General features: G+C 41.6%; 1 protein-coding gene across 1 annotated transcript; it reads left to right on the top strand.

Annotated features, from left to right (window-relative positions):
• Positions 1-4756: 4756 nt before the first annotated feature.
• Positions 4757-61688, top strand: LOC133248202 (antigen WC1.1-like). The gene is made up of 21 exons (XM_061418021.1): positions 4757-5101; positions 12523-12852; positions 24799-25107; positions 25198-25515; positions 32337-32429; positions 32530-32844; positions 33901-34215; positions 45528-45842; positions 49312-49620; positions 49712-50029; positions 54702-54794; positions 54872-55186; positions 56406-56720; positions 57070-57111; positions 57199-57513; positions 57766-57798; positions 58352-58489; positions 58936-59028; positions 59299-59346; positions 59835-59975; positions 61397-61688. The coding sequence occupies exons 1-21, from the start codon at positions 5029-5031 to the stop codon at positions 61540-61542; spliced, it is 4374 nt and encodes a 1457-aa protein (XP_061274005.1). The 5' UTR covers positions 4757-5028; the 3' UTR covers positions 61543-61688.
• Positions 61689-62732: the final 1044 nt, after the last annotated feature.

The raw sequence follows: 62732 nt of genomic DNA, 5'->3' as shown, positions 1-62732 counted from the left end.
AAAGGACCTGCTTCATGTGACGGATTCTGTCTTCAAGTCTTCTTTTTCCTTGGTATCCATCAGAAGAGACTCTGTTCTGCTGCTGAAAAAAGTGACCCCCAAATCTCAGGGGCAATGCACACACACACATACACATATACACACATACACGTGTACAAGTGAACACATACTTACATGCTCATATACACACACACACATATACACACACTCATCACAACCTACAGACATCTGTGGTCTGTGAGGCTCTCGCACGTGCACCATCTGGAATATGCAGCTTCCGGGGCAGGAAAAAGAGAGAGACTAGAAAGTCACACTTGGGCTTTTCCTGCCTCCACTCAGAAGTGACATAGGTGACACCGCCCACATTTCATTGGCCACAATGAGTCACTGAGGAGTAGAAGTACAGCTATTTGACAAGTATTACTGTCTATCTACATCCTTCAGTAGAACTCCTGAGAGCAGTGCTGTCAGTTTTTTCTCACCTTGGAGAAGCTTCTTAGGTACAGCTTTGTGCAGAGATTGAACGTGATCTGACTCTCTCGGAGTGGGATTTGAAGGCATTTTCTATCTGGCTCCTTTGGTGTGTCTCTGACTCCTTATTCCACTTCAGCTTGTTCAAATGGGATTAATCAGATTTGTGTCTCCCCTGCCCTTCTCCCTTCCCCACTCAGTATCACTAACTGCAGGGTGATTGTTCAGCATTTGTTCATGCATTCATTTCTTATCTGATATTTGTTAAGCTCTTTCTATGTGTCTTTACTTGACCTTATGGAGGCATTGAAGAACAAGACACAATACTTGCTCCCAAAAAATACCACTTTAGAAACAAAAAGAAAGTTTTTACAGATTAAATAGACACAGCAGTAATTCTGAACTGGAAGAATTAGAAAGCATTCACAGAAGTGACAGCTCTGTGCTTTTAAAAATAAAGGAAGTTATACATATTTTCTTTCTGTAGTGGGCTTGAACATGTGTCCTCTAGATTCAAATACGCATAAATGTAATACTCGCTATTTTTATAACTGATTTCATCTTGTGCAGTAGCAAGGGGTGTTTACATGGACTGAAAGTTCCATGAAGTTAACATAGACTCTCCCATTTAAAATTTGTCCCCCAAGTTAGCTTGGATTTATGTTAATAATTATCTTGTCAAATCCAGTTCAAGCTCCCTGCTAAGACTGGTTTTCCTCTATTTCAGGAAGCATCTTCTTGTTTCTCCTCCCACAGGTGGTGTCTGGGGTGGGAGGGCTTCTTCCTTTCCAACAGCAGCAGGGAAGGGCCCTTGGTCTGCTTGCTCACCACTTAGAATATGCTTGTCTTTGATTTAGTAGCTTTGATCTGCTCTGGTCTCTGGGTATTTGATATTGCACTATGGAGGAATGAATGAGGCCAATTCAGTGCCACACTCTTTGTTTGATGTTGCCAGTCATATACTGTAAAGGGTTGAACAGAGATGATCGGTTGGACCTCAGTCAGCTCATGACCAGCTCATGACCAAGCTCATCACATGCCCTTGTGAAGAAGTTGTCTTTAGTAAAGAAGCCTTTACAAATCTTGGTCCCAGCCATGCAAGGAACACAGATGGTGAGGTGGGTCACCAGTACTTTGGTATAACAACTCAATTGATTGTTTCTTTTTAAGGTGATATAGTTCTTTTTTAATTCAAAAATATTTTGTATATTAGTCCCTCTGATTGGTCCCCAAAATGTCCCTCTACCAAGGATATTTAATTATTAACTTTCCTAGCAAAGAGATTGCTGAACCTCTGAAACCTCCATATTTTCATGGTGATTTGGGATTAATAATGCTACATATTGTATTGCTTTACAATCCATAAGACTGAATAAACAGTCTAAGTTAAAGAACAGGATTGTTCCTGCTCTTTACTTCTGCACTTCTAATTCAATACAGAGCTGTTAAACTAAAATTTTTTATAACAAAATTTCTTCCTGTTACAGTTATGTGTGGTTTGAACTGAAAATATGCCAAATGATAAATATATAAACATCCGGACCACATGGCCATATCTGATTAAGACCAGAACAGGAGGCTTCATGGTGTTCACCTGTCAGTGTGCTGAGGTTTGTCTTCTTTATCTTCAGATACATAAAGACGCAGTGTTTATACATGTTTAGAACTGGCTCTCTCAGCACTGCTCTTGGAATGGGGCTAGCCTTGTTTCTGGTATTTCAATTTACTGCATTCATTGTAGAAAAGTGTAGAAGTTAACCAATACATAGCTTATACCATTTAATCATATTGAAATATCATTACAAGTGACACAACTTGCATTGTGCTGTTAAGTCCTCACATCAACTTAAATTATATCTCAAAAGATTTCTTTGGATTGAAATGATTTGTGTAAAATATCTGGCTGACATTCATTCATTCAGGTATACAATAGATATCATTTAGGATTTTTAATTAACGGCATCGGGGATAAGGAGTTGAATTAGACACAGAACTTTACCAAGTCCATTTATAAAGTAAAATTAGCAAGTAAACAACTTAATTCATGAGGTTCACAGTAGATAAGGTCGAGGTTTATGAGCAGTAGGACCTCTCTCTGGGGCACAGAGAGAAGGGGCGATGTGTGGGAGACTCTCAACTCTGTCCCCAATCACCGTCACAGCATGAGGTTCCTGGGAGAGTTCTGACAGCTCCAGTCAAGGCTCCAGGTAACAGAATTGAATTCCTGTTCTAGAGTCCTGGGGTTCCTGGGATGAGATGGAGAGAGGGGCCCTAATATTGCTTCTCCGCCAAGATGATGTACTACTGTTGACTAGTTATATCTCTTACTAATGCCAACTCATTTAATTCTAACCAAAACTCTGTCATCTATACACAAGTATAACTCTTCTTTTACAGACGAAACCACTATACAGAGAGTGTAAGGACCCTGTTCAAGGTCACACACATGGTATGTGGCTGAGCTCTGAGTCAGGCCAGGCAGACTGGTTGCTGAGCCTGTTCTCCTGACCCCTGAAGTTCACATGGACACAGCTGGGTTAGTGTCCTCCCTAAAGCTTTCCTCCTTGAAATCTTGGATGAGATGGGACACTGAGATTTCCTTATGTGTCAGAGAAGATAAACCTTCATCAGAGGGTGAGTTGGTCCATGTTGACCTGTATTCCCAGCTATGGGGTAGAGGGTGCTGCCTGGACACAGCCTGCCAGCCCTGGGTTAACCCCTCCTTCCTGCCCACTCCATCCTTATAACAGGGTATGGAGTCCATAACAGTATTTCACTTGTGAGATCTCAATCCTGAGGTGGAACCATGTGTACCTGGTTCACTAAACACATCCCTGTGTCATCCTGTGAGAGGAATGACTGGACTCCAGGAAGCACGTCCTGTGGTGTCACAGGTGGGTCCTTCCCACATTTGTGCTGAAATGATGAGAGTCAGGGTGACGGGGCCTCAGGGTGGGTTTGTGTAGACCACAGAGGAGCATCATGGGAATCTTGAGCCTGAGGGAGCATGAGGAATGAAGGCAGTATGTTAGTGACCTTGAATTTCAATGGGGGTGCTCTATCTTGCATTACTTATGGCCCTATTCATTCTCTATACTCATTCCCGGGCTACTTTCTGGAAAGCATCTGGGAGCTTCTCTGATCAGTGGAAACAGAACAAGGCAGCGATGGCCACACTGGACATCAGACCCTTCTGCTTGGCTCTGTGCACCCAATCTACCTGGGCTTCCATTCTTGCTGCCACCTTTCCTCTTAGACTCAGAAGAGGTTCTGTTTTCTGCTTCACTCGCCTCTTCTTTGCCCCTTGCATGCAGCCACTGTGCAGCAGAATACTTTCTATTTATCCTTCTGTCTGGGGGCAGTTGCTTTAAATTATATTTTACATCTTCTTTAGTTATGGCTTATAATACAAGGGTGTTATGAATCTTATAAAACCAAACTTTCAATATGCAAAGAGGGGCAATGTGAAGTTTAGAAAACCCAAATCTTTCTAAGTTATATATTTTCTTCTCTTAGATCCCCAAATCTTATTTTGGCAGGCTAGAGTTGAATGATAACTCCTACTTTCTCTTTGTTTCCTGTAACAGCAATCTCTTTCTCTCTTGAAGCATCATTTGTTGACTAGCTGAGAGGGATATTTCACATAAAATTAATGAAATAAAGGGAAAGGGACTTAGCATGTCTGAAAATCCCTTATAGGGCTTCCCAGGTGGCTCAGCAATAAAGAACCTGCCTGCCAATGCAGGAGACACAGGAGACGTGGGTTCAATGCCTGGGTTGAGACGATCCCCTCAAGAAGGAAATGGCAACCCATTCCAGTATTCTTGCCTAGGAAATCCTGTGGACAGAGGAGCCTGGCAGATTACAATCCAGGGGTCACAAAAAGTAGGACACAACTGAGCACACAAGCACCTTCTCTGGGACCCAGTCTCCAGATCATTCTGTGAGGAGAAGACCTGCAATCTCATCCAGTCAACTTAATGGTTCCCTCCCCACCTTCTCCACGGTCACCTGTGAATTCCTGAAATCCTTGTCCTCATTTTCTGCTGGCCCGAGAAATGTTCTTGTGCTTGAGGCTTTCTTGTAGTACTCTGCTTGATCCTGAGCTCAGTGCTGGGGAAGATCAATGCTTGATACCACCAAAGTTATTCTCCGTGGTCCAGTGAATTCCACAACCTGACCCTGCAAGATTTTACAGTTTTGGGGGATTGGCCAAGGTAATCAGAGGAAAGAATGGTACTCATAGTTTTTGATGCAACTTTTTTACTCCAGCCCTGGTCAGGGGGCCCGGCTCTCAGGACCACGGAAGCAGGAGGTCAAAGGACCGTGTTGCTCATATAAGGATATGTTGAAGATTCAGAAGCTCATTGGTGTCTGAGCTGCAGAAAGTGGCAGATGCAGCCTCCGATAGTGCCTGAAATGGTGAGAGGTGTCGCTATTGGCTCCCAGGAGGGAGGGTGTAAGGGGTGGTCTATATAGACCCCGGTCGGCACCCTGACGCCTCCTCACAGGCTGATCCTGCAGCTGGGACTGTGACCTTGAGGACGTGGGGTCAGGATGGCTCTGGGCAGACACCTCTCCCTGCGGGGACTCTGTGTCCTCCTCCTCGGCACCATGGTGGGTGGTCAAGGTAAGAGCTGCCCCTCTGCCCTGGGTCCACACCAGGCAGCGCACGCCTTGGTGAAGGGAAAGGTGTCTGTAGCTGTGGAGCCGAGCCTCAGTGTTTTTGACCAAAAAGGAGCCACGCTGACTGTGAATACTTGTCCGTCTCCTGTGGGGGGTCCACTGCTAGTTGTGGCAGATTTTACAGAGCAGTGAGGTTTGCTCTGGACTGAGCTGGGTCAGCCTGAGTCCCCTCCACTCCCTCAGGGAGCCTCTAGGGCCCAGTGGCTCCCAGTGTGTGGAAGCTCCAGCGACTGACCTCAGCTGGGACTCTGGGCTGTTCCAACACTCTCCACGTGCCTGGTGTTTGAGCACTGCCCCTGGGTCCCCATGTTTCCTGTGTGTATACTTCTATAGGCTCTGTGTTTGTATTTGTGTGTGTGTGTGTGTGAGAGTGAGTGAGGAGTGTGTGAGGTTGTGTGTGTGTGGAGTGTGTGTGTGTGTGTGATTGTGAGGCATGTGTGAGGGTGTGTGAGGAGTGTGTGAGGGTGTGTGTGTGTGGAGTGTGTGGATGTGTGTGTGTGTGAGGAGTGAGTGAGGAGTTTGTGTGTGTGTGTGTGTGTGTGTGTGGAGTGAGAGTGTATGAGGAGTTTGTGTATATATGTGTGTGTGAGGAGTGTGTGGATCCTGTCTCTGTGAGAGGAACGGAGCTGATGAGCAGGGACTGAGTCCATTGGTCTGTGAAGCAAACAGGGTCCCACAGGGCTGGATGTCTTGGCCACTGCATGTAACCAGATCAGAGATAATGGTGCACCTGCCTGCCTCTCTCTGGCTCCTCTCTCCCCATCCCCCAGGCTCCCCTCTGATTGTTGCTGTGTCTTCCCAGCACTGGGCTCTGTGAGATGCTCTGCCAGCTTACCTCACCTGTCCCTACCAGGTGTCCATTACAGAGCAGAAGCCCACAGCCAGGAGAGGGGACCTCTTGTCTGTAGAGATCAGTTGATGTGCAGCCGCAGGTGTATAAGTTCCCTAGTCTCTGCCCCAGTTCCTGTGACATTTCCTGATGTGCTGGGGCCCTGGGATGGTCCTTTCCCCTCCCAGGATCTGCTGTGACTCTGTAGGGAGCACTTTCTGCCTCTCGCCCTCTCCTGTTCCTCTCTGGAGCTGGTTTCCCCTGAGTGAGAGGACGGCGGGCATCAGGGCTGGGGCTGCGGAGAATCTGGTCTCCAGCCTGGAGAAAGCAGCTTTCTCAGATGTGAGTGCTGATCTGGCTGAGACTCCATGCAGCCCCATCTCATCTCAGAGCTCACTGTCATCCCCTAGACCTCAGCCTTGCATCCACAGCTCTCCTTGGGAAGTCCCCTCCCTCCTCATCTCTGCTCCTTGAGTGCTGGGCAGGTGCTGGTGAAATGTCTCCTTCTGAGGGCTCTGGAGGTCAGAGGTGGGTTTTGGTTGCACAAGGGGGAGATGATGGGTGTTTTGATGCATGGCCCCCTCCTCTTACAAGAAAAACTGTAGGAAATTTCATCAGTTGTTTTTTAAGAAGCAAGAATATTTCACCAAAGCAAGCACTATTTTCATTTTCTTTGAAACAACACCATTCAGAGTTATCCTATAACATTTTATTCTTCTACTTCATGTTACAGTAGACTTGCTCCTTGTAGAATAATAGTCTTGGCCTTTCTGAACACCTGATGATTTCTCACATGTTACAGGAATCTCCACCTTGAAATTCATGATGGGCATTGGCATAAAACTATCTCTCAAATGCAATTGATGCCATTGGCGTAGATCCTCAGGATTAGATAATCTGGCATATATTGTTTTGTATCCTGTTTTTACAATCCAGAATATATTTTGGGCATTTTTCTATATCATTAACTATTCTTTTACACACTAAAGCATTTTATTGTAGAATTAAAAAATACAGGCTATCACAGGGATAGTACTGAATTTTTAAACTGCCTCCAGCTATTTCACTATATGCAGAAATGCAATATGCTCACCTGACCATCTGTATTGAGCATTCAGTTGTTTTCAAAATTTTTTGCTATTATGAAAATGTTACTCTGAACTTCCCTGTGTTTAAATGTAGGACCATCCATGACTGCTTCTCTTAATCATATTCTAAAGGTGAGGTTTCCAGGAATTCCCTGGTGGTCCAGTAACTAAGACTCCCTGCTCCTAGTGCAGGGTCCCAGATTTGATCCCTGGTCAGGGAACTAGATTCCACATGTGGCAACTGAGAGTTTGCATGCTGCAGCTAAAGCTCTTGCATATGGCAACTAAGACCTAGGCAGACAAATAAATAGATAAATAAACAAATATTTAAATGTTGGGGAAAAAAAGTGGAGTTGCTGCTTTATAGGCTGAATATCTCTAAGGTTTTAAGGCTTTGTACCTATATCTTTATGGTTTTTGGTATATAGAGATTAATGCTTGCCAGAAATAGCTGCACTGAACTTTAATTCTACAAATGGTGAATGAGAATGTTAGTTTCCACATAGGTTCACCAACTTTGTCTTCTTACGAGGTTCTAAAACCTTAGCCAGTTTGGTAGGCAAACACTGGCATATATTAGCTAATTTAATTCTTCGTTTGTGAATTACTTTGCTGATTACATTTGTCCTTTTTACCTTGTGATGGCTATCATTTTTGTCATGATTTGTATTGAAGCTCTTTATACTACTACTATCATCTACTGCAACAACCTACAGTGCACTTACTTATATGAACAAATTTGAGCACACAACAGTCCAACAAGCAGAATATATTTTTTATCCACCAAACAGATCACTGAGGGAAAGCAAAGTCACTTGCCCAAGATGAGTCAGTTGTAAGACACAGAGGTAAGACTTGAAACCAAGCAGTTTGGGTGCAAGTCCCTGTCCTATTGAATTACATTATTTATAGACTGAAGACGCTTCCTTCAGTTTACCATTTGACTTTTTTGGCTGTACCAAACCAGACCAGGAAGCAAGCCTGTGGTACCTGCACTGGAAGTGCAGAGCCCTAATTGTTGGACCACCAGGGAAGTCCCTCACAGAAGTTTCTAATAATATTAATTGCCTGTTAAAATTTCCCATTTTTGTTTCCACTTTCAGAGCCTTGTCAAGCATGTTCTTCCCCACTTCAAATTTAAATAAATTATTTTTATCTGTAATAATTTTATGAATATATTTAAATGTGTAAATACTAAATAATTGTGTAAGTTATTTTATGTATGATATGACATTCTACCTAATTTTATTTTTTCCAATGTCATTCCTGAATTATTTCTTTTTCTTTTCTTACTGATTTGAATGCCATAAATGTGCTAAATTATATCATTTCCATACCTTCTTTTCAGAATTTATTTAGACTTTCATTCCACAAATGTTTATTAATTTAAAGGTGGGTTTGTGGGGCATTTGATCCATACCCTTTGCAATTCACCAGATGCTGAGGCCCTAATGATGGTGAATAAAGCTCCCTGGCCCATATTAACTGATAGTCTAGTGAGTCTGGACAATAGAACTAGAAATTATAATAAACTCTGATAAGTGCCATCAGTGGGGACACCAGCGGGTTTTTTGTTTTTTTTTTTTTTTTCCCAATGAGTTATCTTTTCTCATCAAGTGACCAAAGTATTGGAGCTTCAACTTCAGTATCAGTCCTTCCAATGAATATTCAGGGTTGATTTCCTTTAGGATTGACTGGTGGGATTTCCTGACAGTCCAAGGCACTCTCAAGAGTCTTCTCCAACACCACAGTTCAAAAGCATCAATTCTTCAGTGCTGCTTCCCGGGTGGTGCTAGTGGTAAAGGACCCGCCTGCCAATGCAGGAGACATAAGAGATGCAGTTTCAATCCCTGGGTTGGGAAGATCCCCTGGAGAAGGAAATGACAATCCACTCCAGTATTCTTGCCTGGGGAATCCCATGGATAGAGAAACCTGGCAGGCTGTGATCCATAGGGTCACAAACAGTTGGATACTACTGAAACAACTTAGCATGCATGCACGCAGCTTTCTTTATGGTTCAACTCTCACATCCATACATGACCACAGGAAAAATCACAGCTTTGACTCTATGGACTTTTGTTGGCAAATTGAGGTCTCTGCTTTTTAATATGCTGACTAGGTTTGTTATGGATTTTCTTCCAAGGAGCAAGTGTCTTTTCATTTCCTGGTTGCAGTCACTGTCCACAGGGATTTTGGAGCCCCCCAAAATAAAATCTGTTGCTACTTCCACTTTTTCCCCATTGAATTTAGTTCAGATGACCATTTCAAGTATTAAAAGCTGAGAAATATATTTCAAGCTCCCATTACTATTATTCCTGTCATTCTTTCCCTTGCATTTGCAAAAGTTTTTGTCTCTCTATATAGTTGTTTTTATCTATTGTTTCCAGCTTTATTGGAAGGTAATCACCAAAGAATAAGATATAAGTGAAAGGTGTACAGTATGATGACTTGAAATACATATGTATATATTCTCCAGTGAAGACATACAGGTGTCCAAAAAACACATGAAAAGATGCTGAGCATCACTAACCATCAGAGAAATGCAAATCAAAAGTACAAAGAGGCATCACCTCACACCAGTCAGAATTGGCCATCAAAAACTCTATAAAGCATAAATGCTGGGGATGGTGTGGAGAAAAGGGACTCAACCAAGAGCAGACTCATTGGAAATGATGCTGGGAAACATTGAAGGCAAGAGGAGAAGGGGGTGGCAGAGGAGGAGATGGTTAGATAGCATGATGGTTAGAAATCATCATGAATTTGAGCAAGCTTCAGGAGATAGTGGAGGACAGGTGAGCCTGGAGTGTGTGAGTCCATGAATTCACAGAGTTAGACATGACTTAGCAACTGAACAACAACAAATAACTGATTCACTCTGCTGTACAGAGGATACAACATAGTAAAGCAACTATACTCCAATAAAAATTAATTTTAAAAGGGTACAAATGAACTTATTTACAAAACAGAAGCAGACTTACAGATATCCAAAACAACTTATGGTTACACAAGGGGAAATGTTGGGAGTTAGGGAGAGGGATAAATCAGGAATTTGAAATTAACACACACACACCTGACTATATATATGATAGATAATCGACATGGACCTACTGTATAGCACAGGGAAGTCTAACCAGTATTCTGTGGTAAGCTGTGAGAGAAAAGAATCTAAAAAAGAATGAGTGTATGTATTAAAATATATAACTGAGTCACTTTATTGTACACCTGAAACTAACACAACATTATAAATCAACTATACTCCAAAAATTAAAGTATTAAAAAAGAAATACATATATATTTTGAAACTATTAACATAATTAAGTTAGTTAACACATTTATCACATTACATAGTTACTATGTGTATGTTATGAGAACTTTTAAGATTGACTTTATCAGTAATGATCAAATATACAATCCAGTATTGTCAACTAAGATCATGACAACTGATTCCATCATTTCTTGGCAAAAAGATGGGGGAAAAGTGGAAACAGTGACAGATTTTATTTTCTCGGGCTCCAAAATTACCATAGATGGTGACTGAAGCTATGAAATCAAAAGATGTTTTCTCCTTGGAAGAAAAGCTATGGCAAATCTAGGCAGCATATTAAAAAACAGAGAGATCACTTTACCAAGAAAGGTCCCTATAATCAAATCTATGGCTTTTCCAGTAGTCATGTATGGTTGTGAGAGCTGGACCATAAAGAAGGTTGAGTGCCAAAGAAGTGATGCTTTCAAACTGTGGTGCTGGAGAATACTCTTGAGAGTCCCTTGGGCAATGAGGAGATCAATCTGTCGATCCTAAAGGATATCAACCTGAATATTCATTGGAAGACTGATGCTGAAGCTATAATACTTTGGCCACCTGATATGAAGAGCCAATTCACTGGAAAAGACCCTGATGTTGGGAAAGACTGAGAGCAGGAGAAGAAAGGAGTGACAGAGGATGAGACAGTTGGATGGCATCACCAACTCAATGGACATGAGTTTGAGCAAACTCCAGAAAATAGTGAAGGCCAGGGAAGCCTGATATGCTGAAGTTCATGGGCTTGCAGAGAGTAGGACATGACTTGGTGACTAAATAACAATTGTCAACTACAGTCACATGTACATTCCATCCCCAGGGCTTATCTATATTCTAAGTAGAAGTTTGTACCACCATCATCCTTTCCTCCCACTCCCATCCCTACCCAGGCAACCACCAATTTACTCTCCTTATCTATGAAATTGTTTTTTTTTTTTTTTAAGAGTTCACATATAAATGAGACCAAACAGTATTTGCTTTTCTCTGTTTTACTTCTTTCACTTAGCATAATGCCTTCCTACATTAATTATGTGTTGCTGTGCTACAAATTACTGCAAAGCTTGGCATCTTAGCCCTCATGATTAGAGCCCATGCTCAGCAACAAGAGAAGCCACTGGCATGAGAGGCTCATGCACCACAATGAAGAGTAGCCTCTACTCTGTAACTAGAGAAAGCCTGTGAGTGGCAACAAAAACCCAGCACAGCCAAAAATAAACAAACAAAACAAAACAACAGCTTAAAGCAGCAAACATCTAGCACCTTATAATTTCCATGGGCTAGGAATCAGCAAAGATTACCAGGGTCCTCTGACTTGTGTTGTCTTACTGGTTCAATCATCTGAAGGTTCAACAAGGGGTGGGTACCACTCAAACCCACCTGGTTGTTGGCAGCATTCAGACTCTAGGAGACTGTTTAACTGAGAGCCTCAGTCTCTTGCTGGCTGTTGCCAAGAGGCCTCCCTTGGTTGTTTGTCATGAGGGTCTCTCCATACACAGCTCACAATGTGGCAGCTGGCTTCATTAGAGCTAGACAGAGAGAGATAGGTCACCAAAAGGAAACCAGAGTCATCTTGAAACCTAATCTCTTAAGTGACATCTCATAACTTTTGCCAAATACTATTTGTTACATGCATGTTACTAGATACATTAGAGTGTGGGGATTACACAAGGGCATGAACACAGGTGACAGGAATAACTGGGACACTGTGGAGCCTGTTACCCCAGCCCTCTGTTCCTGAGCTGGATGAGATGCTCCCTATGGACAGGGAAGGAGAGGGAGGATTCCTCCCTGGGTCTTGGGCCATGAGCTGTAACTGAGACGGGGAAGCTGGGCCCTAGTAGCCTTGGGCACATCTACAGGGAGGGCAGCATCCAGAGTCTCTGAAGGCCTGTCCTTGGTGGTGTCCCTGGAGCTGGTTCTACAGGCTCGTGAGAAACACCTGGTGCCTCCCTTCCTGCTCCATGTTCAGTGATGGCACATTGGGGGTTTTGAGTTGGCCACGGTGGGAATGTTTATACCATAAAAGTCAACAAATGTAGGGATTTTTTTTTTCCCTTCAGAGAGAAGATTATTTTTTATTACTTATCAGCACACCACTGCACTCTCTCTTAAAATCTCTCCTGTGTCCTGTGTCTGTGTCTCTCTTGCAGTTCTGGAGCTGAGGCTGAAGGATGGAGCCCACCGCTGTGAGGGGAGAGTGGAAGCGAAGTACAAAGGAGAATGGGGCACAGTGTATACTGAGTACTGGCCCATAGAATCTGTAGAAGTGGTGTGCAGACGACTGGAATGTGGAGTTGCCATTGATGCTCCCAGAGGGTCTTATTTTGGACCAAGACTTGGCCCCATTTGGTTGTTATATGGTTCTTGTGAGAGTATAGAGGCTGAATCAACTTTGAGTATCTATAAGTGTGTTCATATTGATTTTAAAAACTATAATGACACCTTCTCTCATGACCAGGATATTGGAGCAGTCTGCTCAGGTAAGGCCTGTCTGGTCTTGGAGGGGATTCTCAGCAGGAAACACCTCCGTCTCATTCACAGAATGACCATGGGGAAACCAGATCACATGCTTTAGAGCACCCTTGGGGGAAGACTCTGGTCACACTTGATTTTTAGAGCATTAGGTTCTCAAGGGGGGTTAAGGGTTTGCTTGGCCCTGGACAGTAAAAACTTCAGACTTGTGGACAGCTGGACCCTTCAGATCTCTGTGATGTGTCATAAGAGGCGGGGAAGTGAGGTCAAATGTTACAAACAGGTACAACTGCTGGGTTATACTTTCATACAATGATTTGACAGATTAGTTTCATCATGATTATTTTTTATTCTATTGAGATGGCCAGTCAGGTTTGGCCACAAGAGAAGGCATAAGAGAGGGCAAACATAGTTTATTACACTCTCTGGTCTTAAAGAAACAGAGTCACCAGAGGTATGAAGGGATCATATCAGGACGGATGCAAGGAGGTTGACTCAACAAAGCATGAGAAGCCAAACGAGAGAGTGAAGACACATGGAGAAGTGACAACACTGGGAGTCAGGGTGAAACACAAGGAAAAGGCATGAGGGGATTTCACTTGTGCATTTGAAGGTCCTAGGTCACAGTCAGGGCAAGAAGGAGGATTTGTGGCAGGAGCTAGTCTCATCACCTGGCCACCTTGGTGGGGAGCTCACATTCTGTCTGTGGGGTTGTTGAAGGAGAAGCAAAATATGAAGCTTGGAAAGTAACAGCACAGTAGCTGAAGCACATCAAGTGTAACAGTCAGTGAAGCTAATAGGACCTGAAGTGACTCATGAGAAGTGCTCAGTGCTAAGCACATTGGATTGTGCCAAGGTGGAGACAGTAAAGATAGCAATGAGACTAGGGTATGAGTAGATGGTCAGTTTCCAGTGGTTATTACAATGGTGGAAGATCTAGATGCTTTACACATTAATCCCATCAGACCAGGTGGACTAGAGGAAAAGTCAGATATCACAGTGAATTCCTAATGTAGGTAGTTGAGTCTTTAAAAATGGCCAGCCATCTGGTGGGTGAGACAGGAGGAGCCCTGAGAATATTTGCAGTACATTTCTAGCAGCTTATGGCTAATCAGCTCTTTGGGGGAAGATCACCAGAAAAGTGATCTTTTCCAATCTCACCCTCAAAAGGTCTTTGATGATACTAGTTGAGACCCCTAAGAAAAGAATTACTTTCCTTTTAAGCTACTTTATTGAGATATGACTGACATACAAAATGCTGTATATATTTAATGTATACAGCTTAGAACTTTGGGAGGTAAGTATACATCTGCAAATGTTTTCTTCTGTTATTATTATTAAAAATAATTAGTTTCAAGGGGCATTTGAGTTTCAGATAGGAATTTTTTGTTTTAAGAAAATCTATTTTCTGTCATTTCAAGTAATATTTCTATTGTTACCATGCCCTAATCATGGTTTCAACTGCAGATAAACTTGTGGAAACACTACATGTGTTTCCACCTTGTTTTGATAAATCAGCATCTGAGTAAAAATACAGTGTGTGGTGCTGTAAGCTTATGTGATGTTGGAGCTCCTAATGTTACTGTTTTAAGAAAATAAATGTTTGAATATTAATTTCAGTTAGGATATACTTAAAAATTAACAGGGTGCTGTGGCATTTTAACTTTGATTATGGTTTTTACTCCCTAAGGCTGCTCTAATTTAGACTTTCACATGTTTATTAACTGTTCCAGTTTTTTTGTGCTAATCTCTTTGTCAGTTTTTTCCCTCTGGTCTATCACTTCTATATTTTCAGAAACATGTTTTAGTGAAGGCAGGTCAAAGTGGTGACACAGGAGAAGTAAAAAGAGAATAGCATGTCTGTTCCAATTCTCTAATTGAAACTGAAGTCTTGGAGTTTCTTCTCAATTTTAGGAAAGTGGTGTGAAAGAGAATTTCACCCTCTTGACCTTTTAGAACTAATACCCAAAAAAGATGTCCTTTTCATTATAGGGGACTGGAATGCAAAAGTAGGAAGTCAAGAAACAACTGGAGTGACAGGCAAATTTGGCCTTGGAATACGGAATGAAGCAGGGCAAAGACTAATAGAGTTTTGCCAAGAAAATGCACTGGTCATAACAAACACCCTCTTGCAACAACACAAGAGAAGACTCTATACATGGACATCACCAGATGGTCAACACCGAAATCAGACTGATTATATTCTTTGCAGCCAGAGATGGAGAAGCTCTATACCGTCAGCAAAAACAAGACCAGGAGCTGACTGTGGCTCAGACCATGAACTCCTTATTGCCAAATTCAGACTTAAATTGAAGAAAGTAGGGAAAACCACTAGACCATTCAGGTATGACCTAAATCAAATCCCTTATGATTATACAGTGGAAGTGAGAAATAGATTTAAGGGCCTAGATCTGATAGAGTGCCTGATGAACTATGGAATGAGGTTCGTGACATTGTACAGGAGACAGGGATCAAGATCATCCCCATGGAAAAGAAATGCAAAAGCAAAATGGCTGTCTGGGGAGGCCTTACAAATAGCTGTGAAAAGAATAGAAGTGAAAAGCAAAGGAGAAAAGGAAAGATATAAACATCTGAATGCAGAGTTCCAAAGAATAGCAAGAAGAGATAAGAAAGCCTTCTTCAGCGATCAATGCAAAGAAATAGAGGAAACCAACAGAATGGGAAAGACTAGGGATCTCTTCAAGAAAATCAGAGATACCAAAGGAACATTTCATGCAAAGATGGGCTCGATAAAGGACAGAAATGGTATGGACCTAACAGAAGCAGAAGATATTAAGAAGAGATGGCAAGAATACACAAGAACTGTACAAAAAAGATCTTCACGACCCAGATAATCACGATGGTGTGATCACTGACCTAGAGCCAGACATCCTGGAATGTGAAGTCAAGTGGGCCTTGGAAAGCATCACTACAAACAAAGCTAGTGGAGGTGATGGAATTCCAGTTGAGCTATTCCAAATCCTGAAAGATGATGCTGTGGAAGTGCTGCACTCAATATGCCAGCAGATTTGGAAAACTCAGCAGTGGCCACAGGACTGGAAAAGGTCAGTTTTCATTCCAATCCCAAAGAAAGGCAATGCCAAAGAATGCTCAAACTGCCGCACAATTGCACTCATCTCACATGCTAGTAAAGTAATGCTCAAAATTCTCCAAGCCAGGCTTCAGCAATATGTGAACCATGAACTTCCAGATGTTCAAGCTGGTTTTAGAAAAGGCAGAGGAACCAGAGATCAAATTGCCAACATTCGCTGGATCATGGAAAAAGCAAGAGAGTTCCAGAAAAACATCTATTTCTGCTTTTTTGATTATGCCAAAGCCTTTGACTGTGTGGATCACAATAAACTGTGGAAAATTCTTCAAGAGATGGGAATACCAGACTACCTGATCTGCCTCTTGAGAAATTTGTATGCAGGTCAGGAAGCAACAGTTAGAACTGGACATGGAACAACAGACTGGTTCCAAAGAGGAAAAGGAGTTCGTCAAGGCTGTATATTGTCACCCTGTTTATTTAACTTCTATGCAGAGTACATCATGAGAAATGCTGGACTGGAAGAAACACAAGCTGGAATCAAGATTGCCGAGAGAAATATCAATAACCTCAGATATGCAGATGACACCACCCTTATGGCAGAAAGTGAAGAGGAACTCAAAAGGCTCTTGATGAAACTGAAAGTGGAGAGTGAAAAAGTTGGCTTAAAGCTCACAATTCAGAAAATGAAGATCATGGCATCCGGTCCCATCACTTCATGGGAGATAGATGGGGAAACAGTGGAAACAGTGTCAGACTTTATTTTTATTGGCTCCAAAATCACTACAGATGGTGACTGTAGCCATGAAATTAAAAGACGCTTACTCCTTGGAAGGAAAGTTATGACCAACCTAGATAGCATATTCAAAAGCAGAGACATTACTTTGCCAACAAAGGTCCGTGTAGTCAAGGCTATGGTTTTTCCTATGGTCATGTATGGATGTGAGAGTTGGACTGTGAAGAAGGCTGAGCACCGAAGAATTAATGCTTTTGAACTGTGGTGTTGGAGAAGACTCTTGAGAGTCCCTTGGACTGCAAGGAGATCCAACCAGTCCATTCTGAAGATCAGCCCTGGGATTTCTTTGGAAGGAATGATGCTAAAGCTGAAACTCCAGTACTTTGGCCACCTCATGCGAAGTGTTGACTCATTGGAAAAGACTCTGATGCTGGGAGGGATTGGGGGCAAGAGGAGAAGGGGACGACAGAGGATGAGATGGCTGGATGGCATCACTGACTCGATGGACGTGGGTCTTAGTGAACTCTGGGAGTTGGTGATGGACAGGGAGGCCTGGCGTGCTGCGATTCATGGGGTCGCAAAGAGTTAGACATGACTGAGCTCCTGATCTGATCTGATCAGATTGTTGAAGGTGAAGTACTGTGTTTAGGATAAATCCAGAGTAGAAATCATTTCTGAGCTCTGTGGAAGAGCTGACATTGGAGTACTGCAATTTTCTTAATGGGAATTTTTAAAGAAACTTCAGATTTTTTTCAGATTTTCCATTTTTTGTGTGTGCTTTCAAATATTGGTAGTTGTATTTTCAAGGGAAGACATGCAAGGACCTAACAGAATTAAAAGGATGAAAAAGAGGCAGTAGGAATACAAAGAAGAACTACACAAGAAAGGACTTATTGACCCAGATAACGATGATGATGTGGTCACTCACCTAGAGCCAGATATCCTGGAGTCTGAAGTCAAGTGGGCCTTAGGAAGCATTAAGATGAAAAAAGCTAGTGAAAGTGATGGAATTCCAGCTGAGCTAGTTCAAATCCTAAAAGATGACACTGTTAGAGTGCTGCACTCAATATGCCAGCAAATTTGGAAAACTCAGCAATGGAGTTCCACAGGACTGGAAAAGGTCAGGTTGTTTTCATTTCAATCCCAAAGATGGACAATGCCAAAGAAAGTTTAAAGTTCCACACAACTGCACTCATTTCATATGCTAGCAAGGTAATGCTCAAAATCCTTCAAGCTAGGCTTCAACTGTTTGTGAACTGAGAACTTCCAAATGTACACGCTGGATTTAGAAAAGGAAGAGGAACCAGAGATCAGATTGCCAACATCTGTTGGATCATAGAAAAAGCAAGAGAATTCCAGAAAAAAATCTACTTCTGTTTCATTGACTATGCTAAATCTTTTGACTGTGTGCATCACAACAAACTGTAGGAAATTCTTAAAAAGGTGGGAATACCAGACTACCTTACCTGTCAAGAAGCAGCAGCTAGAACCAAACATGGAACAATGGACTGGTTCAATGCAGGAAAAGGAGTATGACAAGGCTGTATGTTGTCACCCTGCTTATTTAATTTATATGCAGAGTACATCATGCGAGATGCTGGACTGGATGAAGCACAAGCTGGAATCAAGATATTCAGGAGAAATATCAACAACCTCAGATATGCAGATGTTATCACTCTAGTGGCAGAAAATGAAGAGGAACTAAAGAACCTCTTGATGAAGGTGAAAGGAGAGTGAGAAAGCTGACTTAACACTCAACATTCAAAAACTAAGATCAGTCTATGGTCACACCACCCTGAACACGCCCAATATTGTTAAAAAACTAAGATCATGGCATCCAGTCCCATCACTTCATGGCAAATGTGCAGTGCTAAGTTGCTTCAGTTATGTCCAACTCTGCGCAACCCTATGGACTGTAGCCTGCCAGGCTCCTCTGTTCATGGGATTTTCCAGGCAAGAATACTGAGGTGGGTTTCCATTTCCTCCTCCAGGGAATCTTCCCAGGATGGAAGGGAATCGAACCCACATCTCTTATGTCTACCTCCATTGGTAGGAAGGTTCTTTACCACTAGCATCACTTGGGAAGAAAATACATGGGGGAGAAATGGAAACAGTGGCAGATTTTATTTTCTTCGGCTCCAAAAGCACTGCAGATGGTGACTTCAACGATGAAATTAAAAGATGCTTGCTCCTTGGAAGAAAAGCTATGATAAACCTAGATAGCATATTAAAAAGCAGAAACATCACTTTGCTGACAAAGGTCAAAGCTATGTTTTTTCCAGTAGTCTGGTATGGATGTGAGAGTTGGACCATAAAGAAGACTGAGCACCAAAGAACTGATGTTTTTGAACTGTGGTGCTAGAGAAGACTTTTGAGAATCCCTTGGACAACAAGGAGATCAACCAGTCAATCCTAAAGGAAATCAACCTTGAATATTCATTGAAAGGACTGATGCTGAAGTTGAAGTTCCAATAGTTTGACCACCTGATGTGCAGAGCCAACTCATTGGAATAGACCCTGATTTTGGGAAAGATCGAGATGAGAGCAGGAGGAGAAGGTGGGCAACAGAGGACGAGATGGTTGGATGACATCATTGACTCCATGGATATAAATCTGAGCAAACTCCAGAAGACAGTGAAAGACAGGGAAGCTTTGGGTGCTGCAGTCCACAGGGTGGCAGAGTTGGATAGGACTTAGTGACTGAACAACAATGTATCTTTTACATATTGGTAGGATCTAAAGTGATAACCCCCCTTTCATTCTTGGTGTTGTTAAATTTGTGTTCTTTTAGTTTTTCTTGATTGAAATTTTTGCTAGAGGATTATCAGTGTCATTAGCCTTTCAAAAAGATTACCAGTTGACTTTTTTGATTTGCTTTATTGTGTATGTTTCTTATTTCATTGATTTCTATTAGTTTTTGTTCTTCTTGTTTGGTTTTGATTTGCTGTATTTTTGTAGATTCTTGAGGTGGAATCTTAGATCATTTGCTCTCAGTTTTCTTTTCTTTTCTAATGTAAGCCTCAAGGAAGCATAAAGGCTATAAATTTTCCTGTAAACACCATTTCAGTTGCTTCATGCTGATTTTGAAACTACATAATTTCTTTTGTATTTTATCATCATGAAATGTTCTTTTCTCTCTGAATATATTCTTTATCCTATAGGCTTACTTCATATAATGTTAATATATATAATACAGCTTTCTCTGATCAGTGTTTGCATGGTATATTTTTGTGACCCTATGTTTCCGTGTTTATACAGTGTATGATTTTGTCTTACTTTATGTAGTCTTATCATCTTGCTTTTAGTTGGAGTGTCTAAATTATTTAAATTTAACATAATTATTTATATACTTGTGTTTAAGTTTACTAGCTTGCTGTTTGTTTTATGCTTTTTTGTTCCTATTTTAATCTTTAATTGAGCATTTTAATACTCTATTTTTGTACTCTGTTGGTTTATTGGCTGTATCTCTTTTTGCAGAGCTTATCATAATGTTGAAAATATTACTCTTTAATAACATTTTTCTTTAGATAGCATGTCATTTAATATATAATGTAAGACATTATTATAGTATACTTCTATTTCCCTGTTCTTGTTATTTATGTTACTGTTGTCATATATTCTACTTATAAATATATTATAATTTTGTAATACACAATTGCTATTTTTGTCTTAAATATTGTAGTATTTTAAAAATGAGAAGAAGTTTTTAAAATATTTACTTGCAGAATTATCATTTAACACAGTTCTTATTGCTTTGGGTAGATTCAAGCTTTCATTTATTATCACTTTCCTTTAACTTTTAGACCTTTAGATAACATTTTTGTGTAGTGTATGTCTGATAGCCTCACATTCTATCATCTGTTATTCATCTGAAAACACTTTAATTTTCTTTCAGGTTTGAGTTATTTTCAAAAGTGTCTGAATTATCTGGCTTGCATTACTTCAAACAAGAAGTCAGTAATACTTAACATTGTTCCCCTATATATAGTGCGTCAAAATTTCCTGGCTGCTCTTAAGAGTTATTTTTGTTTATGAATGGACTTCAGCAATATATTATCAAGTGCCCTGGGTGGTTTTATTTACTTTATCTTGTTTGAGGTTTGTTTAGCCTCTTGGATCAGTGGGTTTATAGCTTCATTAAATTTGGAAAAATTCCATCTATCATTTAAAAAAATTTTTTTCTACTTATCCCTTATTCTGAATCTCCAAATAACATATTTTACATGGTTTGATATTATCCTTAATGATAATAATTTCTACTCGTATTTTTCTCTCTCTACTTCAATTTGGATAGTCAATTGCTATGTGTTGAATTTCCAGTTCTTTTATTCTGCAATGTCTTGTGTCTTGTTAAGTTAATCCAGACAATTTTTCATCCCAAATATTGTATTTTAGTTTTAGAAGCTCCATTTCCTTATTTTCTCTCTACTTTGTTTTTATGCCTCAGTAGGTATATTTATATTAGAGGTTTAAAGACCTTATCAGCCAATTAAATCATCTCTGTAATTTCTGAATTTGCTTTTAATGATTGCTCATTTAAAATTTTTTTTATGGTTATATTTTTCTTCTTTGGAAGTCTAGTTTTTTAACTGGATTCAGGCATTACTAGGTAGTCTTTTACCAGAAAGAACTCTAGCAATAAATAATCAGAATATACTCAGAAACAAGGGAATTTAAAAAATTAGGTAATTGATTCCCTTTTATTCTTTACAAAATATGCTCCTTGGATGACTAAAGATACATTGTCATTTTGGTTTCCCTCCTTAGCCTCAAAACTCTTTACTCTTTACTTTACTCAAAACCTTACTTGCCACAAACCCCACCTATATACCTACCCTTCACTTCTATAGCAGTTGCTTACCTTTTCGACAAACCCATCTTTAAATCAATAAACATTTGTATATTTAAGATCATGTTTACTTGTGTGAAACGGGAGAAATGACAAAAATCCAGGGTTAGGTGATAGATAGGATGAGCAGAGGGTGATGAAATATGCTAAAAACTGATTCAACTAATATATTCCCCAAATATTTATGTGTCTTATGAGTATTGAGGCTCATGCAACTTCAGTTGAGTCCCTCAGTCATGTCTGACTCTTTGCGACCCCATGGACTGCAGCATGCCAGGCTTTCCTGTCCATCACCAACTCCCAGAATTTACTCATGGCCATTGAGTTGTCCTTTTTTCTCTCCCTAAACTTGGGAAATTTTCAGTCATTAGTTCTTTAAATAAGCTATCTGCCTCTTTCTTTTTTCCTATTGGGGCTCTCATAATGCATGAATAATTTTGCTGTACGGTTACCCATGCATTGTATATGAATAATTTTCACTTTTTCCCATCTTGTTGCTGTTCAGTCACTAAGTCATGTCTGACTCTTTGTGACACCGTGGACTGCAGCACACCAGGCTCCCCTGTCCTTCACTATCTCCCAGAGTTTGCTCAGATTCATGTCCAAGCCAGTGATGCTATTTAACTATCTCATCCTCTGCCACCCCCATCTCCTTTGCCTTAATATTTCCTAGCATCAAGGTCTTTTCTAGTGAGTCAGCTCTTCACATCAGGTGGCCAAACTGATGTGGAGCTTCAGCTTCTGCATCAGTCCTTTCAATGAATATTCAGGGATGATTTCCTTTAGGATTGACTGGTTTGATCTCTTGAACATCCAAGGGACTCGCAAGAGTCTTCTCCAGAACCACAATTCAAAAGCATCAATTCTTTGGTGTTCAGCCTTCTTTATGGTCCAAGTCTCCCATCAGTACTTGATTTGTTCTTCTAACAAGATAATTTGAAATAACCTGTCCTTAAGTTTGCTGATTCTTTGTTTTGGACAATAGTTTGCCTGAAGCACTCTTTTGAATTTTTCAGTTCAGTTATTGTATTATTGAGTTTCAGCAATTCTGTCTGGTTTCTTCTTGTGTTTTCTGTTTTTAAGTATATGTGCTGCTGAAGTGAGCACTGTGTTTTCTATTTTTTAGTTAAACTTTGCCATTTGTTCACGTACTTTTCCAGATGGTGTTCAGTTGTCTGTTTCTGTTCTATTGTAGCCATTGAGTTTGAACCAATTATTTTGAATTTTTTCTCAAGCAGTTCATAAATCTTCATTTCTTCAGAGTAGTTGCTGGAGTTTTCTTGGTTTCCTTAAGTGGCATCTTATTTTGCAGATTCTTCATGATCTGTGTAGTCCTGCATTGGTGAGTGTGCATTTGAAGGAGATTTGTTGAAATAAAGATTTGTTGAAATCTGATTTCAACTAATAAAGATCTACTGCCTTGTCCTTGAACTGATAGGACTGCCCTTGGTCTTGTGGTCCAGCAAAGCTGGAGTCAGGTTATGTAGCTGCTTCTGGGGCTGCTGTTGTGTCTCTGGTCAGTGGCCCTGTTGGCAGGTACATGGATGGGTGTCGCTTCCTCTGAGTGCTGAGGTGGGCAGGATTGCTTCCCTAGTGTAGTAGAGTGAGACTGAGCCTAGGTTGCAGGGTGCACTAGAATCTGCACTCATACTCATGTCCACAATTGACAGTCCTGTTGTCAGGGATGCCAAATGGTGTGACTCCTTCTGGATGTCTGGGCAGACAGGACTGCCTAGGACCATGGTGGTGCAGGGTTGTGCCACATCAGGGAGCAGTTTCTGAGTCAGTTCTGTCTGAAGTTGACAGGCATGTTGCTGGGGGCACACTGTTTCTGTGGGAGAGTGAGGGTTGGGGACCCTCCTTTTTTATCATCTCACTGATGTCAGATATGAATACAGAATTAGCATGATGATAGAATTAAAATCAATTAATACCACTCCTTATGGTTCTTAATGATTTCTGTTTCAGAAGAAAAGTCTGTAGTAGGAACTCTTTGGCAAACTCACTGTTTTATAAATTTCCATTCAGAACTCATTCTCTCCCAGGTTTGTTGACAAATACTAAGTTTTCAAGAGAAATGTCTAAGACCATCCCTTCTCTCTCCTGTGACTTTCTGAGCTTACTTAACAGAACAGACTCATCTTTTTTCCTATTTAGGTAATCTAAGAAATTCTTGGAATATTTTGTCATCAAAAATTATCAGAAAAATAAAATTTGGTACATTAAAAGTGAATTAGTTATTATGTCAGTATTTCTTCTCTTGAGCCATTATCTGTCTACAGGTTGGCATGCACTAATGGATCCAGCCTATATGATTTTCTCTACACCATGCCACTTAAGGAGTGGCTCATGGGAGAAAAAACTGATTAGATTAGTAGCAGAAAGTCTCAGAAAAGCTTTCTAACTTTGTCCAGATGATAGATCTCTACACTCTCAGCCATTTTGCTCTGGTTTGATTCTGTTCTTCATGTCTCTATACTCAAGTTTGAGTGACACACATTACACATTATTTTCTTGGGCTCTGTAGATCCCAGGCCCCTAAATGAGAAACTTCTCTAACCAAAATAAAAAATATGTACCTGGCATTCACCCAGACAGATGATCTGTCTTGGTCCCTATAGTTTCCTGGACCTCAGAAAAGGAATTCACATTTCTAACCAACCTCAAAGTATACCTTGCTGGGATCCAGTCATTTGAAATTGACCCTGCTTCTGGGTTTCTCTTTATTTATTTATTTACTTAAAAAAATTTTTTTTAATTTTTTTTTAAATTTTATTTTATTTTTAAACTTTACATAATTGTATTAGTTTTGCCAAATATCAAAATGAATCCACCACACGTATACATGTGTTCCCCATCCTGAACCCTCCTCCCTCCTCCCTCCCCATACCATCCCTCTGGGTTGTCCCGGTGCACTAGCCCCAAGCATCCAGTATCATACATCGAACCTGGACCGGCATCTCGTTTCATACATGATATTTTACATGTTTCAATGTCATTGTCCCAAATCTTCCCACCCTCTCCCTCTCCGACAGAGTCCATAAGACTGTTCTATACATCAATGTCTCTTTTGCTATCTCGTACACAGGGTTACAGAGCCAAGTAAGCCAGAAGGAAAAACACCAATACAGTATACTAACACATATATACGGGTTTCTCTTCAGAAACTTGGTCATGAAAATGCAACTCTGACACTGTTAAATTCTCAGTGCGTGCTCAACTCCTGGAAAGTTTTCACACCATTGCCTGTGGCACATTGTTTTCAATTTGCAAGCAAGGAAAATGAATGCTCACTGTATTTGTTGTTATTTTTATCTTAGGATCTGTGCGTCTGTTTGGAGGGGATAGACCCTGCTCAGGGCGTGTAGAAGTACATTCTGGAAAAGCCTGGATTCCAGTGTCTGATGGGAATTTCACACTCCCCACTGCCCAGGTCATCTGTGCAGAGCTGGGATGCGGCAAGGTTGCATCTGTCCTGAAACACATGCCCTTCAGAGTGTCTGATGGCCAGGTCTGGGCTGAGGAGTTCAGGTGTGAGGGGGAGGAGCCCGAGCTCCGGGTCTGCCCCAGAGTGCCCTGCCCAGGGGGCACGTGTCACCACAGTGGAGCTACTCAGGTTGCCTGTTCAGGTGAGATGTAGATCAGGACTAACCTCCCTGCACTCTTGTTGGGGTAAGAAAATCATGAGATTTTGCTGAAATCCTGTCTTCTTCTACTAGCGTACTCAGAAATCCGGCTCATGACAAACGGCTCCTCTCAGTGTGAGGGGCAGGTGGAGATGAACATTTCTGGACGATGGAGAGTGCTCTGTGCCTCCCACTGGAGTCTGGCCAATGCCAATGTTGTCTGTCGTCAGCTCGGCTGTGGAGTCGCCATCTCCACCCCCGGAGGACCACACTTGGTGGGCAGAGATGACCAGATCTCAACAGTCCGATTTCACTGTTTGGGGGCTGAGTCTTTCCTGTGGAGTTGCCCTGTGACTTCCCTGGGTGGTTCTGACTGTTCTCATGGCAACACGGCTTCTGTGATCTGCTCAGGTAAGAGAGAGGGAAGGGCTGTTGGTACTCAGGATGCTCCTGGAGTGATATGTCTCCAAGGGCAGGGAGGGAGGGAAAACTGACTTCAAACGTTAGATATTTCATGACGAAATATGGGTTTTGTCATTATTCATTCATGTTTCAGATCAGGGCAAGAAGCATAAAGGACAATACATATTTTAAGTAAACATAGCTATTTAAGTATAATCATAGTGAACAATATATAAGCAAAAGGGTATACCTCAGTCAGAGATTTTCCCCCACTGAACCATGTGAGAATTTCTATACCCATCAGTTTCCTTTACCCGATAACCTCAGCATGTATTTCTTAAGACATCATTCAAATTCAGGAAATTTCAATTTCACACATTATTAACAATTTTGAAATACATCTGAACTTGAAATTGTTTTGTTTTAAAGTTATAGTAGAAAGGTTTAACTACAAATTCAGTATTTTTAATAAATCAGAATTATTCAGATTTTCTATTCATCCATATGTAACTTCAAATGGAACTATTCAAAGAATTTCTCTACTTCAGCTAATTGTGTAAAAGTCTTGGCAAAGAGGGAATGATGTCAGCATCATGGTGATTTGCTTCCTTCCTATTTGCTTCTCTTTTTAGCAACTAATTAACCATACATCCATGATTAAAAGTGCCTCTGTGAAAGTTGTGGGATCCATAACTTATATCAAAGGACCAGGAAGATGGTCACTCACCTGGGCATCCAGTAATAGGCAGGTAGACATTGGTACAGACTGGAGCCAGCAGGAGTAGTGAAGCTGTCCCAGGCCCCTGGGCCATGGTCAGGGAAAACATGGAGAAACATGGTGAGTGCTCATTTGGTCAGATACCTATAGAAATTGTTAGAAGTCCAGGATTCCTGAAGGGAGAGTTCATTACTCTGTTGGAGCCAAAAAAGTTAAGTTTGAATTATTGGGGAGGATTAAAGGATTTTGCCAGTGCTGCTCCTTAACCCAAGGTGACAGCATAAATTTGAACTAGTTGGTGGGGCCTCTCTCATGGGCGAAAAGGAAATCAATGAGCTAGTGCCCACTTGATATTGCTGGGGAAACCAATTTCTTTCCAGAAGCACCCAGAGTTCTAGGGCTGAACCTCCATGACTGAGGCAGGAGAGGAAATATGAAAGATCATTAAAAATGTCAAAGAGTGTAAAAGGGATGCAATTCCTGCGACTCCACTCAGGGCTTCAGCAGGAAGCCCATCCATAAGCCTCTAGGAGAATGTCACCCAAAGATCTCTCTCCCTGGGCCTGTAGGTACTCCAAGTCCCTGAGGGTACTAAATCTTTAGTAAATCATCTTTACTACCACCCTTCTGACAGCTGCTTTTGTGTGTTTCCAAGTGTGGAAATGAAAGCAAACTCCAGTAAATGGAGTGATCTTAAAAAACAGACTAGGGTCTGTGGGCAGGGAGGTAACCACAGGCTTGGGCTGTAGCTCAACATTCTGCAAAACAGAAGAGAGGTTTTCAGCAGCCTGTTGAGTTTTATGGACCAAATAAGACATAAAAGCTTAAGGTATTTTCTATAAGATGAAGCAATAAATGTAGAGTGAATCTATATAAGGTCAGAGAAGAGTATATACCACCTGAAGGTAATCAGTAAAAATTTAATGTGGTGTCTGCTACATCTAAGTCAAAAGCAGCAAAGCAAAATTTCGAGGAACTTGAAGAATTAAAGAAAGTAGTCATCACCAAAGAGTAACAGTAACTTTTCAAAACTGACAAAGACACATGTCAATGACATGGATCTTTGCAATCTAGCTTATAAAGAACCCAATTCAGCTGTTTTGAGGAAACTGAATGAGCTGTAAGAAAAGACAGAAAGGCAAATCAATGAAATAAGGGTGACAATAGATGAAAAAATAAGAAGTTTAATAAAGAGAAGTTATAAAAAGAACCAAACAGAAATTCTGGTGCTGAAGAGTTTAATGAATGAAATGGGGAAAAATGCAGCAAAGAGCATCTACAACAGAGTAGATCAAATTAAAGATAGAATCAGTGGTTAAAAATGAGTAAAAAGGGAAGAATATATCCTATGTGACTTATGGGTCTATGCTAACATAAAAATGTCTAGGAGAAGAGAGGGAGAGGGTGGGAGAAATTGTATTTAAATGAATAATAGATGTGAATTTTTCTAACTTGGGGAGAGGCTTGAAAATTCAAGCTGATAAAACTAATAGGTAACCTTATAATCCTAATGCAAAAGACCTTTTCTCAGAAACATAATTCAACTGTAAAAACCAAAGACAAAGAATCATAAAAGTAGCAGAAAAAATATTGAATAAAGTGAAATAACTAAATGATTATTTAGCATACAGTTTAAAATTTGAAACTTTGCTGGTCACATGCAGGACCAGCTAATTCACATTGCTTAGGGTTGATGTGATTGCTTAGATTGATGACTAACGTATAGTTCATCCATGTACACAGACTGTCTTCACTAATGACCAATGAAGCATAAACCAAACATAAGTGGTACTTCTTTATACTAGCAAAATCTAGGGGGAAATTGGGAAAATTCCATTTATTATAGTATAAAAACTATTAAATATGTAGGAAGAAACTTAAAATATCTAAAGGGCTTTCATTGAAAGTCACAGAGCACCTAAAAATATAAAAACGGATACCATGTTCATGGATTAGAAAACTTAATAGGCTGTCAATTCTCTTCACTTAGTACACAAAATAAATCTAATCCTAATAAAAAGCCAAGCAATATTTTTGTAGAACTTTACAAGCAAATTCTAAATATTTATTTAAATGTGAAAGAAGTGAAGTGGACAAAACAATTTTGAAAAAGAAGGGCCAAAAAGAACTTCAAGTTTCCTACTGCATTTCCACAGCAACATGGCCATTGAATAAGAATAGCTAAATAGATCAACAGAACACAATAAAGTTTAGTAACAGACCCAAACCCATGTATGTGTTGAAATTGTACAAAGGCATAGAGATATTTCAAAGGGGAAAATATATTCTCTTCAAAAATGATCTGCTAATTGAATATCTTCATGGGAGGGGAGGATGAACCATGATCCTGATTTCACATCATAAGCGCCATTCCCCTCATCCTCACCCTGAAGAAAAATCCCAGTCCATCAGGGTAGCTCAAATAAATGGTTATTCCCATATTAAATTTAATTATAAAACTGGTAGAAGAAAACATAAGAAAAATTATTATGATTGTGGAGTAGGCAAACATTTCCTAAGTCAGATAAGACATTAACCATTAAAAAATGAGACGTGATTTTCATTAAAATTAAAACTTTTTGACTTTTGAAAAAAAATTAAGATAATAAAATGGCATTCAACTGATAGGGAGAAGTTAATTGCAATACATAGTGAAGAGGAACTAAAAAGCTTCTTGATCAAAGTGAAAGAGGAGAGTGAAAAAGTTGGCTTAAAGCTCAACATTCAGAAAACGAAGATCATGGCATCCGGTCCCACAACTTCATGGGAAATAGATGGGGAAACAGTGGAGACAGTGTCAGACTTTATTTTCTGGGGCTCCAAAATCACTGTAGATGGTGATTGCAGCCATGAAATTAAAAGACGCTTACTCCTTGGAAGAAGAGTTATGACCAACCTAGATAGCATATTCAAAAGCAGAAACATGACTTTGCCAACAAAGGTTCGTTTAGTCAAGGCTATGGTTTTTCCAGTAGTCATGTATGGATGTGAGATTTGGACGGTGAAGAAAGCTGAGCGCTGAAGAACTGATGCTTTTGAACTGTGGTGTTGGAGAAGACTCTTGAGAGTCCCTTGGACTGCAAGGAGATCCAACCAGTCCATTCTAAAGGAGATCAGTCCTGGGTGTTCTTTGGAAGGAATGATGCTAAAGCTGAAACTCCAGTACTTTGGCCACCTCATGCGAAGAGTTGACTCATTGGAAAAGACTCTGATGCTGGGAGGGATTGGGGGCAGGAGGAGAAGGGGACGACAGAGGATAAGATGGCTGGATGGCATTACTGACTCGATGGACGTGAGTTTGACTGAACTCCGGGAGTTGGTGATGGACAGGGAGGCCTGGCATGCTGCAATTTATGGGGTTGCAAAGAGTCAGACACGACTGAGCTTCTGAAATGAACTGATATCTAACAAAGGACTTGTAACAAGAATAAGTGAAAAATTTATAACAGAAAAATAAGTAAAGAACTATCCAGTTTAAACATGGGCAAGATATTAAGAAAGACACTTTCCCAAAGATGATATACAAATGGCCAATAAGTAAATGAAAAGATATCAAATATCATTAGCTATTAAAGAAATTCAAATTAAAGTATGACATATAAATTCACAAATTAGACTGGCTAGAATTAAGGAGACTGACAATTCCAAGTTTGGAGAAGGTTATTGATCCACTAGAACCTTTATACATTGCTTATGATAAAGTAAGAGAAAATAACTCTTAGCAACTCTATGTTACCCAAAATTTCTGTTACCCAAGAGGGATGAAAAGATATGTCCACAAAAAATTTAGGCAGAAAAGTCAGACATGTTTATTTAAAAGAGTAAGAAAGTACAAGCCACTCTAATTTTCTTTAGTGAAAGAAAGGAAAACTTTCTTTGGCATAGTCATACAATGTAAGACTTTAACAATAGAAAAAATAAGCTACTCATAAATCCAACTACACAGAAAATCTCAAAGCATGCTAAATGAAAGAAGCCATCTAAAAGGGATTCCATATTGTATGATTTTATTAAATTCTCAAAAAATACAACTAATCTATTATAATAAAAGACAGATCAGTATTTGCCTGGATCTGGGTTTGTGGGGCTTTTATTGGTTGCAAGAGGCACATAGGAACTTTGCGAATAATCCTATATATTCTGAATTTTAACTGTGATAATGGTTATGCTGGCATAGGCAATTGTCAAACTTATGAAAACATACTCAAAATATGTGTATTTTAATGCATGAAAATTATACCTCACTACAGAAGGTTTTGGAGAAGAAAATGGCAACCCACTCCAGTATTCTTGCCTGGGAAATCCCATGGATAGAGGAGACTGATGGGCTACAGCCCTTGAGGCCGCAAAAGAGTCAAACATGACTTAGCTACAAAACAAATAACAGGAGATTTACTATTTGTCTTTTGTTTTTAGCTTAATTCCACTTTAGTAAAAAAACAAAACAAAACATATTTTTAATTATTTTACCCTTTGAAAAAATTTTTGGATCTCACTTTTTGTATAATATATGATCAGCCTTGAAAAATGACCTATTAGTGCTTAGAATAAGGTGTATTCTCTAGTTTTGAGAGGTGTGTTTGTTAAATCACCCCACTCAAATGTTCTGAATATTTAGTGACTGGCTTTGCTTGTTTTGCTCTATAGTTACTGAGAGTGAAAAAAGGTGTTTCCAGTTACTGTTGCCGGGTAACAAAGTACTTCAAAATCTAGTCATTTACAGCAACCATTTTATTTTGCATAAATATCAACATATATTTTTCTTTCAGCCCCAATTGTATTTCCTCACTTCCTTTCAATCCTCATTGACAGCATTGCCCAAGCCCATTAGGCTTCTGCTAATAACCTCCTTCACCCCTTCTAGCTTCTGCCTGTTACTTTGTTCCAAAAGCAATGTCATGTGTTTTAGGTGGCATCCCAAATTTGGGCCATTATGGATAAAGATGCTATGCATATGCATATACAAGTTGTTCTGAAAACAAACACTTCAGTTGTCTTCAGTAAATACTTAAGCTAAGCTAAGTCGCTTCAGTCGTGTCCAACTCTGTGTGACCCCATAGATGGCAACCCACCAGGCGCCCCCGTCCCTGGGATTCTCCAGGCAAGAACACTGGAGTGGGTTGCCATTTCCTTCTCCAATGCAGGAAAGTGAAAAAGTGAAAGTGAAGTCGTTCAGTCGTGTCGGACTCTTCGCGACCCCATGGACTGCAGCCTACCAGGCTCCTCTGTCCATGGGAGTTTCCAGGCAAGAGTACTGGAGTGGGGTGCCATTGCCTTCTCCAGTAAATACTTAGTAGTGTGGTAATTATAACTGTTTGGTTACTATTGCTGCATAACCAAATTTCCAACAAAACTTACCATCCTAAAACCCCTTTTTACTTTTGCTCACGATTTCCTGGAGTTTGGGAAGGAATTTGGGAAGCGCTCTGAGTTGTATTGTCTTGGAGTCTCATCAGGTTGTAGCCCAGTATCAGCTGGGGCTGACATCATCTGAGGACACAACTGGGCTGCAGATGCAAGATGGTTCATGAGGACAAGCCTGGCAACTGGAAGGTCAGCTGGGTTAAACTGAGTGACCAGAGACCTGCATATGACCGTCTCCACACGATGAGTGTCTCAAGAGGGCAGACTTGCCCTAAAGCAAAAGTCCTCAGTGATTTCATAGGAGGCTGCATGCATTTTCAGACCTAGTGCTGAAAGTCAAGCAACTTTACCTTAACTCCCTTCTGTTACTACAGAGTCGGGCATGACTGGGAGGGCTTGGCATGCATTCATGCATTGGAGAAGGAAATGGCAGCCCACTCCAGTATTCTTGCCTGGAGAATCCCAAGGACAGAAGGGTCTGGTGGGCTGCCGTCAGACACAACTGAAGTGACTTAGCAGCAGCAGCAGCATTATTACTTACTAGGAATTCACAAAGGTCAGCTGAACTTCGAGGGAAGGAGACACATTCACTTCTCAGTGAATGTAACAGCAAAGATTATGTGCTGCTGTTCAGTCGCTCAGTCGTGTCCAATTCTTTCCTATCCCCTGGACTGCAGCACGCCAGGCTTCTCTATCCCTCACTATCTCCCGGTAACTCATGTCCCTCTGATCATTGCTATTTCTGCAGGAAACCAGACCCAGGTGCTGCCCCAGTGCAGCGACTCCCTTTCTGAACCAACAGGCTCTGCAGCCTCAGAGGAGAGCGCCCCCTACTGCTCAGGTGAGGGTCCTACAGAACAGAAGACGCTTCTCGTCCGCACCCCCCACCACCCCCACCCCTGCCTGGGTACCGCCCCATTGTCCAATTTCTCTCTCCTCAGACAGCAGACAGCTCCGCCTGGTAGACGGGGGCGGTCACTGCGCTGGGAGAGTGGAGATTCTTGACCAGGGCTCCTGGGGCACCATCTGTGATGACGGCTGGGACCTGGACGATGCCCACGTGGTGTGCAGGCAGCTGGGCTGTGGACAAGCCCTCAATGCCACGACGTCTGCTCACTTCGGGGCAGGATCAGGACCCATCTGGCTGGACGACTTGAACTGCACAGGAAAGGAGTCTCACCTGTGGAAGTGCCCTTCCCGGGGCTGGGGGCAGCACGACTGCAGACACAAGCAGGACGCGGGGGTCATCTGCTCAGGTCTGGGCTGCACACTGTCCACAGGAAGGGGGAGGGGTGGGGCCCTGGAAGACAGGAGTCTGAGTCCTGAGGGATAGATGCTGAAAGGACCAGAGAAGAAGGCTTCCTCCCATGGAGCCTGTGTTTCCAGCAGACGTGAAGACTAAGTGCTTTCACTTCCTTCTGCAGCAGCTGAGAGTCTGGTCCTTTGTTCTCAGCAGTGTTTCCTGGTAGAGCCATTTCTTACGGTTTCCACATGAAAGCAGGGCTCTCCTTCAGTTCCCTGTGGTAGTACAGTCTGGTGATCCTGTTGACATTGTAATGAAAGCACAGATTTACTCTGTTCAGTTCTATACCCTAGGAGTCTGACAAGGGTCTCCGGAGACCAACACCCCAGTGTCCACAGGGATGCGTTCTTCCTGGAGGCCCTGGGGAGAACTCGTTTGCCAGTCTTTTCTGGTTCCTATGTGGCCTCATTCCTTGGCTTGGAGCCCATCTTCTTCAGACAACATTCCCTCCCCTGACCATTCCTCAGTGTCTCATCTTCCTCTAACCACACTCAGGAAGAGTATTCCAATTTTAGGGATAATTAGATTGGGTTTATATGGTTAATTCATAATATTGCAGGTTAGTTTCACCATCCCAAGCTCCTAAGTTTCTTGTCTTAATAATGTCTGTAAAATCCCTTTTGAAATATAAGGCAACATTCACAGGATTGAAAGACTGGAACATAGACATTTGTGGGTTCACTGTTCTGCCTGTTTCTCCACTACCCACATCCCTTTCACATGCTCTTTTACAGGTTTTATCAGGAAATAAGGCTCAGGGCCCTTCCCTGCAGGTGCCTATGTTGGTCTTTCTCTCTGTTCGTATTCACTACATCATTGTGGCAGAAATAGAAAGACAGACATTAACGGACAAAGTCAAGTAAAAGGGAGATAGATTTCAGTCTTGTCACCTATTGGGTATCTCCTCAGCTGGGTCAGGGGTGAGTGTTCACGATTTCTGGGAAAGAGGAAAACCCAGAGCACTGAGGGGAAAGCTCACTGTGTCCTGTCTCCTCTCTTTCAACCTTAGAGTTCCTGGCCCTCAGGATGGTGAGCGAGGACCAGCAGTGTGCTGGGTGGCTGGAAGTTTTCTACAATGGGACCTGGGGCAGTGTCTGCCGTAACCCCATGGAAGACATCACTGTGTCTGTGATCTGCAGACAGCTTGGCTGTGGGGAGAGTGGAACCCTCAACACTATTGTTGGTCTCAGAGAAGGTTCTAGACCCCAGTGGGTAGATGGAATTCGGTGTCGGAGCACTGATACCTCTCTCTGGCAGTGTCCTTCTGACCCTTGGAATTACACTTCCTGCTCTCCAAAGGAGGAAGCCTATATCTCGTGTGCAGGTGACTTGCTGTCTGTTTCTCTGTGTCTGTCCAAACCCTGTAGAATGTCAGTAGTGAGATTTTATATTATAAAATATCTAAGAGATGAGTTAAAGTTGGGTCCACAAAATGACGTTAGGATGGAGCTAATTTAATCCACATTTCAACCTTGTTATTTAGAGTTTTAATTTGGATATAATTCATATAACATTGTTTTAGTTTCAGGTGTTAAATGTAAAGCTTATATATTTCTGTATATTGGTAAATGATCACCACAATAAGTCTAGTAATATCCATCACCATGTATCATTACAATTTTTTGATTATGAGGAGAATTTCTTACCAACTTTCAAGTATATAATACAGATTCATTGTAGTCACCATGCTGTACATTACATCTTCATGGAATTCACTTTAGAACTGCACGTTTGTACCTTTTGACTACCTCCACTTGTTTTGCCCACATCAATCCACCTCTGGAAACCACCGAACTGTTCTCTGCATCTCTGAACCCCCTTTTTTTGGTATTTGATTTAAGATTCCACATATAAATTTGATCATATGGTATTTATTTCACTTAGCATAATGCCCTCAAGGTTCATCCATGTTGCTACACATGGCAGGATTTTCTTCTTTTTGTTGGCTGGACATACGTACATATCACCATTTATCCATCAGTGAAGACTTACGTTGTTTGGCTATTGTAAATAATGCTGCAATGAACATTTGGTTGCACAGTTTTTTCAAGTTGGTATTTTGTTTCCTTCAGATAAATACCCAGAAGTGAAATTGATGAACCATATGACAGTTTTATTTTTAATTTTTGGAGAACCTCAATACTGTTCTCCGTAGGGGCTGCATCAACTCACATTCCCCCCTCCCCGCCCCCCCCCCCAACTGTGCACAAGGTTTGCCTTCTCTCCGCGTTTTCACCAACTCCTGTTTTTTCTTGTCTTTTGGATAAAAGCCATTCTAACAGATGTGAGATGTTACCCCACTATAGTTTGATTTGCATTTTTCTGATGACATAACATTGTGTGCCTTTTCATGTACCTCTTGGCCCTCTTTATGTCTTCTTTGAAAAAAAAAATGTCTATTCAGGTCCTCTGCCCATTTTTAATCAGATTGTCTGTTGGTTTGCTTTTGCTATTGAGATGCATGAATTCTTTAAGTATTTTGGATATTAACCCTTGTCAGAAATGTAATTTGCAAATATTTTCCCCAACTCCATAAATTACCTTTTCGTTTTGTGACCTTTTCCCTTTGTTGTGCAGAAGTTTTTTAGCTTTCTGTAGTTTCAATGCTTATTTTTTCTCTTGTTGCTTTTGCTTTTGGCATCAAACCCAAAATACCCTCATGATGATTGATGTCAGGGCCTTTTCATCCTAATTTTACTTTAGGATTTTTTAAATAATTTTTAAAATTTATTTATTTTTGGCTGTGCTGGGTCTTTGTTGCTGCATGGGGTTTTCTCTAATTGCAGTGAGCAGGGCTACTCTTCATTGCATTGCACAGGCTTCTTATTGCAGTGGCTTCTTTTGTGGAGGAGAACAGGCTGGAGGGCACCGAGCTTCAGGAGTTGTGGCACATGGGCTTGATAGTTGCTGTTCCCGGGCTCTAAAGCACAGGCTCAACAGTTGTGGCGAATGGGCTGAGTTGCTCCGTGGCATCTGGGATCTTCCTGGATCAAGGATCACACTTGAGTCTCCTGCATTGGTGGGTGGATTCTTTACCACAGCCACAAGGGAAGTCCCTCTTCTAGGATTTTTATGGCTTCAGGACTTATGATCAAAGTCTTTAATCCATTTTGAGTTAATTTTTGTGAATGGTGTAAAAGGTTTTCAGTTTCATTCTTTTGCGTGTAACCATCCAGCTTTCACAACACCATTTTTGAAGAGACAGTCCTTTCCCAATGCTATAATCTCTACTTTTTTTGTCATAAATTGATTGACCCCATATATTTGGGTTTATTTCTGGGATCTCTATTCTGTTCCAGTGATTTTTGTGTCCATTTTTTATAGTAATACCATAGTGTTTGATTAATACAGCTTTGTAATATAGTTTGAAATCAGGAAGCACGACCCTTCTGTCATTCTGTCTCAAGATTTCTTTGGCTATTCACTTTTTTTTGTGGTTCCACACAAATTTCAGAATTCTTTGTTCCATATTTGTGAAAATTTTCATTGAAATTTGGATAAGGATGGTAGCAATCTGTAGGTTGCTTTGTGTAGTGTGATCATTTTAACAATATTAGGTCTTCCAATCCATGAGTGCAGAATGTCTTTCAATTTATTTGTACCTTCTTTAATATCTTTCACAATGTGTTAAAGTTTTCAATAGTGTCTCAGTTTTGACTCTTCCTTTCAGATTTGGATGTTCTTATTTTCTTTTGCTTGCTTGATGATTCTGACTAGAACTACCAAAACTATGTTGAATAAAAGTGATGAGAGTAGGCATTTTTGCCTTGTGTTTGATCTCAGAAGAAAAGCTTTCAGCTTTTTACAGTTGAGTAGGATGTTTGCTGAGGGTTTGTCATATAATATTTATTTTGTTGAGGTATAATCCCTTTATATCTACTTTGTAAAGACCTTTTGTATCATAAACAGCTGTTGAATTTTGTCAAATATTTGTTCTTCATGTGTTGAAAGGGTATGATTTTTGCCTTTATCTTATTTGGTGTATCACCTTGATTTAATTTGTGAATATTGAACCATCCTTGCATCCTTGTTGGTCTTGGTGTTGTTATTATTATTGTTGTTCAGTCATTAAGTTGTGTCTGATACTTTGTGATCCAATGGACTATAGCTAGCTAGGCTCCTCTGTCTTAGATTTCCCAGGCAAGAATACTGAAGTGGGTTGTCCAGTATTCTCTTCAGGTATCATTGAATTTGGTTTTCTAATATTTTGTTGAGGATTTTTGCATCTATATTTATTTGGGATATTAGCCAGTATTTTCTTTTCTTGTGGTGTCCTTGTCTGGTTTTGGTATCAGGATAATCTCGGCCTCATAATAAATGGCTCTGTAAGTGTTCCTTTCATCCTTTTTGGAAGACTTTGAGAAGGCTCCAGTGCCTCATACCATTACACTGGGAATTGGAATTTCAACAAAAAGTGTTGGTGGGGTGACAAATAGTCAAACCATAGCACCTTACTTCCTTCAACATTTCTCTCTCTCTTATTCCCCACCTTCCACACACACCCCATTCAGGTATACCTTGAATGATATGTTGGGCAGTGCCTGAAATCTACAAATGATATAATGAGATAGATTAAAATAAATGAGATAGATATTTCAAAAGCAGAGATTTGTCCCTTTCCTTGCCTCTGTTTCTTCATATCTTTGTCTTTTCATTCAAAGGCCAAAGTAGTGTTAAACTATTGGACTTTTATTTATGATATTTTTTCAACAATAAAGCACCATAAAATGGGTTGTGGTGAAGTCTCTAACCCTGAAAGTGAGCAGTAACCTCACAGAGGCCCTGCCATCATTTTTTGAGAGGTTCTCTGCATGAAGAGGGTAGCAAGTTTGGTAGGATGATGTGGAAAGAATACACAAGTTCTCATATTTTATGACAAGAGCCATTTACACTGCCATTTTCTTGTGTTTTTTGAACTTACGTGTATTTCTTTCACTTACAATTCTTTTGTGTCTTTTTTTTGGTTAATTTTGCTTCCTCTAAATACAAATCTTTCTTAGAAAATTTATTTGAGTCTACTGCACACATTTCTGCCTTACTAGGTAGCTATTTGTTTTTTTTTTCCCCCTGACTTTTACTATATATTCCCTTTTTAAAGAGTTTTCTCTCTTTACAGCAATCTTGGCTTGACCAATGTCATACTGAATAACACATAACAGTAGCTTAGAATTTATTTAATAATTGTCCATTGAAAATTGCATAAGTGGGGCTTCCCAGGTGGTCCAGCGGTTAAAAATCCACCTGTCAATGCAGAGGACATGAATCTGATCTCCCATCCAGGAAGTAGTAAAGAACCTGCCTGCCAGTGCAGAAGATATAAGAGATGCAGGTTTGATCCCTGGGTCTGGAAGATTCTCTGGAGGAGGGCATGGGAACTCACTCCACTATTCGTGCCTGGAGAATCCCATGAACAGGGGAGCCTGGCAGGCTACAGTCCATTGGGTCACAAGAGTTGGACACAACTGAAGAAACAGCACACACATGCACACACCCCAGGAAGATTTCATATGCCATGGAAAAACTAAGCCTGTGCACCACAACTAGAGAAAGCCCACGTGCAGCGCCAAGACCCAGTACAGCCAAAAATAAATTTAAGAAAAACTTTTTAAAAATCACATAAGTGGAAATTTGAATATAAATTAATTCTGTGCTTATGTACTAATTATTTTTATATGCACCATTATCAGAAAACATTACTATTAATTTATATTTGCTTTACTATTTTGCTGATTACTGTGAATTTAAAGAAATTCTATTTCACTGAATTTTATTCATCTATGTATTCATTCAATAAATATTTATCAAGCCCCATCATGGTATTTAGAAAAGCTTCGCCATGCATTCTTGTTGAACGGTGAATGTGCAATCACCATCCTAATAGCAGAAACATGGGGTAAATAAGATATGCAAGGTCCTTGGTCTAGTGGAACTTTCATTCAGGGGTATATATGTGTGTGTATTTGTCGTGGAATGTGGACATGATAAACAAATAAATACTTAAAGGTATTTCAGATAAGATATCTTCCATCATCATTTATATTTTTTCTCTAGAATGTTTAAAATTTCATCTATTTATAGGAACTCTCTACAAATTAACACCACTTACTGCTTTTCTTAAATACTTCTGAAAGTACCCCATTTTTTGCATATGTCTTTAGGGTTGTGTATGTGGTGTGGTTATATGATCAAATATACTATGTTTTACTTTTATGAATTCTGCCTTTAATGCAGTGTTTCAGATGCCATTCTTCATCTCAAAATAGCTTTTAATCAGATTATTTTCTTCGAGGATATAGGAGGTTTTTTTTTTTTAACAAAAAATTATTTCTTTTTTTTTTTTTAAACTTTACAATATTGTATTGGTTTTGCCATATATCGAAATGAATCTGCCACAGGTATACATGTGTTCCCCATCCTGAACCCTCCTCCCCCTCCCTCCCCATACCATCCCTCTGGGTCGTCCCAGTGCACCAGCCCCAAACATCATATTATTTTCTTCAAATAATTTTATAATTTGAGTAAAGAATATCTATAACCTTCAGTTCAGTTCAGTCGCTCAGTTATGTCCGACTCTTTGTGACCCCGTGAATTGCAGCATGCCAGGCCTCCCTGTCCATCACCAACTCCCAGAGTTCACTCAGACTCACGTCCATCAAGTCAGTGATGCCATCCAGCCATCTCATCCTCTGTCATCCCCTTCTCCTCCTGCCCCCAATCCCTCCCAGCATCAGAGTCTTTTCCAATGAGTCAACTCTTCGCATGAGGTGGCCAAAGTACTGGAGTTTCAGCTTTAGCATCATTCCTTCCAAAGAAATCCCAGAGCTGATCTCCTTCAGAATGGACCGGTTGGATCTCCATGCAGTCCAAGGGATTCTCAAGAGTCTTCTCTAACACCACAGTTCAAAAGCATCAATTCTTTAGCGCTCAGCCTTCTTCACATTCCAACTCTCACATCCATACACGACCACAGGAAAAACCACAACCTTGACTAGACGGACCTTTTTTGGCCAAGTAATGTCTCTGCTTTTGAATGTGCTATCTAGGTTGGTCATAACTTTCCTTCCAAGGAGTAAGCGTCTTTTAATTTCATGGCTGCAGTCACCATCTGCAGTGATTTTGGAGCCCAGAAAAATAAAGTCTGACACTGTTTCCACTGTTTCCCCGTCTATTTCCCATGAAGTGATGGGACCAGATGCCATGATCTTCGTTTTTTGAATGTTGAGCTTTAAGCCAACTTTTTCACCCTCCTCTTTCACTTTAATCAAGAGGCTCTTTAGTTCCTCTTCACTTTCTGCCATAAGGGTGGTGTCATCTGCATATCTGAGGTGATTGATATTTCTCCTGGCAATCTTGATTCCAGCTTGTGTTTCTTCCAGTCCAACATTTCTCATGATGTACTCTGCATATAAGTTAAATAAGCAGAGTGACAATATACAGCCTTGACATACTCCTTTTCCTCTTTGGAACCAGTCTGTTGTTCCATGTCCGGTTCTAACTGTTTCTTCCTGACCTGAATACAGATTTCTCAAGAGGCAGGTCAGGTGATCTGGTATTCCCATCTCTTTCAGAATTTTCCAGTTTATTGTGATCCACACAGTCAAAAGCTTTGGCATAGTCAATAAAGCAGAAATAGATGTTTTCCTGGAACTCTCTTGCTTTTTCAATGATCCAGCAGATGTTGGCAATTTGATCTCTGGTTCCTCTGCCTTTTCTAAAACCAGCTTGTACATCAGGAAGTTCATGATTCACGTATTGCTGAAGCCTGGCTTGGAGAATTTTGAGCATTACTTTACTAGCATGTGAGATGAATCTATAACCTTACTGAATCTGAATTTATTTTACTGTGTGTGATGTTGTAATATCATCAACATATACAAATTACATTTTAGATACCTGATAATTTAGTTCCTCACCAAATAAATATACATTATTTCATGATTTCATGGATATGACACCTAAAGAACAGGCAAAAATAGACAATTTGCAACATATATAAGGAAATCCTAAAACTCAAGTGCAAAACAACAACAAGAAAAAAAGCATAATAACCCAATTAAAAAATTAACCAGAGACTTGAATGGACAGTTCTCCAAAGAAGATATAGAAATAGCCAATAGGTATAGGAAAATATGCTCAACATTATTAGTCATCAGGGAAATGTAAATCACAACCATAAGAGATATCATTTTACACCTCTCAAAATGGCTGTGATTAAAAAAAAAAAAGAATAAGTTTTGGCAAGGTTGTGGAGAAATTGAATATCTTCTGAGTATTTATCCACATTAGATATGTAAATTTAATCTCAATAAAACTATGACCAAAAAAATTTATATGATTTATGGTGACATTTCTTCATTCTTGGTATTGTTAACTTCATTTTCTCTTTGTTCTCGTTAGTATTGCTCAGTGGTTATCAGTTTTCAAGGAGCCATGTTTGAAAGGTTTTCCTCTGTTTTCTCTATCATGCTTACCTTGGGCTTCCCTGGTGGCTCAGCAGTAAAGAATCCACTTGCAATGCAGGAGTCTGCCTGCAATGCAGGAGACCACCTGCAACACAGGAGATGCAGGTTCAATCTCTGGGTTAAGAAGATCCCGTGAAGAAGGAAACGGCAACCCTCTCCAATATTCTTTCCTAAAATCCCATGGACAGAGGAGCCTGGTGGGCCACAGTCCATGGAGTCGCAAGAGTAGGACTTGACTTAGGGGCTAAACCACCATCACTACCACCATCCTTACCTTCTTTTTTAAAATTAATTTTTGTTCTTTTCTTTGTTAATCCCAACTTCTGTATCCTTTAGGCTTTATTTTCTCTTCTCCTAGTTTCTTAAATAGAAGCTTACATGTTTTTTCATTTTCAGCCTTTCTTCTTTTCTAAATCTAAGGTATAAATTTCCCTTAAGCACTACTTTAGTTACATTAGAAGAATTTAGTTATATCATATCTTTGCAATCACTATTTCACAATATTTTCTAAGGTTTAAATTTATTCCCAGACCCATGTACTGTTTTGGAAGGGTGTTGCTTAATTTCTCCAAATAAGGATGGCTAACCGTATTTTCTTATTAATTCTTAATTTAATTACACTGTGGTCAGAGTAAATACTCTGTATAAATTCAATTATCTGAAGGTTTTTGTCCTACCATATGGTCATTTTTGATAAATGTTCCTAGTGCATTTACAATAATCTGAATTTTTTCATTATTGGGTGCATTGGTCTTTATATGTTATTTAGCTAAATGTGTTGATTGTGGTGTTTTACATCTACTATAGTCTTCCTTCTTTTTTGTATGCCTGGCCTGCATGGTATTGAAAAAGATTTGTTAAAGTTCCCCCAGGTTGATTGTTATTTTATCTATTTCTTCTTTTCATTCTGTCAAGTATTATTCTGTATTTCAAAGCTATGTTTCGATATCTTCCCTGGATTCTGATATCTGTAATATCTTTATTAAGGGCGCACTACTGTATGATCATAAAAATATCCTCTTTAACTAAATTAGCACATCTTCTCTTAAAATCTCCTTTCTGTGACCTTGCTGTAGCTACTGCAGCTTTCTTATAGTTAGTATTCACATGTGTCCAGGCTTGCTAAGTCGTTTCAGTCATGTCCAACTCTTTGCTAAGGACTGTAGCCAGCCAGGCTCCTCTGTCCATGGGATTCTCCAGGCAAGAATACCGGAGTGGGTTGCCATGCCCTCCTCCAGGAGATCTTCCTGACCTAGGGATTGAATGTCTCATATGTCTCCTACATTGGCAGTCAGGTTCTTTACCACTAGCACCACCTGGGAAGCCTAGTATTCACATAATATATATGTTTTCCTCCATCATTTTACTTTTGACCTTTCTTCACTCTCATATACAATGTGACTATCTTGCAGGTAGCATTTACACAAATTTTGTTGGTTTATCAGTTAGTGCTGCTGCTGCTAAGTCGCTTCAGTCGTGTCCGACTCTGTGTGACCCCATAGACAGCGGCCCACTAGGCTCCCCCATCCCTGGGATTCTCCAGGCAAGAACACTGGAGTGGGTCGCCATTTCCCAGTTAGTAGAGGGGCTTTAATTTGAAGTATCTAATCCATTGTAATTAGATTGCAAATCCAATTACTGATATTGTTGGGTTAGTATCTACCATTTCCTTTTTTTTTAATTAAATTTATTTATTTTAATTAGAGGCTAATTACTTTACAATATTGTTTTTGGTTTTGCCATACATCAACATGAATCCACCACGGGTGTACACGTGTTCCCAATCCTGAACCCCACTCCCACCTCCCTCCCCATACCATCCCTCTGGGTCATCCCAATACAGTATTCCATTTCCTTTTAACTGACCCATGTGCTTCATGTTCCTTTTTCTCTCCTTTTTTTCTTTCTTTGGTATTAAAAAAATTTATTCCAGATTTTCCTTTGATTTTTTGCAGCTTTACTAGATGTGGAGGTTTTCATAGACTTCTATCCATTTAAAAAATTCTTAATTATTATATCTTCAAATATTACTTCTGCAGCACTGTCTCTGTTTCTCTTCTCCTCCTATTCCCCCGCTTTTTCCTTCTCGTCCTTCCCTTTTTCCTCCTCCTCATCTCTCTTAGGACTCCTCTAAGACACTAATTCTGTGTTCAGTTCTGTCTAAAATTCTTTTAAACCTATTCATTCAGTTCTTAATTCTAGATATTTCATTTTCAGTTGGCAACTGTTCCTTTGATTTTCTTATAGTTACAATTATTTGTTAACATTTTTCACCTATTGATTCTTTCCTTTCCTCTTTTCCCCCTAAACACATTGTTCATAGTTAAAATCTTTATCTGCTAAGTCCAGCATATCTAGCATGTGTGTCTCTACCTTCTCTTACCTTCCTTTTTTCAATTTTTAAATTTGTCATGTCATCCATCTGTTTACATACCATGCAATTTTTAACTGAATGAGAAAAATGATGCATAAGAAAATAAGATATCCCAGATACATTTTCTAACACCTGAAAGGATTCATATTCTGTTTTGTTAAGCAAGTGGGAGAAGGGGTTCAGACCACCCAGATGTCTAAATACTAGCTAGGGTTGAGCTGTAACAGTTTGGGTTGCAGTATTTGTAGCACTCAGTCTACCTCTGATTTCTCTGCCCCTGTGTTATGGGCTTTTAGAGTTTATAATTGAAAACCTGAATGTTTTGGTAGCTCAGCAGTCAGGGGGATGAAGGAATATCCACTCTGTTTGCAAGGTGTTTGACACAGTTCTTTGACCTCCTGCCATTGACAGCGTGTTTACTGGGCAGATATTTGAGGAGAAAATCTGATATATGAGAGAGGCTCTCAAATCTCCAGTTTTGTCACTGCAGCACCAGGTAACCCCCAAATCATGCAGGCTTCTCTGTCACATTTTGATCCATTAACCCCGGCAACAAATTGGGAAATTCCCATAAAGAGAAGCTTCAGATCCTTGGTTAACAATGAAATGATCTCCATTCTTTAGAATTTTAGCATGTTTAGTTCATATTGTGTCCACAAATGTCTAATATCTTCATTTTTTATCTAACATTTTATAGCATTTAAAGTTGTATCCAGCAGACCACTGGCCTGCTGTGAACCCCTCCATTGGAACCCTTCTGCATGAAAGTATAAAATTCTAAATTTTATTCTCTACTTCATCATTCACTTAAAATGCAACACTGAATAGACATCATTTAACCTTTCTTTACATTGCTTTTTATGTATTAAAGAAGAACAACGCAGTGAGTCTGTCAGTATCGTTTGTTCAAATGCTTTCAGAGCAAGAATTTAACCTATTTCTGCTCTATAGTAAAGTTATAAATGCATAATATTTTCCCCCTGGAGAACAAATAACCCCTAACTTTGAATAATAGCGATTCCTGACACAAAGTGCAAGAAAAGATAATATTTACTTGAGAGAAGAAGCAGCATTCCAAGATTCCCAGTGGAATCTGGTCAATGTCAGTCAATATCACCTGAGACATTTCTCGTGCAAGGTTGCCCAATCCACTCAAAGAGATCACATTTTCTTAAAACAAAGTATCCAGGTCTGGAGTCTGAAGCTTAGAGCCATCAGTGAAATATTCTGGGGCAAACCAAGACATCTCAATGTCCATTTGTTTTTCAATTCTGCATGACTGTACCAAGGAGAATGATTCTAACGATAGAGGATTCATGGCTGCTACCTAGGGCTTCTGATGAGGCTGGGTCCTGACTCCATTTCCTTTAATCTAATCCCTTTAACTTTCAGGTCAAGGGCACCAACGCGTGTGTGATTTATAAGGAATCCATTCAGCAGCCAGCCCATACCTGTGACTCTGAACTCATTCAATTGCTTCTGGTAGAGATTAACATTTCTTTTAAGTCTTTCTCAGATGCTGTGCAGAACTCTACAAATCAGAGGTTAACACTTCTGTCTCACCCTACTCAGTTGTGTAATATTTCCTGTTTTTGCCCATTTTCAATGTTATTATTCTCTTATCACTGCTGTAAGAAACCAGACTCAGGTGCTGCCCCAGTGCAATGACTCCCTGTCAGAACCAGGGGACTCTGAAGCCTCAGAGGAGAGCGCCCCCTACTGCTCAGGTGAAGGTCCCACAGGACAGAAGACCTTTATCCCCCTTGTCAATGCCCCGTTGTCCTATTTCTCTCTCCTCAGACAGCAGACAGCTCCGCCTGGTGGACGGAGGAGGTCCCTGCGCCGGGAGAGTGGAGATCCTTGACCAGGGCTCCTGGGGCACCATCTGTGATGACGGCTGGGACTTGGACGATGCCCGCGTGGTGTGCAGGCAGCTGGGCTGTGGAGAAGCCCTCAATGCCATGGGGTCTGCTCACTTTGGGGCAGGATCAGGGCCCATCTGGCTGGACACATTGGGCTGCAGAGGAAAGGAATCCCACGTGTGGAAGTGCCCTTCCCGGGGCTGGAGAGTGCACAACTGCAGTCATGACAACGATGCAGGACTCGTCTGCTCAGGTATGGTCAGTGTATTGCCCTGTGATGGCAGAATGAAAAGTGCCATGGAAGCTGGTGTCCGATCACTGGGGCAATAGGATATAGATGGGCTAGAGAGGACTGAGACAGACCCGTCCTCCGTGAATGCACAAAGCTTCTGTGGGTGATGTGCTTCATTTACTTTCCTGCTGTAAGTCTCTGCTATTTCTTCTCCAGTGATCTTACTGACATAGTAGATTAAACTATTCCAATGAAAACTGATCTTCATAATGAAGATGAAGATCAATCACATGAGAGGAATTGATGGATTTGTGCCAAATTGCAAGTCTCTTTTGAAATTTTAGATGTAAATATTCATAGGCCTTTGCAGGTAAGACCAGAGAACTTTGGATGAAGTGCTCTGAGTCATAGGTTCTCCTTTGATTGTTACTATCAGAGATTCTCTGCTCATTTTTTCTTTTAAGACATCTGTATAGGCCAAAACTTTGGAAGAACACTTAGCCATACACTGACAAGTCAAAAGTGGAAGTAATAAAATTTCTGTGTTTTATGGTAAGAAATTATATAGTTTATACCTGATGACTTCAATGATTTAAGAGAATTGAATTTGGGGGTTTGTTTGATATGAATAGGAGTAATGGGACAGATGTAATTTTTGAAGAAGGTAGAAGAGAGTTATGGCAGCTGGGAGGGAGAGGGACTGTAATAGGAACTGAAAAAGGCACATGTGGGGTGTTCTGAGCAGCACTGATGGTCCAGGAGTGGTGTGGAGGATGCTGTGTGTGCCTAAGAAAGCAGGATGTCTGTACAGCAAGAGACCAGAGAAGGATATATTTTTATTATATTTAATATCCTTATCAACTAACATCAGCCTTCTATTCCACAAACTTTCTCGCAGTTTTCACACACATAATCTCCCACACAAATTTTAAAATCAAATAGAAAACAAAAAAAGTCTTAATTTGTCTCAGAAGAGTCTATCCTTATGTGTATAAGACTTTTTTGATTATTCAGTGTATATTCGAGCATTTAACATATATCAGGGTACATAAAACAGCATATAACAAATATTTCTTTCATGTTCTGCCTAATCTGTAATCTTCGGGGTTAATATAGCAACTAAAAAGTATTGACTGAAAATGCTTTAATTAGAATGTGTTGCCTATGAGCAAACTCCCAACCAGACCAGACTAGAAGTTCTAACCTGTGTCTCTCTGGGGAGATGAGAGTGATAAATAATAAAAGGCAAGCAGACCATCTTCTCTCTCACCATTGTATAAGTGGTCAAGCTGATCCTTCAAGTCTTTAATTTCTTTTAGGTCTTTTCTGTTCTTTCCTGTTTTTCTGTAGTAGATTTTTATTTTGTTAGAATATTCTTTCTGAACCTTCAAAGTTCACATATTTATATAATCAGAATCCTTTACCAGAAAGAATTTCACCATATACATAAATTATCATGAGCATACTTTGAAACCAGACAAGTGTGTTAAATAAAGTGTTTTATGTTGTGGGTTTCTTTTTTACTTGGATTACCTTCCTCTACCCAAAATATGGTCCCTGAAGTTCAAACCATGATCATGAGTTTTTCCTTTGGTCTCTCTCTCAGTTTCATACCCCATCCACTCCCCATTTAACCTACCACACACCTTACCTCACTCCACTCCTACAGAAGTTCTTCCCGTTCAGAATTTCCTTTGCACCCATTTGTGGTTCTTAAGATTGTTTTCTCTTGTCTGCAGTGGGAGAAATGGGAAAGGTGGAAGGGTGAAGTGGTTGATGGGAGGAGCACAGGGGATAAAATGTGTCAAAAACTTGTTGGACAAATATTTCCCCCAAATATTCTATCTTTCATCCATATTGAGGCTTTTGCAATTTGAAAATTTCTAAATTATGTATGGCTAATTTGCTCTCTGGGCTTCCCTCATAGCTCAGTTGGCAAAGAATCCACCTCCAGTGCAGGAGACCCCAGTTAGACCCCTGGATTGGGAAGATCCACTGGAGAAGGGATAGGCTATCCACTCCGGTATTCTTGGGCTTCCCTTGTAGCTCAGTTGGTAAAGAATCTGCCTGCAATGTGGGAGACCTGGGTTCGATCCCTGGGTTGGGAAGATCCCCTGGAAAAGGGAAAGGCTACCCACTCCAGTATTCTGGCCTGGAGAATTCCATGGACTGTATAGTCCATGGGATCTCAGAGAGTCAGACATGACTGAGTGACTTTCACTTCACTTCACTATTTGCCTTCTGCTCTCTTCCCCTCTTTCTTTATAGCATGGTAGCTATTTCTCAAGAACCCAAATAGGAAAGGAAAAAACAGCATATAGACAGGATTAAAATACTTTAACTCATCTTCACTCTTTAGCATTTCCTAAAGTTCACATGTCTGCTGCTGCTACTGCTGCTAAGTCGCTTTAGTCGTGTCTGACCCTGTGCGACCCCATAGACGGCAGCCCACGAGGCTCCCCCGTCCCTGGGATTCTCCAGGCAAGAACACTGGAGTGGGTTGCCATTTCCTTCTCCAATGCATGAAAGTGAAAAGTGAAAGTGAAGTCGCTCAGTCATGTCTGACTCTTAGCGATCTCATGGACTGCAGCCTACCAGGTTCCTCCGCCCATGGGATTTTCCAGGCAAGAGTACTGGAGTGGGTTGCCATTGCCTTCTCCATCACATGTCTAGTATGAAGTAATTAAAAACCTCAGCTGTTTTACATGCTCCCACTGAGAACTCACTCTCTCCCAGGTTCTTTGATAAATTCTAAGCTTTCAAGAAAGATGGCTATGACCAGCCCCTTCTCCTATGACTCTGAGCTTTCTTCCTATCCAAACTGATTTCTAGACAACTTTCCAAAATCAGGTCACCTAAGAAATTCTTGGAATTTTTCACTGTGAAAAATTTTAAGAAACATGTGTGAAATCTTGTTATAATGTCTAGCTTTCCTCCTGTTAAGCCAGAAGTCTGTCTACTGTCATTGAGCACTCACAGATCCAGCCTGCGTGATTTTCCTTATCTTCAGAGACTTAAGTGTTGTTTCCTGAGAGAAAACTGGCCAGTATTCTGGCCCCAGAAATCTCAGGATGGCCTTCTAACCTTGTGTGGCTCTTAGTCCTCTAACCTCTTGAGGCCCATGGATCTACTTCACTCTGGGTTAGTACAGCTCTGAACCTGAGCCTGGTGCCCACTACAGAGCAGTATCCTTGGGCTCTGTAGTTTCCAGGCCTCTAGATGAGGAATTTGCATTCCTAATTAACCTCAAAATGCATGTTTTTGGAAATCAGCCATTTCAAACTGACCCTGAAAATCCTTCAGGGTTTCTTTTCAGAAACTTGGTCTTGAAAATACTTGCTCATGAAATTCTGAAAATAACTGTCCAATTCTCTTTCCAGGCACCACTCCTGGAAAAGAAAAATTTTCACGTTATTGCCTGTGACATTGTTTCCAATTGCCAAACCAGGTCTATGGGCACTCACTGGATTTCTTGTTGTTGTTTTCTTAGGATTTGTGCGTCTGGTTGGAGACGATGGACCCTGCTCAGGACGAGTAGAAGTACGTCCTGGAGAAGACTGGACCCCAGTGTCTGATGGAAACTTCACACTCCCCACTGCCCAGGTCATCTGTGCAGAGCTGGGGTGCGGCGAGGCTGTGTCTGTTCTGGGACACGAGCTCTTCAGAGAGTCTGATGGCCAGGTCTGGGCTGAAGAGTTCAGGTGTGAGGGGGAGGAACGTAAGCTCTGGTGGTGCCCCAGAGTGCCTTGTCCAGGGGGCACTTGTCACCACAGTGGAGCTGCTCAGGTTGTTTGTTCAGGTGAGATGCAGGTCAGGACTAACCTCCCTGCACACTCTGTTCAGGTGAGAAAGTCATGTGATTTTGCTGAAACTCTGTCTTCTTCTACCAGCATACTCAGAAGTCCGACTCATGACAAATGGCTCCTCTCAATGTGAGGGGCAGGTGGAGATGAAGATTTCTGGACGATGGAGAGCGCTCTGTGCCTCCCACTGGAGTCTGGCCAATGCCAATGTTGTCTGTCGTCAGCTCGGCTGTGGAATCGCCATCTCCACCCCCAGAGGACCACACTTGGTGGAGAGAGGTGATCAGATCTCAACAGTCCGATTTCACTGCTCGGGTGCAGAGTCCTTCCTGTGGAGTTGCCCTGTGACTGCCTTGGGTGGTCCTGACTGTTCCCATGGCAACACGGCTTCTGTGACCTGCTCAGGTAAGAGACAGGGAAGGGCTATTGGTACTTAGGATGCTCCTGGAGTGAAATGTCCCCAAGAGCAGAGAGTGAGGGAAAACTGGCTTTGGAAGATATTTCATGATGAAATATGGTGCTCCTCATTGTTCACTCATTTTTCAGGTTAGGGCAAGAAGTGTGAAGGGGAATAATATATTTTAAAGCAACATTGTTATTGACATATGATCATAGAAGACAGTGTATAAGCAATACGTGTAGACTTCAGTCATGTACCCAGAGCAGCAAAGAGAACATTCCCAGCCCCAAGAGTCACTGTTGCCTCCAATAACTGGCCTCCCTCCTCTCCAGGGAAAACTGCTTATCTAACTTCTACTATCATAGAGTGTTTTATCAGTTTTTGAACTTTATATAAAATGATGCAGTGTGTTTTCTTTTGTGTGTGACTTCTTCGACTTAACATTATGTTTAGGATTCACTCATGATGTTGTTTATAGCAGTACTTTATTCATTTTTATTACAGTAGAATATTGCTTTCATTGATAACATGGCCATTGGTCCATTCAACTGATGTTAGAGATTTGAGTTGTTTCCTGCTCTTGACTATTATAAATATGATGCTAGAATGTAGCATGACAATGACTTGGGGCACAAATATATGTTACTTATTTTGTGTGTTTAACACTTGGTCTTTTCTTTTTCTAAATGGTATAGGATCCTTTGATAAAGCAAGTTTTTAATTTGAAGGAAATATTAATACAATTGCCAACTTTTCCCTGTATATTTAATACTTCTTATATCCCTTTAAAAAGAACTTTCCCTTCTCCAAGATCATGAAAATATTCTCTTAGAGTATCTTACAAAAGTTTCTTTTTCTCTTGCATGTAATTGTACCTTCCTTCTGGGATTGATATCTGTGTAAGATAAGTCATGTTTCACATGGACATCCAATTCACTCAGAATCTTTTTCTGGAGAGACTTTTTTCCCCCCTGCAGTGCTACCTTTATCTTAAGCAGAAGAGCACATATGTCTGAGTCCTTTTAAAGACTCTGTATTCTGTTCCACTGTATCATTTGTCTATCTTTGCACCAATACTGCATTTTCTTAATTACTATAACTTTATAATAAGTCTAGATAATTTTAATTTACAGGGGTTACTTTATATTAACTCCTTTAACTTTGTTCCTTTTCTTACCAACTGTGTTGGTCATTCTTGGTATTTTGTATTTTGTCTAAATTTTGGAATCTGCTTGTTATTTTTCACACTCCCTAAAAAATTAGCATAAGAGTATTTTGATTAAGATTAGATTTAATCTACATAGAAATTTGGGAATGACTGACTTTGACAATTTTGGATCTCTCAATTCATTGACATAATTTTTATTGTTGTTTAGTCACAAAGTTGCATCCAAGTGTTTTGTGACCCATGGACTGCAGTCTGCCAGGCTCCTTTGTCCATGGGATTTCCCAGGCAAGAATACTGGAGTGGGTTGCCATGCCCTCCTCCAGGGCTTCTTCCTGACCCAGATATTGAACCCACTTCTGCACTGGCAGGCAGATTCTTTACTACTGAGCCATCTGGGAAGCCATTGACATAATATATCCCTCCATTTAGCTAGGTCTTGAATTTCTCTCAGAAGTTTTGTCCACCTTCTTCTACATTTTCCCTAAGCATTTTATTTATTTTTTATGTTATTAGTATTTCTTTTATGGACGATGTCCTAGGAATGAATTATCTCTGACTTGTTTTCACCTTTTAACATTTTTTTTAAATTTTGATGTAATATGAGACACTGAAAAGTTAGAAGAATAATATAAACATTTCCAGATGACCTTTAACTGGAATCCCTCAATGCTAGTTTTTGGTTCATTCTGTCTCATTTCTCTCTGAACATATACAATCTTTCTGGATTAGGTTGCTGTCATGATGTCCCTTTACCACTAAAATACTATGAGGAATTTCCTTAGTAACCACAGGTTCAGTCCAGTTCTCAGCTGATTGCAGCCCCAGATGATACCTAAGTGCAAGCACTGAAAGACCCCAAAACAGAACTGTTGAGCCTTTCCCAAATTGCTGAGTCAGGAAGTCTTAAGCAAAATGAAGTATATATTTTTTCCTCCAGTGGCTAAATTTTGGGGGGAAATTTGTTACACAGCAGTATAACCAGGACACTTACCATGTGACCTGCAGTTAGGTTGGTGCAATAGTCATTGCTGTTTTGCATTATTGAAATTTGCCATTTGATCTTGGAATGCATTCTTAAATAAATTTGGTTATGTTACACAGCATTTAATGTGTATTTCTTGCTTTTTATTTTGCTAATGGTTTATTACTTGCTGCTTATTTCATATGTATTTTAGACTATAGACATGATGTTAGACACAGAGCAATTTCAAGTGATTTTCTTATTCGAGTTCAAAATGGGTCGTAAAGCAGCAGAGACAACTTGCAACATCAACAATGTATTTGGTCCAGGAACTGCTAATGAACATATAGTTCAGTGGTTGTTCAAGAAGATTTGCAGGGCTTCCCTGGTGGCTCTATGGTAAAGAATCCGCCTGCCAATGCGGGAGACATGGGTTCAATCCCTAGTCCAGGAAGACGCCACATGCTGCAGAGCAGCTAAGCCTGTGCACCACAACTATTGAGCCTGTGCTCTAGAGCCTGGGAACCACAACTACTGAAGCCCAGAAGCCCTAGAGCTTGTTCTCCGTAACATGAGAAGCACCACAGTGAGAAGCCTGCGCACTGTAACAAAGACTAGTTCCCACTCGCCACAACTAGAGAAAAGCCTGAGCAGCAGCAAAGACCCTGCAAAGCCAAAAATAAATAAATAATAAAGAATTTTATTTAAATGAAGTTTTGCAAAGGAGATGAGAACCTTGAAGATGAGGAGTGCAATGGCCTGCCATTGGAAGTTGACAACAACCAATTAGAGCAATCATCAAAGCTGATCCTCTTACAATTACATGAGAAGTTGCCTAAGAACTGAATGTTGACCCTTCTACAGTCATTTGGCATTTGAAGCAAATGCCGAAAGGTGAAAACACTTGATAAGTGGGTGCCTCATGAGCTGACCACAAATCAAAAAACTTGTCATTTTGAAGCATCATCTCTTATTTTACACAACAACGATGAACCATTTCTCAATTAAATTGTGACCTATGACGAAAAGTGGATTTTATATGACAATTGGAGATGACCAGCTCAGTGGTGGGACTGAGAAGAAGCTGCAAAGCACTTCCCAAGGCCAAACTTGCTGCCAGTCTGATCCACTACAGCTTTCTGAATCCCAGCGAAACCATTACATCTGGGAAGTATGCTCAACAAATCACTGAGATGCACTAAAAACTGCAACACGTGCAGTCGGCATTGGTCAACAGAAAGGTGCCAATTCTTCTCCGTGGCAACGCCTGGCCACACATCACACAACCAACGCTTCAGAAGTTTAACGAGTTGGGCTACGAAGTTTTGCCTCATCTGCCATATTCACCTGACCTCTCATCAACTGAATACCACTTCTTCAAGCATCTCGACAACTTTTTGCAGAGAAAATGCTTCCACAACCAACAGGAGGCAGAAAATGCTTTCCAAGAGTTCCTCAAATCCCAAAGCACAGCTTTACACTACAGGAAAAAACAAACTAATTTCTCATTGGCAAAAATGTGTTGATTGTAATGGTTCCTATTTTAATTAATAAAGATATGTCTGAGCCTAATTATAATGATTTAAAATTCGTGGTCTGAAACCGCAGTGATGTTTGCACCAACCTAATAGAATATTTGTCCTCTGATCTTCTGTTTTAATAACTGCCTTATGCTGATCTAATGTGCTTATACATTCATTCTTTAGTTCTTAAATTCAAATATTAAGCTTTTTAGCTCTAGAACTTTTTGTTGTTGTTGTTAAAATTTCTCTGCCAAGAAACACATTTTGTCAATTCATCTTAAGAGCACTTTAATCAGGGCTATTTAAATTCTCTGTCAGGTAACTCTAATAGCTGAATATTTGGGGAAATTTTGGGGAATGTCTTCTTTTTCCTTTTGGTTTTCCATTTGATCTCTTTTGTATGAGTTTTTTTTTTTTTTCCTTCTTTTGGTGACAGACATGGAAGATGAAAACTTTTAGAAATCTTTCAGAAAAGATTTTGCTTTGTTTCTTCTATTTAGATATAGATTTATGCATGCTGCTGCTGATGCTGCTAAGTCGCTGTAGTGGTGTCTGACTCTGTGCGACCCCATAGATGGCAGCCCACCAGACTCCCCCGTCCCTGGGATTCTCCAGGCAACAACACTGGAGTGGGTTGCCATTTCCTTCTCCAATGCATAAAAGTGAAAAGTGAAAGTGAAGTTGCTCAGTCGTGTCTGACTCTTAGCAACCCCATGGATTGCAGCCCACCAGGCTCCTCCATTCATGGGATTTTCCAGGCAAGAGTACTGGAGTGGGGTGCCATTGCTTTCTCCAGATTTAGGTGTAGAACACACTATTTAACTCGTTCTCAGTGTAAAGCTTGGCTTAAACAAAAATTGTGGCACTGTCAGAAGCAGACCTCTCCATGGAGAAACTGAACTCTATAATAACTTCACTGCTGTTACAGCTTTCATCTCAAACTCCATCACTAGGTTGTTATTTAGTTTAATTCAGTTTCCTGTTCTTCAACCCAACCAGACCCCTGATCGTTGCTGTTTCTGCAGGAAACCAGACCCAGGTGCTGCCCCAGTGCAACGACTCTGTGTCTGAACCAGCAGGCTCTGCGGCCTCAGAGGAGAGCGCCCCCTACTGCTCAGGTGAGGGTCCCACAGGAGAGAAGATGCTACTCAACCCCTGAGGTCACCACCCCATTGTCCCATTTCTCTTTTCTCAGAGAGCAGACAGCTCCGTCTGGTGGACGGAGGAGGTCTCTGCGCTGGGAGAGTGGAGATCCTTGACCAGGGTTCCTGGGGCACCATCTGTGATGACGGCTGGGACCTGGACGATGCCCGCGTGGTGTGCAGGCAGTTGAGCTGTGGAGAAGCCCTCAATGCCACGAGGTCAGCTCACTTTGGGGAAGGGCCAGGGCCCATCTGGCTGGACGACCTGAACTGCACAGGAAATGAGTCCCACGTGTGGAGGTGCCCTTCCCGAGGCTGGGGGCGGCACGACTGCAGACACAAGGAGGACGCGGGGGTCATCTGCTCAGGTCTGCGCTGCACACTGTCCACAGGCTGGGGGAGGGGGTGGGGCCCTGGAGGACAGGGATCTGAGCCCTGATTGAGAGATGCTGAAAGGACCAGAGAAGGAGGCTTCCTCCAATGTAGCCTGTCTTTCCAGCAGACGTGAAGACCGGGTGCTTTCACTTCCTCCTACATCAGCTGAGATTCTGGTCCTTTATTCTCAGTAGTGTTTCCTGACAGAGCTGTTTCTTACAGTTAACACTTGAAAGCAGGGCTCACTCTGCAGTTATCTGTGGGAGTAACACCTGGAAATCCTAGGTTTCCCAGGTTGTGCTAGTGGTAAAGAAGCTGCCTGCCATTGCAGGAGATGTAAAAGATGCAGGTTCAATCCCTGGGTTAGGAAGATCCCCTGGAGAAGGGCATGGCAACCCATTCCAGCATTCTTGCCTGAGAATCCCATGGACAGAGGAGCCTGGCATAGTGCAAACTCAGATTTTTCCTTTACAGTTCTGTTTGCTAGGAGTCTAACTAGGGTCTCTGTGGGCCAACATCCAAGTGTCCACAAGGCTGCATTCTTCCTGGAGTCTCTGGGGAGGACTCCTTTCCCAGCCTTTTGTGGTTTCTGTGTGGCCTCATTTCTTGGCTCAGGGCCCTCTTTATTCTTCTTCAGACAACAGTGCCTCTTCCAACTGTTCTCTCTCACTCACATTTCCCTCTGACTGGGGCTGAGAAAGATGATACATTTCTTAGTGTAGTGAGTTTAAAGATGTGTAAGGCTGGGCTCACATGGTTAATCCACAATATTTGAGCTTTATGTCTCTATCCCAAGGTCCTTATTAATCACATCTGTAAGATCCCTTTTGAAATGTAACTGTCACAGGTTTGGGGATTAGACTGTGGACATCTCTGGGGGTCCATTATTCTGTCAACCACCTCACTCTCCACATCACATTCTTTCACATGTTCTTTTAGAAGTTTTGTCAGGAATCAGGATTCAGCTCCCATCACTGCAGCTGCCCAGTTTGGTCTTCCTCTCTGTTTATTTCTACATTGCTGTGGTAGAAATAGATGTACAGACATTAATGGACAAAGTCAGGTGAAAGGGAGGTAAAAGTCAGTCTTGTCACTCAGTGGGCATCTCCTCCACTGGGTCGGGGTGAATGATCACTATTTCTGGGGTAGAGGAAAACCCAGAGCACTGAGTGGGGTGCTCACTGTGTCCTGTCTCCTCTCTTTCGATCTTAGAGTTCCTGGCCCTCAGGATGGTGAGCGAGGACCAGGAGTGTGCTGGGTGGCTGGAAGTTTTCTACAACGGGACCTGGGGTAGTGTCTGCCGCAGCCCCATGGATGATGTCACCGTGTCCATCATCTGCAGTCAGCTTGGCTGTGGGGACAGTGGAAGTCTCAACACCTCCGTTGGTCTCAGGGAAGGTTCTAGACCCCACTGGGTAGATGGAATCCAGTGCCAGAGAACTGACCCCTCTCTCTGGCAGTGTCCTTCTGACCCTTGGAATTACAACTCATGCTCTCCAAAGGAGGAAGCCTACATCTCGTGTGCAGGTGACTTACTCTCTGTTTCTGTGTCACTGCGAACCATGTAGGACGTCATTAGTATGATTTCATATTTTCAAATCTAACTGATGGGTTTTGGTTGAGTCTACAAAATGTAGGTGTATATTTGTATTTGTCTCTGTGTCTGTTTGTTTGCTGTTGTTATGGTAAACAACTAATTAGATACAGTAATTTCAGCTGCTGATAACATGCACTGACCCTCTCAGCCAAGTAGATGATGAAGCTTCTGTGGTCTCTTGTCATTTGACTGTGACAAAAATCCTTAGTTACTCATGTTTGGGGACAAGACCTCCCACAGCTGTCCCTGAACTATAGCTTCCCATTGTTGCCTCTGCAGGAAGAAGACCCAAGAGCTGTCCAACTGCTGCCCCCTGCACAGGTACGTCAGCCTGCCCCCTCCCCTGTGGCTCCCAGGGGCTCCTTCATCCCACCAGGGCAGTCACAAGAGGGGCTGCTGCCTTTTCAGACAGAGAGAAGCTGAGACTCAGGGGAGGAGACACCGAGTGCTCAGGGCGGGTGGAGGTCTGGCACAGCGGCTCCTGGGGCACTGTGTGCGATGACTCCTGGAGCCTGGAAGAGGCCAAGGTGGTGTGTCAGCAGCTGGGCTGTGGCCAGGCCCTGGAAGCCTTGCAGGCTGCGACATTCGGCCCTGGAAATGGGAGCATCTGGCTGGACGAGGTGCAGTGCAGGGGCCAGGAGTCCTCCCTGTGGGACTGTGCTGCAGAGCCCTGGGGGCAGAGTGACTGCAAGCACAAGGAGGATGCTGGTGTGAGGTGCTCTGGTGAGTGAGGGGCTTGGGGTCTGCCCTGGGTGAGCTGGGGCAGCACAGGGGCAGTGGGCTGGGCCGGGAGTGGTGGGGAGTTTGTGTTCAGACATCCCGGGTGCTGGGGCTCTGACCTAGGACAGGGGAGCCAGGAAGACCAGACACTGATGTCGTGGAGACTGAGGGGTGATTTCAGGCTCAAGAGGGAAAAAACGGCTGCTATGCATTCTGGCCAATTCCCTTTACCCAAAGTCCTCTTTTTCTCTTTAGGTGCAAGAACATCTTTGCCCCCGACTACAGCAGGTACTGTGATCCATCTGCAGTCAGGGGAGAATACTGAGATTCTGGGGCCTGTTCTGTGGGGTCTCTGACAGCTCAGGAGAGGAAAGAGTCTGAAGAGCCTCTGGCTGTTGAGGAAGAGCCAGGGCGTTATGTTTGGGAACTCCCCTACCCTGGTTTCCGGGGTCAAAAGGTTCTCATGCCCAGGGTCCAAGTGGGTCTGGTTCCCATGGTGCAGATTCTAAGGATCTCCCACCTGCCCCTGAGTGTCTCCTCATCAGTGAGGTGTGGGTCCCAGGACTGTTTGATGCTCTGTCTCCTGAAGCCCAAGGAGAGGGGATGAGCTGGGTCCTCAGAGGCTGTTTTGGCAGGGCATCTCCCTGACAATCCCTGGCTCTGCCTTGGGGCAACACTGGCTGGAGTGAGGTTGGCTTGTCTGAGGAGGAGACCTGGAGAATCACTGTTACTGTACTTGTATCTGAGACTGGGGCGCCATTGTTCAGAGCTCCTGGAAATTATGGCACAGAGGGTTTCTCTGCCCAGGACCTTCTCCAACCCTCTTTCCTGTTCTGCTTAGGGACCAGACCAACCTCAAATCCTCTCTCTGGCATCTTCTCCCTGCCTTGGGTCTTCTGCTTCATCCTGGGAGCCCTTCTTTTCCTGGTCCTCATCATCCTGGTGACTCAGCTGCTCAGACGGAGAGCAGAGCGCAGAGGTGGGCTGCAGGGGGAACTGGGGACCAGGGAGAGTGTGTGGAGGCAGAAGATGGGGCAGGTGTGAGGAGGGGAACCTGGGGCAGGTCTCTGTTCTGAGTCTGCAGAACTTCATGTGTTCTGTGCTGAGCTCTAAGTGCTGAGTAGACAGAGGCTTTTAGGACTGGTATATGAACTCTCATAAGTCATAGCCTCTCCTGTGAGATGAGACAGAATTGGGGCTGAGCTGTATTCAGGGCCAGATGAGGGGAGAAGGCGCCAACAGGTGCACTGGGTGGGAAGCTATCCTGAGGTCCTGACAAGCCCTGTGTGAACACTGGGGAGATAAAGGGTGTGTCTGCTGGATTGGGGTATCTGGGATGGCATCTCTGACCTACTGAGGGATCTCTCAGCCTGCTGGACCGGGGTGTCTGGGGCAGCATATCTGACCTGCTGGGGCATCTCTCAGCCCTTTCCAGCTATGAAGATGCTTTTGCTGAAGCCGTGTATGAAGAGCTCGATTACCTTGTGACACAGAAGGAGGGTCTTCTGGGCAGCCCAGGTGGGTGTCTCTGCCTGCCCTCCTGGGACCTCTGGTTGTCAACTCTCATTGGCTGTGTTCATCTTCTCAGCATCCGCAGCCCCCAGGCATGCCCCAGACTCACAGAGGCAGCTCCTCCAAAGTGGTAGGATGGCCTCTCAGAGCCCTGTGAGCCCCCAGCCTCCATCTACACTGCATGAGCCAGGCCTGTTCCCTCTCAACCTTAACACTGGTCCCTTGTGTGTGGGGAGGGTCATTCTGTGCATTGTGTGATGTTTGTCTCCACATTAGGCTTCCTGTCAGATGATGAGGACAACGATGACTCCAGATCTGCTCCAGGTAATAGAGATGGACCCGCCTCAGCTGGGTGTTGGGGAGGACAGTTTCCATCATAGAGATAAGAGGCAAGGGAAACAGTTTTCCTTTGATGGAGCAGTAGCATCCATTGTGTCGAGATGGAGTCCATCCTTCCCCTTCTCTGGCTGTTCTGTCATGTCTCACATTTGGAGCTGGGCTCTCTGTGTCCAGAATCACAACAGAAACACATTGTTTCTAAAAATAATATCTGGTAAGCATGATTTGTCAAAATGCTTTAGTAATGCTTAGTGGTATAAGAGTTCCTTTGAGAAAGATGTATAAAATCATGTTTTGGCTTATGGACACTTCAAACTGAAGCATGGTCTTAGAGAAAAAAATCTTTTGAAACAAGGAATGACTGGTGCCTCTATTTAGTGGCTCAGAAACTCTGGGTCAGAAGGGATCTTAGGTATTTCCCAGATGAACCCACTTACTGTGGTTTCATCTGACCACTTCTCTGCCCTCAAAAGCGCCAGATCAGAGGACTGATGCCCCTGGTGAGGATTATGATGATGCTGAAGAGGTACCAGTGCCTCGGGCTCCTCCTGCCTCTCAGGGTAGCGAAGAGGAAGTGCTCCCAGTGAAGGAAGATGGTATGAGGTCTCAGACAGGTGAGTGGGGTTAGCTCATCTCCTATAATCTTCAGTCTCTGTCCTGGAAATGGTGAATTTGAGTTCCTCAATGCCCAGCCTCTCTAGAATTTCAAAACATCAGTAATCTCATGCATTTGATGGGCTTCCCTGGTGTCTCAGATGGTAAAGAATCTGCCTGCAATGCAGGAGACCCAGGTTTGATCCCTCCTGGTTGGGAAGATCTCCTGGAGAAGGGAATGGCAACCCACTCAAGTATTCTTTCCTGGAGAATCCCATGGACAGAGGAGTCTGGCAGGCTGTAGTCCATAGGGTCACAAAGAGTTGGACGTGACAGTCTCAATCGTATACTGTCTTTAATGCTATCACACTCCTTGGCAGTGAGGAATCATTCTCCTCTTGGCATTTATGTCTCCATACTGCAACTTAAATTTTCACTTTATATGTGATATGCTTGCATTTAAATTTACAGATTAAGGCGTTTCCTGACAATCCAGTGGTTAGGACTCTGCACTTTCACTGCTAAGACCCGAGTTCAATCCCTGGTCAAGCAACTAAGATCCCACAAGCATTGTTCAGTGGCCAAAAGGAAAAGAAAACTTGATTATTTGAGCATATGTATGAAATCCACAAATAGAATGAGTGTTTTGATAACTCTTCTGTGCTGTCTTATACATGAAAGGTAGTCAGAGATTTTTAAAAATGTACTGCAGTATTGAATTTGTGAGGTATTCTGATAATTTAAGATGAGCTCTGTTTGTATGTCAGCACTAATGTACAAAATCTATGATATGCAGTAGCCTTAACATTAAGCCATATTGGTAGTTCATAGACCAGAGTTTGTGGTCAGCTAAAGTCTAATTTGCTCCAGACATTTCAGTAGCCGAGAGAAGACACTCATTCTCTAGAAAAGAGCATTTCTCCATCTGAGGGCCTGTGTGCTCCCTGGGAAGGGACGCCCTGTGTTTGCACCTTGATACTATTTGTGGACATTTGGGAACAGAAGTTAACTAAGAGCAGAGCTGGTTTGTGAGTGAGGAACTCATATTTTCCTGTCTCCACTCTCCCTCTCATGATGATTTCACATCTGTCAGTTGTGAGAGGAGAACATTAAATTCGTTGGTATGTTCTTACTGTTCTTGGGCATCTCCCTGCTGATTGTGTAGCCTGGAGGCAGATCTTTCCAGAGCTCTTGTGTGAGCACAGGTCTCCTGTGATGCAGGGTTTCCACATGAACTGAGGCCCCAGAGACCACATGAACTGGATCTGAGAGGACAGCCGGGATCCATCCTCACTGTAACTAGTGTGAAACAGCCTGAACCTCCTTGCCCACACCTGGGTCCCAGGGGTGCTTTGTTATCACCACTTCCTTTACTCACTTCCACAACATGGTCTGGTCCCCTTTGTCTCAGTTCTAACCATACTTTTCTTTACTATTTCAGGCTCTTCTCTGTTTGTCTTTGGAGAGGAAGCTGATCCTGGGAAAGGAGAAGAGAGCCCATGGCTGCTCCAGGGGGACAAAGGGGACCCTGGGTACGATGACATTGAACTCAGTGCCCCAGGAACATCCACAGTGACTTTCCCATGATGTTGTATTAAATATGAGATGAAGCCTCAGATATTCTAATTGCCTATATTTCAATACAGTAATACTGACCTGTAATTGTGTTATATGGAAATTGTTCAAAATGAAATATTCTGAATAAAGTAACTTTATGCTGTGTTGCTAATTTAGCAAGTCCCACATTAAATGCTTTTAAAGGATTGGTCTGTTTCTCAAACACCATTTTCCTCAAAGGAAAACAAGATGTACTGCCTTTTTTTCTCACCTCCATCAAAGGCTAATGAGGACATGACTTTGCCCAGGATCACAAATGCTCCAGGTCACTCTTACTTAGAAAAAGCATCTAAACTTGGTCCACATTCACACTCTCCTTCCTAGCAAGATGAACCTGTCAACCAAAAAATATAGTCAGAACCTGATAGAGTTATTTTATTTGGTGGGAATGTTTAGGACTCCAGGCCCTGGAGACAGCATCTCAGTAGCTCTGAGAAAACTGCTCCAAGGAGGCAGGAGGGGAAGTCAGCCTATATATAAGTTTGCAACAAAGGGCGAGGCAGTCTGAACATCAAGATCAGGTACCAAGTTAAGGAAGTTAGCATTCTGTTATTGGGAAGATGCAAGCCTCTGGTCTCACTGGATTCATTCCTTCCATATGAAGCTCAGCTATCTGGGGCCAACCCTGTTTCCTTATTCACCTCAAGGAGCGGCAGATGGCTGCTTCTTGCATTCCCCTAGCTCCTCAGCAATCACCATGGGGAGTGGCAGCATCCCCTGGATCACAGTTTTGGGAGCCCTCACTCACATTTGGAGACCAGAAATCATTGATGGCTGTGATATTTCTTGTTTATTGATATGGCAGGAGATATTTTCATTTCACAAACTCATGGAAAAAACCCAATCCTGTATGTTCTTCTCTGAGATGTCTCATCACCTGTTTTTAACCTATTCTTGGTCACCAGACTTGGATGTGAGTTTCAAAGTGGGACACTGCCTGGTGAGAGAGAATGGATACAGCTTTCCTTATCCTGCTTAAATTTTCATGGACCAGTTAAAAATCTAACTCTAGGTAACTGCTTCTCCCTTTTTCATTACTCATTCCCTAGGTTACTTTATCTGTTTATTTCTCAAGCAGATATAGATTCCTTTTTGCTCTTCTCCCATGTCTAGTTGATTATCAAATCCTTATGAATCCATTCTTTCCATCCCTTTGTGGT

The sequence above is a fragment of the Bos javanicus genome, chromosome 5 (genome assembly GCF_032452875.1).
Source record: "Bos javanicus breed banteng chromosome 5, ARS-OSU_banteng_1.0, whole genome shotgun sequence".
Taxonomy (NCBI): domain Eukaryota; kingdom Metazoa; phylum Chordata; class Mammalia; order Artiodactyla; family Bovidae; genus Bos; species Bos javanicus.
Note: the sequence above shows the minus strand (reverse complement) of the source record. Positions and strands in the feature narration are given on the sequence as shown.

Bases quoted from the DNA above. Each gene is read 5' to 3' on its own strand.
- LOC133248202 (XM_061418021.1), top strand. From the start codon at position 5,029: ATGGCTCTGGGCAGACACCTCTCCCTGCGGGGACTCTGTGTCCTCCTC. The intron at 32,845-33,900 runs GTCTGGGCTGCA...TTTCAACCTTAG, and splicing joins CGCGGGGGTCATCTGCTCAG to AGTTCCTGGCCCTCAGGATG. The intron at 58,490-58,935 runs GTGGGCTGCAGG...GGCATCTCTCAG, and splicing joins ACGGAGAGCAGAGCGCAGAG to CCCTTTCCAGCTATGAAGAT.